The 72,089-nt window shown below is 35.4% G+C and overlaps 3 protein-coding genes across 3 annotated transcripts; all 3 read left to right on the top strand.

Moving 5' to 3' along the window:
• The first annotated feature begins 16,021 nt into the window (after window positions 1-16,021).
• On the top strand, window positions 16,022-16,797 carry LOC145104573 (uncharacterized). Its single transcript, XM_079041796.1, has 2 exons — window positions 16,022-16,318; window positions 16,408-16,797. The coding sequence occupies exons 1-2, from the start codon at window positions 16,022-16,024 to the stop codon at window positions 16,795-16,797; spliced, it is 687 nt and encodes a 228-aa protein (XP_078897922.1).
• A 27,971-nt stretch (window positions 16,798-44,768) lies between these two features.
• On the top strand, window positions 44,769-47,334 carry LOC145104572 (uncharacterized). Its single transcript, XM_079041795.1, has 6 exons — window positions 44,769-45,450; window positions 45,537-45,910; window positions 46,001-46,153; window positions 46,224-46,473; window positions 46,563-46,807; window positions 47,014-47,334. Exons 1-6 carry the CDS (start codon window positions 44,769-44,771, stop codon window positions 47,332-47,334), a joined length of 2,025 nt encoding a protein of 674 aa, XP_078897921.1.
• Window positions 47,335-49,476: 2,142 nt separating this feature from the next.
• LOC145105043 (1-aminocyclopropane-1-carboxylate synthase-like) lies at window positions 49,477-52,703 on the top strand. Its single transcript, XM_079042179.1, has 4 exons — window positions 49,477-49,758; window positions 49,886-50,017; window positions 50,135-50,295; window positions 51,521-52,703. Exons 1-4 carry the CDS (start codon window positions 49,591-49,593, stop codon window positions 52,545-52,547), a joined length of 1,488 nt encoding a protein of 495 aa, XP_078898305.1. The 5' UTR covers window positions 49,477-49,590; the 3' UTR covers window positions 52,548-52,703.
• Window positions 52,704-72,089: the final 19,386 nt, after the last annotated feature.

Genomic DNA, 72,089 nt, shown 5'->3' with positions numbered 1-72,089 from the left:
GTTCACACAACATCATGAACTCTTGGAATAACCATGAGAAGAAGACATACATGTTCAAATTGGCTAGCCCTCTTACATATGTATCACTTGTGCCCATTTCTTGAACTAAAGGGGTTCTTATATAGTGTGGCTATTAGGGTTACACCATGTAACTCATGACTTTACCTATTCCTTATGCTCCATGGGTTTTAACCTCCATGGAGTATCCATCGATCACCACATGGGTTAAACCCAACATAAAGGAATCTTGGATCATAAGCTCACATATATAAGAATGAATGATTTACACAATCAATCCCCATATATTTAATTAGTCTCTTTTTGATCACTAAATTAAGTCCAAATTAATTCTTGATCAATACTAATTAAATAACATGATTTCATATTAATATATTAGAACTTATAATATATTAATATGTCACAAAATGTCTTTTCCTCATAAACGGTCTATCCAAATGTTCCGATGCCATGCAACCCAAATGGACCATGCCGAGTCGGGTCAAGTACATACCAATTATAGTTATGGACTTAGACACTAATCCAACAAATCCTTGGTTGCTTGGTTTGTTTGTGATCCATTAGAGGCGCGACACTTGTGGCGCTTGCTACCAAAGGTCTTTCAAGTAAGGATTAAAGATTGTTTACATTAACAATCTTAAAGGTATGTAACTAAACCCTAATCTTTTTTATGGATTTAAAAAATTATAGGAGCATACTAGGGTTTCTCTTTGATATTCAAGTTTGCATGTTCAACTAGTGAAAACCTAGATCCTTATTTTTAGGGTTTCATGAATACATAGGATTTGTAGTTATGCTCATAACCCATCAGTGGTATCAAAGTCTAAGATGGTTTTCAGTTGAAATTGATGCAATTGTGAATCGTTCATAGGAGAAGGGAGCAGAATCGTCGTTCTGTTCACAGAACTCAACGAGTTCATATTTGGAACTCGATGAGTTGGCCTAAATCGACGAGTGCATTGCACAAACTTGAAGAGTTGGCCTGTCATATTCCTGTTTTTTCGATTTTGATAATCTTGGCTTGATTATGATTATTACCTTAATTCGTTTTTCTGCCTAAAATTGAATTTTTATTAAAGGTAATTGTATATCCTTATCAAATTTAATTATTTGGTTTAATTTTTAATAAAGATAAAATTAATGGTTAATTTATTTATTAAAAATTTAACCTAGTATTTTTTGAAATGTTTTAAGAAATACCGCTTTGGTTTTGGAATTTAAAAAAGTTTAATTTATTAAAAGATTAAACCCCTAGTATTTTAAAAGTTTAAAATACAACCTTATACTATATAAAATTAAAAGTTTAATATATATATATATATATATATATATATATATATATATATATATATATATATACACATGTATAAGAAAAGTCAGTCTTACTGTTAGTAGGCCGCATTCACGAAGCTGGTCTACAAGGGGAGTTTAAGGAAGTGGCATATAAAAGGACCGCCATTAGGTATCCACTCTTACCCACCGCTCTCATGACTAGTGGAGGGTCGTTAGCCGAACGGGTTTGATAGGACACTAAACTCTCATGAAAAGTATAATGAATTATAAATTAACTAAACCATTTTCTAAAATCCCTTTCTTCGTTACTTTAGGAAAAATTGTGAATTTGATGCTAACCCACGAAATTGCACCTTGCACCTTATTGGTCGTTAGTGGAGCGTGTGTGGTTAACTGCCACACTAATATGACATTAATATTGTTGGCAATGGGTGTATCGTAAATTATCATTGATCGATGGAGCGTGTGTGGTTAACCGGCACATCGATTGGGTTATAAATGACATCGAGAAGTACCAAGCTTATTTGCATGGTTATTCACATCTCTTTTGTGATCCTCAGCATCCCAGTCACAAAGTGAGAGCATAATTGAGATTAAACATTGCATTGAATGGTTCAATGAATCTCATAAGATCTAGGAGTTTCATTAGATTGAAACTGGTAAATGCTTACCTACCTAAAATAGGTTCGAATTTGATTACGACATCCCTCTTCAGAACTCGAATCGAAAATATGGATCCTAGCCTTAATTTAAATTTTGGGTTAATAATTCAGGATTAAATAAATCAACTAACATGAATTCTTTTCTCCCTTTATAGATGTCGATTCAAGACAACAATGGTCTTCCTAATCCTTCTGGAAATAGTTTTCCTTCTCAATCTGAAGATGATCTTTCACAATTTGATCAAGGAGAAAGAATTTTCCCTTCTTCAAATGGTGGAACTGGAAATCATGCTTCTCCAACTCTTCCTCCACCTCCTCCAGTGATTCTCCCCGACCCACGTATTCTTCAACTTGAAAAGTTCAAGGTTACTCAAGCCCTGTTGGCATGCAAACACCTAGATGGAAATTTTGTGTGTGCACATGTTCTAAACATGAAGTCACACATTGACAGATTGGGAATGTTGGGTGTCGTTTTCTTAAGGGATCTGGCCAATGACTTGATTGTAGTTTCGCTTCTTAACTCATATAGTTACTTCATTGAAGACTTCCATGAGAGGGACCACGACGTGACCCTAATTGATCTGACATATTTGCTAATTCCAGCTAAAGCAGAAATACTGAAGAGCACTGGTCAAGCAAATGTGTTTGAAGGATCTGTCTCCCAAAACTCCATGGACAATAACAATAATGGTAGTCCAGAAAAGGTTTATCTTCCCAATTGAAAGGGATCGGCCAAGGTCAAACCGTTTGACCATATGGTAAAGAGAAAAGCCAGTTCTAAGATAGTACCATGTGCTGTTCCTGGGGAGTCCATATGTTTCTATTGCCAATTGAAGGGACATTGGATGCGAAGCTGTCCTATCTACCTGAAAGATCGCAGAGATAATAAAGTCAAGTTGTATGACTCTACTTCATGTACATCCACTATCTAACTCTATTTTATTAAGTTTCTATCCATAGAATCTTATTACATGATGTGATAGTCATATTTTGATGTTTTGCAGGATCTAAGAGAAAGAAGGAAGCTTAAGAATAAGTAAGCTAATTCTGATCGTGAGAGATGGATTTCAACCACATGATTCGATGATCAGAATTGAAGTTGCTGCTTAGGAGTTAGGATAGATTAATAGATTGCTTAGGAAATATGTAGAAACATATTTTTCATATATATTTGCATTGTAATGACAAATTTTTCCGCACATTATCAATAAAGTAAATTTTTCGTTTTATCTTGTTTACTTTAAATATTTCCTTACAATGGTATTTATGGAAATTAGTGGTCATATTTCTATTATTAGCAATGCTAACAGTGGATTTGATTCTTTGTTATAAAACTTATGGTAATGTCATAATTGACCAAGTGAAAAGGGAAATCTCATCACCCAAGTTTCAATTGGATAGAAACTTGGAATCATACAATTTGAATTGTGTGATGTATGAGAATCTTGATCTTTGGAAAATTAAGACTAATTCGTTGATCACATGTTTATGTGAGTCAAAGTGAAGGACTTAAGGATCTAGTACACATTGATGTGGACTATTCAGACCCGCCACAAAGGACGATAAGTCTATTCATCATGATTTACTGATTGTTCAGTAAATATGATTATGCTTCTAAGATTAAGTGTAATTCTGATTCTTTGAAAAGTTTCAAAGAGTGGCAGAACGAATAAGAAGAATCTGTTAGGCAGAAAGATAAAGGTTTCTCTAATCTGAAAGGAAAAGAGAGTACTTTGGTATCGTGTTTTATGATCATCTTAATGATTATGCAACCATGTCACAATTGATCCTTTAAGGACATCTTAGTGCATTTATATGACGAAGAAGAGGATTCGGATATTGTTGAAATGGTTTAATCGAGAGATGAGTCATACTTCGTATCAAATAAAGTTTTAGAGTCATACTCTAGTAACTACAAATCTTATGTAGAAACTTATTTCCAACTAAGTAGGTTTATAACACCTCATGAAATGTGGAGTGGAAATGTTTTCTTACTCTAGCACATTTGGAATTGGTAGTAGTCTTGTTTTGGTTAAAACAAAGGATAAATTAAGACCAATTACATGAAGTATTTTCTTGTCGAGAATCCACACTAGCTTTTAAGTATTTGTTTTTGCTTGTCAAGGATTGTTCCTTGAGAGAAAAACTTATATGTCAAGAAGTCAGTGGGAGTCTTATTGGTCTTGAAGAGTTTCAATGGTCAATCAAGAATAAACCTTTTAGTTATCACTAGCACACGACCTGAGGTTAATAACCTATCGTGTTCAGTTGACACATTGTTGTTTCTATGCACCTTCCAGTTGAGTTGGCAATGCGTGTGAGTTCTGTGGTTCTCATTTGACTGCAAAAGGTAGAGCACGTTGTTCAGTGATAGTACATTGATCAATATGAGTGAGCTGCTTGAGAACTTGGAAGCGCTAGTAGGCCCTTGTGCTACCAGATGGAAAGAAATTAAGAATAAGCAAAGTTCAATCCATGAAAGGAAAAACAAAATTTGATTTTGTTTTGTCCTCAACCTTATCTTATGATTGTAGGTTGGAATTGATAAATTCACATGGATAGGAACACATACACCATAAAATCTAGGTGACAAAAGTTTTCGCTCTAATTATTGAAAAAGATTATGAGGAAACACTTTTGCTAGTAGATTTTGAATCTTATTGATATCATGGTTAGCAGGTGTGTTAATTGCGTTCTCAAATTCATATATGATTACTGCATCCTTTTTCATAGTTCGAATTGTATGAAATGGCAAGTAATAGTTTGAACATTTAGGACTTATCGCTATAAGTTCTAAATGGGTTTAAACACACACATATATGCTATCTAATGAAAGGTGTATGAGCTTGAGAAGTCTGGTAGAAGACTTATCGAAGCATCACGTATCAGAAATCTGAACTTTAGTAAGAAAGTCAATAGTATTGATTTCTAGAAGTCAAGTTGATTTCTGGATACATGTCAAAGCTAGTGAGAGCATAATTGTTGTGCTAGCAAGAATATAATTGTTATGCTAAGTGGGAGCATAATTTTTATGTTAGGTGTTGCATGTTGGCAATACTATTTATAGGAAACAAAGTTTTCAAATTTGCAAGTTGCAAAGTTTGAAAATTGTTTCGCTATAGAAATTTATAGGGGAGAGAGCACTTATAATTCATTTCAAATCTAAAAGTTTAGATTGAAGGATTTTAATGGAACTTAGTCATTAACATATATGAATATCATGTTGAAGTGATTCAACATAGGAAAATTCTATATATGGAAAATATTATAGCAAGAGACTGATCAAGTATCATGTCTTTACATTATGTATCGAATCTCATATGCTTCAAATATAGGATTGATTACATATGCTATGATATTCACTTGTTCTGATTTTTCCAAATGCCTAGGGCATTAAGAGGGAAAAAGGGTTAGAACAAGATGTGACTAAAGTTGTTAAACAATTTTCAAGAACAATCTGAGGTTCGCTGAAGATTGGTTGCTTGTGGACAGTTGGAAGTATAGTAATATTTGGACGGACCATATTGACATGTTTCTGATTGGGATAATTCTTGATCAGGATTGATATTCATATGGGAATATATAAATGTTTTCATAATGGGAGTTGGTTATTGAAATCAATATATGAGTTGAGAAAAAAAAGTTGAGAACGAGGAAATTAATTTGGACCACTCATTTTGAATCAGCTGAAGCACTCCAGTGTATCGGGCCGAAAGAATAGATAATATTCATATATGAATTTATATGAATAAGTGTATACATATATGAATACTTATATCCATATATGAATAAGTATAACGGAAGTGATTATTCATATATTAATATGGTGGCGGTGGGTGGTGGCGGAGTTGATTGTTGTTGGTGGTGGTTGGTTGTGGAGGTGGTGGTTGGTTGCGGTGGTGGTGGTGGTGGTGGTTGGTGACGAAGGGAGGTGGTGTATTTATATATGAAAACATTTTTTTATTTATATTGATATATCAATATTACTCATCCTCCGTCAGCCCTGTACGCCAGAGCTTTTTGCAGCAAAAATAAATAATTGGCTGAGAATGATTCTCTCATTATCAACATTTTCTATTTTTTAATTCAACTTACCTCTCTCTCTCTCTCTCTCTATATATATATATATATATATATATATATATATATATATATATATATATATATATATATATATATATATATATATATATAGGTAGAAGTTCATTTGAGGCCATGCTAATTTTGTGATACATGGGAACGCGATCCTAGCCACTCATCTTGGAGATCAAAAAAATAAAAAAGAAAATTATAAATTGCAAAATAAAAGGAAAAATCCAAATATTATTTTTTTAAATATTATTTTTGTTATTTAATTTATCTAAAAAAATTAAAAAAAGTAAAAATAAAATAAAAAAATCACCTTTTTTTGCGAAATATGAGTGAAATATTCTAATAGAATATTATATTGTAAATAATCAAATCGAATTTTAAGAATGTTAGAATATTATAATATTATACTAAAATATTATAATATTCTACTTGAATTGTTATTTTTGTTAGAATATTATAATATTCTATTAGATTTTTTTGATTATTTATAGCTTAATATTATAGTAGAATGTTCTAATATTCTAAAAATTCGATTTGAATATTTACAGTATCATATTCTATTAGAATATTTCACGTATATTTTGAAAAAAATGGTAATTTTTTTTTAATTTAAAAAAAATTGGATAAAATAAATGACAAAAATAATATTTACAAACTTTTTTCGAAAATTTTCATTTATTTTGCATTTTAAAAACATATTTTTTTATCTTCAAAAAGAATGGCTAAAATTGCGTCCACATATCTTACAAAATATAATGGTCTCACAACCCTCTATATATATATATATATATATATATATATATATATATATATATATATATATATATATATATGTTAAATTTCCTTCACTATTTTTGGTTTTACATGGTAAACATGATATGTGCTGGTATAATTACGTAAAAATTTTCAATTATATAGCAAATCATTTAGATCCAATAATCTTGACGTTGATGCAACCGGGTTGTTTGGAAATGAACAAAAAAAACTTGATGGTTAAAAGAATTGTTGATAAACACCAAAGATATATAAGGATGTGTGTTGAATTATGGGGCATTTGTTATCCTAATTGGGGTTCCTTGTTACAAGTTAATGTATGTATCAAATCGAACTTCCCTTTTATAGGTTCCTCCCATTTGATTTCTGTCGTTATTTCCTTGACCAGAAACCAATCATACACACAAAAGAACAAGCGAGCTAATCATGTATCATTTATGAACAACCCATATGGTGTGTTGGCAGCAAATTTTATTGTTTAAATCATGGTAGGCAAAGCAACAAGTAAAGAGTCATATATGATTGTGGATTTGGTTGATATATATATATATATATATATATATATATATATATATATATATATATATATATATATATATATATATATATATATATATATATATATATATATATATATATATATATATATAAAAGATGGGGTTTAATATATATATATAAAAGATGGGGTTTAATAAAGAAACATAATTAACCAGAAAACTAAGTAACCAATCTTTTTTTCAACATTTAAAGCTTTTTTTTTATAAAAAAAAAACTAAAAATATAGAAATTCATAACTTTTTATCATTTTGCCAATGATATCTAATTCGATAAAAAAATTGTCAAATTCACAGTGTGAATCTGAATTTCACACGGTGAACTCGAAAAATATATAATTTATTTTTTAGAATTCACAATGTGAATTTATTAATTTAGAAATTTTTAGTTTTTTTTTTTTGATAAACAATAACTTTTAAAACTTGAAAAAAAAATTTGGTTTCTTAGAGTACCAATAATTATAGTTACCTATTGAACTCTCTCTCTCTCTCTCTCTATATATATATATATATATATATATATATATATATATATATATATATATACATACATCATACATCATACATCATATCATATCATATATATACTTATAAAACTAACATTTTTTCTTGAATCTCATGCATTTGAAACCCCCATAAAAATTGTCAACACCTCATGCATTTGAAACCCCCACACCCTTTCACCTTCAAAGTAATTAATCACACATAATCTCATTCCAAGAAAATCACACGCTCTATAAGTTCAACACCTCATATCATATCATATCATATCATATCATAATCATATCATATCATAATATATTATAAAGGAAACATTTTTTCTTTCACCACATTCATTTGAAACTCCCATGCATTTTTCCTTTCACCACATTCATTTGAAACTTCCATGATTTTTCAATTTCTTTCTAATAATGATTATAAGTTGGTTAATAAGATTAAATAAATATCAAACCTAAAGTGTAATCATACATAAACTAAATTTCAATATTAAAATAATATATTTACTTCTACTTATAAAGTTATGTTTTTTAAGTTTTTACATATTATACTTAATTTATTAGTTTTAATATATTGTTGGATGTAAAAAAATAACATTTTAAAGCTACAACTTTTGAACAATTTGTATAAAATAATTAAATTATAAACTTAAATATAACATTATAGGACCAATTTAAATATAAATTTTAGTTTAACTTAAACAACCCAAATAATATTTTGTAAATAGTTAAAAGTGATAAATTGTAGTGTCTTTCTAATAATGATTATAATTTGGTTAATAAGGTTAAATAAATATCAAACCTAAATTGTAATCATAAATAAGCTAATGTTCAATATTAAAATAATATATTTACTTCTATTTATAAAGTTATGTCTTTAACATTTAACATATTATACTTAATTTATTTGATTTAATATATTGTTGTATGTAAACCACTATCAATTTAAAGCTAAATGCAAAAACTAAATTATAATATCAGTTTAACTAAAATATTTTCTAAAGATATTTGTATAATCATTAAAAGTTTTCAAATAAGTAACTTAAAATAACTTACAATAACAATAGTAAAAAATAACTCTATATAAATGATTATATATAGGTGGATTTAAGGTGTAGTTTATGAATAGTTTGGATTTGTTGTTTCAAAAAAAAAAAATCAAAAAACAATGTCTCATGTTTTAAATAATTATAATGATAGAAATTAAAACGTTAAGAAAATAAATTTTTAAAAATTAATTAACAATAACAAAAACTATAAATAACATTAAGCAATATATTATATTTAATTTTATTCATGAGTAACTCGCAGGTAGAAGTCATTCAAACGGTTGAGATTTATGCAGTTATAATAGATGTATATATTATCATATAATTCAAAATAATCAATATATTATATCAATTTAATATACGAATTATTATATCAAATTTAAGAACAACGTTATTGTTATATTTAAAAAAAAACATATATTTGTAAAGATTTCAACTATATAGGTGTTTCTACTCAACGCGCAGACATTCGCCTAGTATACTTATAAAGAAGACATTTTTCCTTTCAACACATTCATTTGAAACTTCCGTGGCTTTTCAATTTCTCTCTAATAATGATTATAAGTTAGTTAATAAGGTTCAATAAATATCTAACCTAAAGTGTAATCATATATAAACTAAATTTCAATATTAAAATAATATGTTTATTTTTATTTATAAAGTTATGTCTTTAACTTTTAACATATTATACTTAATTTATTAGTTTTAAAATATTGTTGTATGTAAATCATTATCATTTTAAAGCTACATATTTTGAACAGTTTGGTTAAAATACTTAAACTGTTAATTTAAATATAATATTATGGGGTCAACTTAAATATAAATTTTAGTTTAACTTTAATTACCCAAAGAATATTTTGTAAACTGTTAAAGGTGATAAATTGTAGTGTCTTTCTATTAATGATTATAAGTTGGTTAATAAGGTTAAATAAATATCAAACCTAAAGTGTAATCATAAATAAACTAAATTTTAATATTAAATAATATCTTTATTTCTACTTATAAAGTTATGTCTTTAATTTTTAACACATTATACTTAATTTAATAGATTTAATATGTTGTTGTATGTAAACCATTATCTGTTTAAAGCTACAACTTTTGAACAATTTGGATAAAATATTTAAATTGTTAATTTAAATATAACATTACATAGTCAATTTAAATATAAATTTCAGTTTCACTTAAAAAAACTCAAATAATATTTTGTGAATAGTGCTAAATGCAAAAACTAAATTGTAATCTCAATTTAACTAAAATATTTTCTAAAGATATTTTTATAATCATTAAAAGTTTTCAAATAAATAGCTTACAATAACAATAGTTAAAAATAGCACTATATAAATGATTATAATTTTACTTTTAAAAACAAAAAACAATGTTTGATGTTTTAAATAATTATAATGATAGAAATTATAACGTTAAACTAATAAATTTTAAAAAATTAATTAACAATAACAACAACTATAAATAACATTAAATCATATATTATTTTTTATTTTCATTCATGAGTAACCCGAGGGTAGAGGTCATTCAAACGACATTATTCAAAATAATCAATATGTTATATCAACTTAATATATGAATTATTATATCAAAATTAACAACAAAGTTATTGTTATATTTAAAAAAACATATATTTGTAAAGATTTCAACTATATAGGTGTTTTTGCACAACGCGCAGACATTCGCCTAGTATCTTATAATAGAGGCATTTTTCTAAGTACTACATTGATGTGAAACTTATGTCTTTTCATATTTCTTTGTAATAATGATTTTTAATTACCATTTAAGAGTTTTATACTTAATGGTACTTATGACACTAATTGATTAATCTTGGTATATATATAGTTCATATTGGTAGATTATTTTGGTATGATTTATAACTTTTTGGGTGATTGTATGGTAGATTGGAAGCTTCAAACAAAATGATTTATGTGAAGAAAACAAATTTTTTTCAAGGTCTATTTTTATATTATGCATGTTCGTCTTTCGAACAAAAATATTGATTTGTTTTATTTAACGTTTTAACATGATTTTTCTTTTACAGGTAATATTGTTTTATATATGAAAAAAGTAAGCGGAATATGATTTTCTTCATTGTATGACAACTAACTGATGATGAACAAATCCGAGCACAATAACTAAAGACTATCTCATTATGTTTGGAAAATAACTTAAGATGAATTTCTTTCTCTTAATTAATAATTTATTTAAAATAACTGATTAATAATATTGAGTTTTTTTAATATGAAAGTTTAATTAATTTTGTAACTGTGGTTCCCACGGGCTATAAACTAATATATATATATATATATATATATATATATATAGTAATAAAAGAGTAGTTCTTTTGCCATGTGTCATAATATTAAACCTCCTAATGAATGTGATGTCACTTGTAAATCTATTAATTCTCCATGTTAAATTTTAAAATATTATTGTTTTCATTAATTCACAAATAGAAACTGTCGAATATATATTGAAAATTAATTTCACATATTTATTTGAATCAACGATTATAATTTTACATAACTAATAAAAATATCTTTTAATTAATAATTTATTTAAAATAACTGATTAATAATATTGAGTTTTTTTACTATGAAAGTTTAATTAATTTTGTAACTGTGGTTCCCACGGGCTATAAACTAATATATATATATATATATATATATATATATATATATATATATATATATATATATATAATAGTAGTTTACCCGCACAAAGCTGTGGCGAATAATTTCATTGTGCCGACTGGCTTCTGAATGTTCTATTTAGAGGGCAGCATATAGTTTGGTCTTGTGAATTGTTTCCTTTTGGGTTGACGACGAATAATTTATGGACTGTAGTCGGCTATCCAAAAAAAAACCGAAATTAAATATATTGTTAAATATTGTTTATGTTTAAACATTTAAGTTAATGTCAAATTATTTCTTAGAAATTTTGATTTACACTTAATAATAGTTAAATTATTTATATTTGTCATTTTAAACCAATAATTGTCGTCATTAGCGATTGTTATAAATATACATAAGTTGATATAGATTTAAATTGTCATTTGCATTTCATCACTATTTCACATGAATAACTAAATATTTAACTATCTTTTATCTAATAATTAAAAAAATACATTTTTGTACTAATCAATATTATTTTCTGTATTCCCAGCATATATGATAATTATCCTATTTTTATTATTAATAGAAGCAATGAGTACGATTAAACAAATTATGTGGATTATTCTTGCTTCACACACGTGTTTACTTATAGTATCCAAGTAAATATCAAATATGATTAACTCTACGAAATGATGTTTTTTAATTGTAAAAGGTCTCACAAATTGTGCCCACTCAAAGAAAACGACATTAGGCTTTTTTCTCTCTACAAACAAATTGTTGTGTTTGTTTGTATTACACAAAATGTAATTTAAATACAATTAAAGTTGAAGACATAAATTGAAAGCCATGCACATTTGTTGTTGTAACATACAATGTGCATATTAAGTATTATTAACAAACGGTTTACCTTACGACATATATAAAATAATTTTCCAACTTATTATCAAGTTAAGTTTTATAAAGCATAAGGACCTCTTATCTCTTATTAATTTTCAAAAAAGTACAACTTTAATCCTCTATTTTATATTTTGTTTTTAGTTCCAGTTATATATTCATATTGCCATCTAAAATCAAAAAACATTACAACTATTGTATAGATAAGAGGAAGCTAAATTCACATGTCATACATTTTTAATAGTTTTTTAGTAATTTTATAAGCAAATAGTAAATTACATTGATGATCATAATTTCAGTAAATATCAATGTGTTATTGTTAAGATTATATGTGTTGTGTCAATTAGTTGTATTTCAGAATTTTGTATATGTATTCCGATTCCGAAATGGGCCTGTCCATCTTCGGAATCTTAGCTTAGTAGGTCTATAAATAGTGCATTGTTCCTTTATTTTGTACCGTCCTTTTTGTAACTGTTTCTGCACTCATAGAATAGTTCCTTGTTGCGAACTGTTCTTTGTGCTTATTAATACAGATTGAGCTTATTTCATTTTATATTATTCTTGTTCATTAAATCACTTTCATATTTCATACTGAATATAGAATCTATCGGTCTTATCGATTGGTATCAGAGAAGGAAATGATGTAATCAACCACTATTCTTCTGTCGAGCGAAAGAGGGTTTTCGTTTAGGGGTTTTCAAATTTTTTTCAGATTTGTTTTTGTGTTATCTCAATCATTTCCGCAATTTGCACTTATATCTTTGCAAATCAATTGTTGATCACAGATCTGATTTCCGTATTTTTCCATGAACTCGATTTTTGGTTACATATCTGGTTTATATTCAGTTTTTGATTGAAATCTCTCAAAATGTCAAAGGACGACCTTCATTCATTCTCATTCAATCTTCCCAGTAGTATCGGATCAAATACTAGGATTCCAATCCTTTTCCTAGAAGATTATGAAGTCTGGGCTCTTCACTTTGAGGATTACGTGCTTGGGATTGAAAATCATGGGTCTAGCATTTGGCATGCTATGACTGTGGAGACATACAAGTATTCCAGAAATAAAGAAGAGGTTAAAACTCAAGATCAGTACGATACTATTGTTGATGATGACACAAAAACCACTAGCGATGATAAGGAGAAGAGAATGTGCAAACTGAAGGCTATGCGAATCATCAGATTTGCCCTCCCTCCAAATACTTTCGTTTGGTGAATTCGTACGATACTGCCAAAGGGATTTGGGACAGAATGAAGGAGTTGTACTCAGGTGATGACGAGGTGGAACATTCCCTGTAGACTACGTCATGTTAGAATTTGGGTCATTCGTACAAAAGCCAGAAGAGAATCTCGAACAGACAGTCAATCGATTCAATCATCTGTTGAGCAAGATGCTAAAGTACAACCTTCAGAGAAAAGTCGTTGAAGAGAAGGTTACTTTCATGAATGGTCTCAGATCTGAATGAAAGTCAATTGTCTCAACTGTGAAAGCTCATGAACAATTCAAATATTACTCCTTGGTGAAACTGGTTGGGATTCTGAAATCCCATGAAGAAGAAGTTACAAAGGAAGCAAAGCTGGTTTCAAGTGTTGGATCATTGTCGTTAGTTACGAAAGGTGATAAGCAGGTGAAGTCAATTGTTGATGATTCCGAGTTTGATATCTCCGATGATGAACTCACAAAATAAGACAAGCCGTTAATGGTGTCCAATCCGAAGAAGTTCTAGAAAATGAATTTCTCTCGATTCGGAAACAAATACAATCCATGAAACTCTAGCTGTGAGAATCCGAGAGAAGAAAATTACAAGAGCTTTCAGAACGATGAAGAGAAGAAGGAGAAGAAATTGTTGGGTGACTCTGGATACGATTGCAACTACTGTCATGTTAAGAATCACTTTGCGAAGGAATGCATGTTGAGGAATCAGAACGAGAAGAAGGAGAAAGTGAAGGATGAGGCTAACTATGTTCAGAAGATTGAGGATCTCCGAAAGCGGGCAACAACAAATGCCAAACCAGTAAGACAACGATGATGGTAAGGTAAAGGTGTGGTCAACAGATTCTAAAGATGATGAAGTTAGAACGCCAACTCATGGAGAATGTCCGGTGGTGAAATCAGAAGAGAGTGGATTTGCTGGAAGGTGTCTGGTGGTGAAGAATGTTAATTTTGAAGCAAAGGGTTATGCAATGGATGGAGGAAAAGCCACGGCCAACTGTTTTACCACGTAGTAAATCAAGGAGCATGTCAGTGAATGCGAACGTGTTGTGGATAAGATACATTCCATTCTTAAATCTCTTAATATCCCTGCATCTCGTTATGATTCTGAACTGAATGAGTTACGTTATATAATTTCTGACGTTAGCGATAGTTTAAAAACGAACTCGCATAAATAATTCTAATCTGAATGATAATCTCAGCATTGTAACTTTTAGAAATGAGGAGAGGAGAATAAAAATAGAGGCGTTGGAAGTAGAGCTGAATAGAACGAGAGACGATGTGATTTTACTTAAGAGAGACAGTCGAGTGATTTTGAAACAAAGAAACATATTCTGTCTAATTGCTAAACGTCTGTATTTTAACATTTTTTAGTTGCATTTCAAAGGTAAAGTTTGTAATAGTTTGCATAAAATGATTTTACCTTTCCTTGAGTTAAAAGAAGATGAAATTGATGTAGAATGCTATAAATGTGAATCTATTGTTTCTTCATGAGATGAGGTTTCTGATTCGTATAAAGTTGGACTTGAGAAAATTAAAGAATTCATCTAGTCCAAAGAAAACAAAAACATGTTGAAAAATGTTTTAACTAAAGAAGATCAAAACGAAATATCAAGGAAGACTTCACAGAAGTTTTACTCATTGTGCGAGAAATTAAGCTCGGATAATAATCTCATTTATGAGAATGTTCTGAATTTGATGAAATTGAAATGAGTGAAATTTTTGTCGATGATGAAATTGATTGTTCTGCTTTTTTGAAAGAAATTGATGAACCAGAGAAAAATTTAATTTTTGAAGATTCAGTTGAATTTATTCAAATTGTTGAAAATCCAAGTTCTTGAAAACGAAAGCAACTGTTTTCCCAAGAATTCAGAAAACTCCTAATCAAGATTTTGTAAAATCAAGACTGAAAAAAATAATACTTCTGAATTAACGTCCATTGTTGCTTCTGATAATGCAAAAGGTTGTGAAGAACACTTTTGCTCAAAATCAATTGACAACGCAAATGAAACAAAAGGTCTTTCGGAAATGACCTCTTGGAAATCTAAAGGCAAATACGTTTCAGAACCTCTGGATCGTATGAACAATGGTTATGATATGGTAGGACCAAGTGGTACAAAAGATGTATCAAGTGATTCTTCGTTTGAAAAGCGTGATTTTCCTCAAAAAAAAAGCAAAATTGAAAGCACCTATTCGGAAATAAATTGTGGAAATCATTGAAAGAAAAAGGCAAATGAATGCTCGATATAAAAAGAACTTAGCCAAAAGAAAACAATTTTGGAAGAAAATAATGAATTCTAACCAAAGTTCTGTTTGTTCACCAAAATCTCCAAATAAGAATAATATGTCTCAAAATGAGAAACCAAAATCAAGTGGTTCTCCAAAAACTCAATTTTCAAAACAGGGTGTTAAAACAAAAGATGTTTATGTCAAAAAAGAAAGTTGTTTCCACACCAGAAGTTACTCTTGAAGAGTGTGAATCAAATATGAAAAAGGAAGAAAATGATTTTGTGGAAAAGATGTCTTCACATTACAAAAAGTATATTAATAATGAAACAAACCCTATTGAAATAAATCTTTGTGATAACAAAATGGAGGTTTACAAATTGGAGAAAGGAGCAAACAAGACTTTGATCAGAAAATCCTTTTGGGTAGATAAAACAAATGTTTATCCAATTAAAACAAAATTCTCACAAGTACCCAAATCGGTTTGGGTTCCTAAATCTCATTAATTTTGCAGGTAATGCGTGACAAACAGTACGATTCAGAATGGTACATAGATAGCGGCTGTTCGCGTCACATGACTGGAAGGAAATCAAAACTGAGAGAGTTTCAGACATTAAAGGATGGTGGAAAAGTGAAGTACGACAAGAACGCAACTGGTGAAATAAAGGGTTACAGAATAATAACCAATGGCGAATTCACAATCCAAAAGGTAGCATATGTTGAGGGTTTACAACATAATTTGATCAGTGTTTCGCAACTGGTTGTAAGTACATGGCTTAAGGTTTCCTTTGACAATGAAGGTTCAGAAATCATCGAGAAGAAAACAAAAGTTGTTCTTCTTGACAAAGAGATGGACAAAAGTTTTCAAACACATATGAAGACAACACTCATACCACACTCATAAATGTTCAATTGATTCTAATCCTTGATAACTAATAACTAATCTCTTTATGAACTAATCATGCCTTCTAAACCTGATACTTTATCTGAGTGATCAAATTCTTACTCACGAACATGTCTGATGTTTTCAAAGGAAACTACCTACCACAATAAATTTTGAATCGATAACCCCACATACTCAAGCTGCAAATTCCTCTGACTCACGATGTAGAAGCCCGAAGAAGAATTCGTTCCATGAACCTCTAATTAGAATACCTAGTTCTCCTTCACTTAGGGTTCGAACTACCATCGACTATAGTTCAAAATTATAAAAATACTTAACCTGCCCAACCAAAACATAACATCCTTGATTCCCAAAGTGCATAAAACAGAAGATATAAATCTTTTGATAAGAACCAGCTACCTCCAGGGGAAACTCCTAATCCCAGATTGACACCATGGAACCTCCCACTACATCACCACCCTGATCTTGGCCCAACCGACCTATATACCATTTTGATTGATGGGGTATCCAAAGAACTAAACCCCATACAACCAAAACTCACATCTGAAGAATTAGCATACAACCTCCCCCTCCTCACAACTTCAAGAATCTCATTGGTGATGCACAAGCAGTAATTCTGATAGTCCGAACATAACACAAATTCTTTAACTAGCAATAAATGAACTAACCACACATCTTTCCTACAAATTCCCATCAAAAAACTTATCACAAGAATCAACATAAATATAATAGGCATTATTCTCATAACTGGGACACATCAGCAACAACGACAAATGTTAGTCCCAAAATCACCTCTATTTATTACCTGAAACAATCAGCATGAACATGACGTGTATGATTTCAAAGTAAGCAAACCATTATTCTCTCCTTTTATAGTCTCGACTAAAATAACTCCCTTGCCCATACTTGGAAATACTTCGATGCATCCGTACAACAAAAACCTCTTGCACTTTCCCATACTTGTTACGGAAACCACAACTTCCCAGATCATCCTAACGAATTTCCAAAGCCTTAAGTCTTCCACTTCCAGTGGTGCCTGAACCAGTTCTTGCTCTCCCGACCCCTATTGGGCCCACATCACAAATCTAAATCATATGACCAATCTCTCTCTATTATTCCCTCGAAGATAGGAGGCATAAATCTAACCCTAATGCAACAATCGGTAACTCCAATCATTAGTTTGCCAGCATTAACAAGGATACAATCCCCATGTCCATTGTCACTATCACTTCCTCCTTAAGTCTTGCGAATCCCATTGATAATAATTCAAAATAACTTTTATATCTTCAGAATCAACCATCTCGTGCAAGTCCGTAACCTTCAGACCCAAACCATCATGGCCACCAGGCCTGAACCAAAACCGAGATCATCCTTGACCTTTATAACCAAAAACACATTACTGAAAAATACAAAAAAGAATAAAACAAAACATGTTGCCAAACCACAATGTCCACCCTCAATTAGCTCCTTGGTAACCTTTTTAACTCTTCTTGATCCTCCTACGAATCTTGTGATTTCGGTAGTACGGGTCTTATACCACATTACATACCTATTTATACTCATATTAAGAGTTGTCTTAAAGTTCCTAGGTCACACCACCCAACAACTACTAACCGTTCTAATCATGTATACCCAGGATCGAACAAGTACACACCACTAACCTTCGTAGATTATCCTTCTAGGATTTCTCTTAAGCATGTGCCCATACTAGCACATTCTAACATTTATCCTAGGTCACTAGGAATTCTCACCCCACCCTCCTATTAGATGTTGAAGAAATTTATACCAATGTCAACTAACTATCTTACGAATACAATTATATGAAACAAAAATTAAACGATATTTCGACTGAAAAGATCCTGCACTACAACGGTTAGACTCAAACAAGAGTTGCATAATAGGGCCAAGTTAAACATTCTAAGACTATTTAATATTTGCGGCATCCAATCTAACACATTTGATTAATAGTTAATTAATATCAATATAGGTTTCACATAACACAAAGCAAGCATCATTTGAGAACTAAATACATCATGCAAGGCATCCAAAAGATCATGCCATTCTAACATGCAATTCCTGAAAGATCCTTAGCCTGTACACAAGCATATCTATCTAAGAATTCACATAACATGCATAAAAATGCATCTCTCCCAACCAGGCATTCTAGCATGCAACCCTGAGCAGATCCTTAGCCTAACTTTTAACATCTAATTCACAATATAACATCAATAACATATCAAACATGTATGGATATTTTAGGAATTTCCTATTTGATATCCGACTAATTTCATACATCACATCCTTTTTCTTTTTGGAAAACCTTTTTAGAAAAAAACAATTTGTAAAAATATTATCTCAATGCTCAGTTTGAGTTTAGACGCACCCAGTGATAGCCCAAATCGCTCAAACCAAAGCTCTAATACCAACTTGTAACGTCCAGTTCCTACTGTAAATATTTCATTTAATATTAAAAGCATTTGTTCCAATTCCAACTTCAGATATCTAAATTAAACCATTTGTTTCAAAACATTAATCAGAGTATAGACATAAAAGTTATTAAGTATGGAAGTCTTCAATGGTTGTGATTCAATCAGGTCACGCCCTTCTTTTTTCTACTAGCATAACCTAAAACAATTTAAACTTAAAAACGTAAGTACAGATCTTAGTGAGTTCCCCAAGATACCACATACATCACAAATAATTGTCCTAAGTATTGCATCCCGTCCTGAGTATTAGACGCCTTCCTAAAGAATGGGCCCCATCCAACAAAGTATAACAACGGGACTTGCCCAAAAAGCACATAAACAGGCCCTATCCAACCATCATATAAACATACTAGCAAGAGTCACAAATACAACAAGCGTACAATGGCACCCCGTGTCCAATCATTGTATAGTGAGAAAACTCACATTAACTAAACAACATAAGCTCAATAGCAACCTCAACAACAAAAACAACTAACACAAGCTACCTAAAGCCAAAGCAGAACCAGTCCTTAGACAAACACTCAATTCTGCTAGAGTTTGACCAAAACTTAAATTAGTCAAAAAGTCAATGGGAAACGGTCAAAGTCAACGGTCCACCGTGCCGCAGCCAAACCATTTAACCACGACATGGTCATAAAAGGATAACACAATCGTGTATTCACACTAACAGGCGCTCATTAGAAAATCCATAACCTGCATCACATCCCTGAACAATCGCGTCGCGGTTGCCCTAATCTAACAACATGAAGACGACTTAATCCATTAAGTCTAAGTTTCCAACTTTCTGATCTAGATCCAAATGATATCTTAATGGATAAATTTTCCAACTGTATCCATTCCAACATTCTAAACCAACTAGATCTAAAACCCAAGTTGATTAAAAGTCCAAAAGCCCACTTTCTTTGTGCATGGAGTAAAGAGAGCTAATGAATGCTCTTTAAACTTGACCAAAAGGTCATATCTAAAGTCTAATATTAATCTAAGATCATGGAGTTGTCCTAACTCCCAAGTTCAAACCATAAAGAGATCATACCTTCATAAAAATGGAAAAAAAACACCCAATACACATGGATCTAAAGTCGAAAACCAATAAAGCTTGAATCTTTGGAACATACCAAGGTCCAGAAGACGAATGTGGGCTTATCTTATCAGTTGCAAAACTTTAAAACCAAGTCTTTTAATAACAGAACACTCCTAAGGCATAAAAACACAAGAACACGGATGATAGAAGATATGAGGAGCTCAATATATGAAAATGGATGCTATGGTTTGCTCCCAAGGAGCTCTCTGATGTGATGGAGGCAAAAAAATGACCTCAAACATGGAGATAGAGCCTTTCAATACGAAGGAAAACCTTATCTTACGGTCTTGGACTACATAGCTCACCATGCTGTGGTAACCTTCTTACCACGTCATGGTGACACATTTCTTAAATTCAATTCCAACTTCAAACAATCATAAATTTTTTGTTCTAAACCCATTTTTAGTTATCTTCAAATTAACAAGAATGTATCAACAAGCTCCACAATCATATCCAATTACTTTTGACTTAATGTATAAAGAACTTGATTCATTAATACATGTAAAAAGTCCAAACTATCATTTTTCCCATTTTACCCCTTTTGGCTCCAATGCAAAATCAGGGGATTAAATCACCTAACCAATATTATCAACATCTAATAAGGCCCAAACTATATCCCTTGAAGCCTTATACCTTTACTCAATCAAATTATGATTTGTTATCCCGAAACAAGAAACATCCTAAAATTGGATGTTACACACCACCTCCGCCACCAAGCACCACAACCGCCATATTTAGATATGAGCAATCACTTGTGAATAGACGTATAATTATTCATCCATGAATATAATTATTTATATATGAATAAGTATATGAATGTTATCTCTTTCGTTGTCCTGGTTTAATGGAGCGCTTAAGTGGCATATTAGAAATGAGTGACCCATATTCATTTTCTCATTCTCTTTGTTTCTCTCTCTCTCTCTCTCTATATATATATATATATATATATATATATATATATATATATATATATATATATATATATATATATATATATATATATATATATATATATATATTTATATAGAGAGAGAAAGAGAAAGAGAAAGAAAGATAGAGAGATAGAGAGATAAATAGAGATAGAGAAAGGTTCAAATAAGAATAAAAAAGGTTGAGAATGCTGTGGTGGTGATAGTAACATTGGTGGTAGAAGTACCGAAGGTGGAAATATTGTAACTACTTGATGGCGGAGGTGGTGTGTAAGACTTGTGTTTTCAATTTGATCAGTTAAAGACTTGAAGGAGTCAAAGATAAGGTTTTGAAGAAAAACATTATGCCACAACGTGGTATATTGATAACCTCTATGTGGCATCACACTTAAATGAGCATCGTATCCGGATGGGTACCACAACGCGATAAGATGTTGGATACAATGTGGTGGCTGTTGCATCCCAAGCCCATGAAATTTAGGGTTTCCTCCATATTAAAAGACTCTAACTCTTGGTCTAGGTCATTTACTTTAGCCTCCATTCTCCTAACTCGAAATCCTAGCCCCACTTGAGTGTTCTTTATGGTTGTGTGATGTTGTTGAAGTTTTATTCCTTGAACTATATCTTAAGAGAAGAAGGCGGTGTGCTTGTTGGTTGAAAGGTGGTATCTACTTCAGATCTTGCATCTCCTACATTTTGTGGATCTTTGGAAGGTATAAAGCTTCCACCTTTATCATTCTTGTTTCTAATATCATGTTTTGAGTTCCTTAGAAGGGATATTCTTGGAGTTTTAAGCAACTCCAGAACCTTAGACTTACTTGATAACCATTTCTAGGCTTAACTTGGTGGAAAATGTGTTAGGTTATGGTCCCCTATGAAACATGCAAAAGTTTTGGTTATTATGAGGGCCTAATTGATAAAGTTGGAAACTTTCTCCATTAAGTCATTGTAAAGGACCAGATCTGAAGTTATGGGCTTAGATTTGTAAGGATTAAGCTCTTAATGAAGAAAAGAACATTATTCTAGAAACCATGATGTGGCCAAGGAAGGCCCACGACGTGGTGGTATCCTCCATGTCGACTGTTTTTCCTGACAGGCCCACGACGTGGTGAGTCTTCTCACTATGCCATGTATGCTATTTCATATCCTTTGCATGTTTGGATGGTGGTACTGTTAGAGTATATGCATGCTAGTTAACTAGGATAAGTCCTTGTTATGCATGTGCAGTATAGGACACTTGGTGTCATGGTATGCTAGACTGGTAGGATCTTGCATGTTGATTGTATGATACTGTTAGGTGTCATTATATTTGACTAGGATAATTCCTTTATATGTATGTACAGTGTAGGACACTTGGTGTCATGTTATGCTAAACTGTCCTTGTGACTTTTGCATGAAAGATTATGGTTGGGTCACAACACATGTATGAAAGACCGTGGTTGGATCACAACACCTGTATGAAAGACTGTGGTTGGATCACAACAAATTTATGAAAGACTATGGTTGAACCACAACACTTGTATAGTTTTGAATGGTCAGGGTAATGATAGTTTCAAATGGTCATTGAGTGGTTACCGTAGGAGTCTTATGAAGTCTAAGTTAGATAGCCTAAAAACTCTCGGTCCAAAGTCGTATTGCATGGTTCTTTTTTGATTTATTGCTTTTGGGTGGACCACCTGTTCGACTATCTTTCTGATCCCTGACTACATATTACTTAATGTATTGTATGAAAGACTAGGATCTGGCCCCTAACACTCGTATGTAACACCATGATTTGGCGTATGGAAGGATGTGCAGTAAGACTATGATTTGGCCCATACGCTTCCACTTGAGGTTGGAATAGACTCGTTAGAGCTGAAGACTTTGTGTGGCATGCCATTAGGAGAGTTGGCAGGTCGACGCTAGAGATGAAGACTTTGTGTGGATGCATGTATGATGAAATTGTTGGATTAGTGTCTAAGTCCATAACTATAATTGGTATGTACTTGACCCGATTTGGCATGGTACATTTGGGTTGCATGGCATCGGAACAATTTGGATAGACTTTTGTGAGAAAAGGATATTTATGATTTATTAATATATTATAAGTTCTAATATATTAATATGAAATCATATTATTTAATTAGTATTGATCAAGAATTAATTTGGAATTAATTCTGTGATCAAAAGATACTAACTAAATATATGGGGATTGATTATGTAAATCATTCATTCTTATATGTGGGCTTATGATCCATAGTTCTTCATGTTGGGCTAAACCCATGGGGTAACCCATGGATACTCCATGGAGGTTAAAACCCATAGATCATGAGGAATATGGAAAGTCATGAGTTACATGGTGAAACCCTAATAGCCACAATATATAAAGACCCCATAGCTCAAGAAATCAGCCCTAAGGATTCAAATGAGAGGGCTAGCCGATTTTGAGCATAATAACTTTTCTCTCAAGTTATTCCAAGTTGTCGGTGGTGTTGTGTGAGCTATTTGAGGTGTCACACTTGGGGCACTAGGCTCTTAAGCTCCATGGAATCAAGCTACAACAAAGAGGTATGTCATTCTACTAGATTCTTGTATTATATATACTTTATATTATGCTAGTTAGGATGAAACCTTGGAATATTGAATATCTGCATGTATAATAGAGAAAACATAGAACCAATGTTTATAGGGTTGCATGTACACCATAGGAGTGTTAGATTGCTCAAAACCCAACAGTGGTATCAAAGCCAAGGCTTGTCTTCACTTATACTTGATACAAATTGCTGAAAAAATCGATTTTATGGCTGTCTGGACTGTGGACTCGCCGAGTCCATGAACAAAATCATCCTACTCGTCGAGTAGGTTCATACACTCGATGAGTAGGAGGCCCAGAGTGCAGATTTTCGACTTTTAAGGCTGGAATTGGACTAGAATCATTACCCTAAGCTGTTTTTGAACTTATAAACCTGTTTTTGATGTGGTAATGATCATTCTAATCCAATTCAAAAGATAATTGTCGGTAGATTTATGTTTTGTGTTAGTTTAATGGTTAGGCTAATTACATGAAAATCGTTTGATTTGAATTGTCTTGTTCATATGAGTTTAATCTAGATCATAGTTTTTCTTGACATGTTTGTTTGTTTATTAGATGATCTAAATGGTCTTTAATGGATTCCGTAACTTGTCCTCAAGTTATGGAAAACCAAAATTTTTTCTTTAAAAGAGGTTTTAAAGCCATAGGTTATAGAAACTTGAAGAGTCTTTTTCCATAAATTGTTTTATGACATCCATAACTTGTCCTCAAGTTATGGATTTTCAAGAGTCTTGTCATTAAAACCATATTAAACTCATATGTTATGGATTCCAAAAGTTTTTTTTGAATTGTTCAAAACTTGCCCTCAAGTTTTGGAATTTGTAAAGCTACCCCCCATGTATACTTTAGTTCCAAACCCTAGAATTTTAAATAGTTTAAAATTCAACCCTTATACTATTATATTATTATAGGTTATATATATATATATATATATATATATATATATATATATATATATATATATATATATATATATATGTATAAGAGTAAGTCAGTCTTACCGTTAGTAGGCCTCATTCACGAAGCCGGTTTATAAGGGGGGTATAAGGTTGTTGCCTATAAAATGACAGCTTAATGGGTGTCCACTCTCACCCACCGCTTCCTTGACTGGTGGAGGGTCGTTCGCCGAACGGGTAGGACAAGGACTATAATTCTCATTAAAAGTATAATGATAAATATAAAGTAACTAAACGTTTTATAAATTCCCAATGTAAGTTACTTTAGGAAAATGTGAAATTGGTGCTAACCCATGAAATTATACTTTGTACCTTACCAAGTCGTTGGTGGAGCATGTGTGGGTAACCGGCATACTAAGATGGACTAGTAAAAGTAGCAAAGGGTGACTTAATGTTTATCATATATCGGTGGAGCGTGTGTGGGTAACCGGCACATCGATTAGGTGATAAAATTAAGGGTACCAAGTTAATTTGCAATTTTGCATGGTTATTCACACCTTGTTTGTGATCCTCGGCATCCCAATCACAAACTTGAGAGGGCACAATCGAGATTTAAACATGCCATTGAAAAGTTCAATGAATCTCAAAAGATCTAGGAGTTTCAATCCAATAAAAACCTAATACCTATTTCGTTTTTCATGGTGGAAATTGGTGAATCGTCATTCGCCTACCTTCAAATATTTTATAGCTTGGATTACGACATCCCTCTTCCAAGTTATAAAATATTGTTTTTGGTCCTAGCCTTAATATTTCAGATTGGGTGTTATATTAAGGACTTAAATCAACTAACTTGAATTTCTCCCATTGTAGATGTCTAGATCAGACAACTATGATCTTCCCAAATCTCTTGGAACAAGCTTTCCTAATGAAGATGATGTCCCGCGATTGGATCATGGAAATCATGCTTCTCTTCCTCCACCTCCTCCAATTATTCTCCCTAACCCACAAATTCAAGGTCACTTAAGCCCTATTGGCAAGCAAAGTCTGTGTGTGCTCACATGTTGGTGATGAATTCATATGTATAGACAGGCTGGGAGAGTTGGGTGTCAAAGTCTTGAGGAAGTTGGTTGTTGACTAGGTTCTTCAATCACTTCCTAAGTCACATAGTGAGTTCCTTTGGTTGTTGACTAGGTTCTTCAATCACTTCCTAAGTCACATAGTGAGTTCCTTTGGTTGTTGACTAGGTTCTTCAATCACTTCCTAGGTCACATTTTGATGTTCTGTAGAATCAAAGGAAAAGAGATGAAGCTTAAAAGAAGAGTAAGCTGACTCTGATCACGAAGATGAATTTCGATCGCATGGTTCGAAGATCAGAATTTGAGCTGCTGCTTAAGAGTTATGATAAATTGCTTAGGAATAGATAACAACATGTTTTTCATTTGTAAATACCTTGTAAGGATAAGTTTTTTCCGCAAGTTTTAAAATAAAAGAAAATTTTTTGTTTTTATTTATTTTAAGTTTCCTTACAATGGCATTTCTGAAAAATTGTTGTTTATATGATTCAATTAATAGCAATGTTGGAGAATGAATTTGATTCCTTCGTGGTAGTGTCATAATTTACCAAATAAGAAATGATTCTCATCACCCAAGCTTCAGTTAGATAGAAACTTGGAATCTTGCAACCGGTATTGTATGATGAATGAGAACCTTTCATCTTTGGAAAATTAAGACTGATTGCTTGTTCACATGTATATGTGAGTCAAGTGAAGGACTAAAGGATCGAGTATACATTCTTGTGCACTGGTCAAGTCCACCACAAAGATCGATAAGACTATTCGTCATGATTTACTAAAGTTTAGTAAATATGGTTATACTTACAAGTTTAAGTACAATTCTGAAACATTGGAAAAGTTTCAATGTATGGCAGAAAGAATGAGAAGAATCAAATTAGGCAGAAAGATAAAAAGTTTCTCAAATTTGAAAATATAGGAGAGTACTTTAGTATCATGTTTTATGATCATCTTAATGATTAAGAAACCACATCACAATTGATCCTCTAAGTACATCTTAGTGCATTCCTATGGCTAAGAAGAGGAATCATGAATTGTTGAAATGGTTAAATCAAGAAGATGAGTCATACTTCGTTCCAAAACAATTCTTGGAGTCATACTCAAAGATTGTAACTTAAGTGACATATCTTAAAGACCAACTAAGGCCAATTGTGTGAAGTGTTTGTCTTTATAAGAATCCGCGCTATCTCTTGAATATGTGTTTGTCAAGGAATGGTTCTTGGCAAGAGAGTCTTATATGTCAAGAGGACAGTGGGAGTCTTAAAAGATCCTGAAAGAGTTTCAAGAACTAATCAAGAATAAAACCTGTAGTTTATCACTAGCACACGACTTGAGGTTTATAACCTATCGTGCTGACATAATTCTTGTTTCTGTGCCCATTCCAGTTAAAGTTGACTATGCATGTGAGTTCTGAGAGTTCTCAATAGGTTGCATAACAACCTGGAAGTAATGGTAGGCCCTTGTGTTGCCAGGTGGCAAGAAATTAAGATTAAACAAGTTCAATCCATATGAGATTGAATTTGTCACTAACCTAATCTTGTGATTATGGTTTTGACAAATTCACATGGATAGGAACACATACACCATAAAATCTAAGTGTCATAAGGTTTTTCTCCGATTCATGAAAATGATGGTGAGGAAACGCTTTCACTAAGTAGATTTTAAGTAGATAGCAATTGTGATATTTGCAATCTCAAAGTCATTAGTGGAGCGTGTGTGGTTGTGACATCCCCAAAATCACGGCCATAAAAGACCGATTTAATTTATGCTTTTAAAATAATTTCAGAGTAATCATTTGATTAAAAGAGTTGCGGAATTTGTTCCCAAAACAAAATATGATAAAATAAAATTTATCAAAGCATTTCTTAAAGAAATGTATTTTTCATATATAACAAAACTCGGGATATCATGTTCCGATACCGACCAAAATCATAAACGACACATTATAGGCCTTGCAACAGTTATATACAACTATTGGGCTATAAACAAAATATCTTGATGAATTATCCAACTTATGCTCTCGCGTCACTACCTGTAATGCAAATAAAACTGAGTGGGTCAGGCTTGAGAGCCTGGTGAGCATATAGGGTTTTCAACCCACAATAAATAATTATATTTAATTTTACCAACCAACAATAACCCGATTACCCATTCCCCTTATCCTCACTTTACGTCCCTCAAACAACAACTATCACAAGGGACCTAGTCTAGGATTTTTCATCGGGATGGACATTACTGCAAAGGAGTTTCCTCGACAATAGATGTCCTAAAGGCAACCATGAGGGGGATAGAGTACACCGGTGAACACATCGTTCACAACACCTACAAGTTATGAACCTGCCAACGTTCCACCGGACAGTCGAGAAACAGTCCGTGGTCGTCATCCATACTCCGCTAGATGACTAGATCAACAACAACATCGAAGCCTCTCATCATTTTATTTCATCACACACCACTATCTACCCATGTTCTACCCAATATATTTGTAGATAAAATATATACATTTATATACAGCTTAAAACCTGTACAAATTATTCATTCAACTATTATTTCAAATAAACAAATAATATATAAACACATAGCACATATTTTATAGAGAATAATTCATATCTATGTGTTAGAAGAAAGCAACTACACACTCACTTGATAAGACTATGATCGGACAGCACTACGACTCTTAAAATAATATTCTTCGATGAAACCGGGAGATCTTCACAAAAACCGGGCTTCTCGCGGGCAGAGTTTCGGCTCGACAACTCTATTTCTCGAGATCTTCGGGGCTTCGGGACTCGCTTCGGGTGTTGGGATTGATACCGGGACTTCGGGGGTATTTCTTGCCAAGTAGAAGAAAGAAAAAGGGGTGGAGAATGGTAAATTAGCAAAAGAAATCGGCAGCCCTCGAGTTCTATATTTAGGGGCTGATCCCTGCGATTACGCTGGGCGTAACTTCAGAGTACGCTGGTGTACTCCCTCTACAAGCAGTACGCTGGGCGTACTGGGTGGATCAGATCGGATGCGTCACGGCTTCGGATAAGCTCCGAATTTATAATTTTATTTATTTATTTTATTTATTTAAAAACTTCAGAAATTCATAATTTCTGCATACGAGCTCCGTTTTTGACGTTCTTTATATCCACGCGTAGGTCAGACTATGCGCTACAACTTTTGTTTAGACTTCGTCGGCTAATTTTGACTTTATTTTTATTATATTATTTTTAGTAGTCCGAGACAGGAAAACTCCGTTAGAAATTCATAACTTCTTCATCTAACGTCCGTTTTCGTCTGTCTTTTTACCGTTGAACTACTATCAACGAGATCTTCGGTTCTCGTTTAGATTGTTTCGGCTAAAAATCACTCGATCTAAAATTCGAGTTTCGGGCTGCATACTGCTAAGTCGAAACTTAGAAAAATCATCACTTCCTCATACGAAGTCAGATTTAGACGTTCTTTTTATGCACACTCTCGGTTTAACGTATTCTACAATTTTCGTGTCGATCACTAAGGCTAAATATCGCTCTATCATAAATTCACTATTTATGTCACGCAGTGTCGTACTGGTTCTGTCGCGAAACTTAGATAGGTCATAACTTCTTCGTTATAACTCGGATTTCGGCATTCTTTATATATTCGGAAACCTTGCCACGACCACTAAAACTTCCTTCATAGATATCGGGCTTATCTAATATTTTATTTTATCGCTTATTTTTATCCTTAATTCATTTAAATCACACAATTAGGCAATAAACACATAATACTCAAGTAATACATTCTTATTATTTCAAATCGATTTACAAAGGTTAACCTAGACCATTACATCATCATTAATGCCTAACCTAGAAACACGGGCGTTACAATTCTCTCCTCCTTAGGATGATTCCGTCCCCAGAATCACACATCAACAAACAAATGCGGATAGCAACTCATCATGTCACTCTCCGTTTCCCAGGTGAGATTTGGCCCATTCGTATGTTTCCAACGGACAAGCACTAATTCGACCATCTGACGTCGTAACTTCTTAGTCTTTCGGTGAACGATTGCCTCTGGTTCTTCAATTAACCTTTTGTTCTCATCAATTCTTAACTCAGAAATTGGAATTATGTCGGGAACTTCTCCCGTGAACTTCCTCAAATAACACACATGGAAAGTGTTATGAATTCCATTCAGTTCTTCGGGTAATTCGAGCTTGTAAGCTTGGTTCCTAATCCTATGAAGAACTTTAAACGGTCCAATAAACCTTGGACTTAACTTTTCCCTTTTTCCAAAACCTTATAAGTCCCTTCCGCGGTGAGAATTTAAGCAAAACCGAATCTCCAACTTCAGAAGTCATCGGTCTTCGCTTGTTGTCAGCATAGCTCTTTTGACGATCCTGAGCTGCTAACATTCTCTCCCTAATTATTTTCAACTTTTTAGCAGTTTGATGGACTATCTCCGGTTCCATAAACTGCTTTTCCCCAGCCTCAAGCCAACAAGACGGCGTACGGCATTTTTGTCCGTACATAGCTTGATAAGGTGCCATCTTTATGCTCGAGTGGAAACTATTATTGTAGGAAAATTCTACCAAAGGTAAATGTTCACCCCAGTTACCTTGGAATTCCAGGGTACATGCTCTCAGCATATCTTCAAGCATTTGTATCATTCGTTCGCTCTGACCATCAGTATATGGATGGTAAGCTGTACTCAAACACAACTTGGTACCCAATTCCTCTTGTAGACTTCTCCAAAATCGCGAGGTGAAACGACTGTCACGATCTGACACAATCGTTAACGGAACACCGTGAAGCCTCACAATTTCTTTCACGTAAGAATTCGCAAGCTTATCCATAGACCATTTCTCATTGGGTGCTATGAAGTGCGCACTCTTAGTGAAGCGATCAACGACCACCCAAATCATGTTGTGACCATTCTTTGTTCTGGGCAGTTTAGTGACAAAATCCATGGCAATGTCTTCCCACTTACCCATCGGTACAGGTAAAGGTTCTAAACTCCCATATGGTTTCTGATGTTGTGCCTTAACTCTCGCACATGTCACACACTCGGCCACATACTTTGCAATATCGAGCTTCATCGTCGGCCACCAGTAATAGGGTTTTAGGTCCCTATATATTTTAGTGCTACCGGGATGAATCGAGTACATGGTTTTGTGAGCTTCTTCCATCAGAAGATCTCTTATTCCTCCTGACTTAGGCACCCAAATTCGATCTTGGAATACCTTCAGTCCGTGACTGTTTATACCGAACACTAACGTTTTACCCAAACGTTCTTCCTTTTGGTCATTCTTCTCAGAAGCTTCTTGTTGAGCTTTCTTTATACTCTCCACAATTGTCGAGACAACTTCTATTCTCAACGCTCTTGGCCTTTTTCTTTCAAGATTGACTTTACGACTGAGAGCATCAGCAACCACATTTGCTTTACTAGGGTGGTAAAGTATCTCACAGTCGTAGTCATTGAGTAACTCCATCCAGCGTCGTTGCCTCATATTTAATTCCTTCTGATTAAAGAGATATCGGAAACTCTTATGATTAGTGAAAAGTTTGCACTTCGTGCCATAGAGGTAATGCCTCCATATCTTTAGAGCGAAAACTACCGCCACCAGCTCCAAATCGTGAGTGGGGTAGTTCTTTTCATGCTCTTTCAGCTGTCGAGACGCATATGCTATCACCTTTTCTCTTTGGGTCAAAACACAACCCAATCCAACACCAGACGCATCGCTATAAACAGCGAAGTCTTCAACTCTATCGCGTAAAGAAAGAATCGGTGCTTCACATAGCTTCCTCTTTAGCAGCTCAAATGCTTCTTTGTGCTTATCACTCCAAGCATAAGTAGCTCCTTTGTGAGTCAAAGCTGTTAATGGAGTAGCGATCGAAGAAAAGCCTTGGATAAACCTTCGGTAATATCCAGCTAATCCCAAAAAGCTTCGGATCTCCGTGGGACTTTTCAGTTGTTCCCACTTCATCACAACTTCAATCTTTGCTGGATCAACCATTATCCCTTCTTAGTTGACCACATGACCCAAGAATTGGACTTCTCGAATCCAAACATCACATTTGGAGAACTTTGCATACAACTTCTCCTTCTTCAAGACTTCCAACACTTCTCGCAAGTGTCTGCCATGCTCCTCTTGGCTTTTTGAATAAATCAGCATGTCATCTATGAACACTATCACAGATTTATCAAGGAACATTTACAAACCCTGTTCATTAAATCCATGAATGCTGCTGGAGCATTGGTTAGTCCAAACGACATAACCAAGAACTCGTAGTGTCCATATCGTGTTCTGAATGCAGTCTTCTCGATATCCTGCTCTCTCACCTTCAGCTGATGATATCCTGACCTAAGATCGATCTTCGAGAAATAGCTTGAACTTTGTAGTTGATCGAACAGGTCATCAATCCTTGGCAATGGATATCTATTCTTTATCGTTGCCTTATTCAGCTCTCTGTAATCAATGCACATTCTCATACTTCCGTCCTTCTTCTTTACAAATAATACTGGAGCTCCCAAGGGTGATGAACTAGGTCTAATGAAACCTTTGTCCAATAATTCCTGAAGTTGCATCATCAGCTCCTTCATCTCTGTTGGTGCTAATCGATACGGTGCTTTTGCTATTGGCGTCGTTCCTGGTAACAAGTCTATTCTGAACTCCACTTGTCTATCAGGCGGTAATCCAGGAAGATCTTCGGGAAATACTTCCGGATACTCACACACGACAGGAATACTCTGCATCTCCTTTTTCTCCTTCTTTGCATCAATCACGAATGCTAGATATGATGTACATCCTTTGGCCAAACACTTTCTGGCTTTCATTAGAGAAATAATCCCAGAATTCACTCTGCGTTTGTCCCCATACACCATAAATGACTATTTCCCTGGCGGGTTTACTTTTACAATCTTCTTCTTGCACAGTATTTCGGCATCATTGGTGCCAAGCCAATCCATTCCCAGCACGATGTCGAAACCATTTAACTCAATAGGCAATAATTCCTCGTGGAACTTATTCCCATTTAAATCAATTAAGACGTTTTTCATACGATGGCTAACAAGTATAAACTTGCCACTAGCAACTTCGACTAATAAAGCATTATCTATTCTATCAACAGGCAAAGTTAGTTTTCTACCAAATTCATGCGAAATAAAGGAGTAGTTGGCTCCTGAGTCAACCAAAATTTGGGTAGGCAATTCGTTTACGAGAAAGGTACCTGAAGCGACATCAACTTCTTCTTTAGCAGCTTCCAGTGTCATCTGAAAGGCTCTCGCCTTCGGCTTTGGTGGAATGTTGGGTTTTGTTGCCTCCTTCTTTTTCGGATAATCCCTCGAGATGTGCCCCTCCTCACCACACCCATAGCAGACTTTCTTGGTAAGGGTGCATTCGTTGGCATAGTGCCCTGACTTTCCACATTTGAAGCATGTGGCTTCCCCGCCACATTTCCCAAGATGCTTTTTCTTGCATTTGTTGCACCATTTCGCTTCGCCTCCTCCACCTCTTCTCGAACTAGACTTCAAGAATTTACCCTTTTTGCTGGACCTGAGGGTTCGTCGAACTTCCTCTTCTCACCAACCTATGGCCTCTCCAAACCCTTCTCCCTGATCTAGGTCTCAACATTTCTAGCAGCCCAGATGGCGGCTTTCAATGTGGTTGCCTATTTAACCATTGGGCCAAAGTCCGCTAGTAATCCGAGGGCAAACTTATTGACCTTTGAGAGTTCTGTTGGAACTAGGTATGGGATAAGCTTCATTTTTTCTGTGAAACTTGCGGCGTATTGAGTAACGCTCATTTTTCCCTTCTTCAAATTCTGAAACTCATTATTGATTTCCAGAAGGTCCTGCTCGGAGCAGTATTGCAATTTGAGTTGCACCATAAAGTCTTCCCAATACATGTTGCTCGCTTCTCCCCTTGGGCATCAAGTCAGCTAACAGCTTCCACCAACTCAACACTCCAGATTTTAATAGAGGGATCGTAAGAGCGGTCTTCTGTCTGTTGCTGCATTCACAACTTTCAAACATTGTCTCCATCTCGGAGATCCAGTTTATAACTTCTACCGGCGTCGGGCTTCCGGATAGACATGGTGGTTTGAATGCCATGAAATCTTTATACTTGCATTCTCGTCCATCATTTCCACCATCCAGGTTGTTTTGTCTAACAATCGGTGGGTTGGCTTGACCAATAATCCCACTGAAGTTTCCTCCTTCCGACTGCCCTTCACTTAATTCGGGCTGTACGATCGGCATCGAAGGTTCTTCACGATTTTGCTGAAGCAGACGTCTAGTTTCTTCCATCTGACGATCCAACATCGTCTAGATCATCAATTGTACACCAGCCATTGTCATTGGCTCAGGTGCTGCTACTACAACAGGTATTTGCTCAATTACAGGTGGTTGATCATGTTTTCATCTGCGTTTCCAACGCCACTTCTTGTTCTTGCCATCGTTGATCTATACACTGAATAAGGTGAATTTAGATCCTTATTCACGATAGATAATTAAATTATCCAAATCACTCTGAAACGTTTACATGTTAGTTCTAATACCGTAATCCTACGCTTAGAATCCTAAACACATAAGTTTTTCAAATCCGGTTGGCAACAAACCGTAGATCCGAACAAATAATATCATATATGGCAAACATATAACATTTAGCACATAAAAACATTTTAGGCAACTTTCCTAAAATAAACTAGTGCTCGTGTCTTAAATATAACAAACACTTATCTCACATTCTTCACTTAGCATTCTAAGTTTAAGTCTAGAAATCCTACAAATTCCTAGTTCACTTAAACTAATGCTCTGATACCAACTGTGACATCCCCAAAATCACGGCCAGAAAAGACCGATTTAATTTATGCTTTTTAAATAATTTCAGAGTAATCCTTTGATTAAAAGAGTTGCGGAATTTTTTCCCAAAACAAAATATGATAAAATAAAATTTATCAAAGCATTTCTTAAAGAAATGTATTTTTCATATATAACAAAACTCGGGATGTCATGTTCCGATGCAGACCAAAAGCATAAACGACACATTATAGGCCTTACAATAGTTATATACAACTACTGGTCTATAAACAAAATATCTTGATGATTTATCCAACTTATGCTCTCGCGCCACTACCTGTAATGCAAATAAAACTGAGTGGGTCAGGCTTGGGAGCCTGGTGAGCATATAGGGTTTTCAACCCACAATAAATAATTATATTTAATTTCACCAACCAACATTAACCCGATTACCCATTCCCCTTATCCTCACTTTACGTCCCTAAAACAACAACTATCACAATGGACCTAGTCTAGGATTTTTCATCGGGATGGACATTACTGCAAAGGAGTTTCCTCGACAATAGATGTCCTAAAGGCAACCATGAGGGGGATAGAGTACACCGGTGAACACATCGTTCACAACACCTACAGGTTATGAACCTGCCAACGTTCCACCGGACAGTCTAGAAAGAGTCCGTAGTCGTCATCCATACTCCACTAGATGACTAGATCAACAACAACATCGAGGCCTCTCATCATTTTATTTCATCACACACCACTATCTACCCATGTTCTACCCAACATATTTGTAGATAAAATATATACATTTATATACAGCTTAAAACCTGTACAAATTATTCATTCAACTATTATTTCAAATAAACAAATAATATATAAACACATAGCACGTATTTTATAGAGAATAATTCATATCTATGTGTTAGAAGAAAGCAACTACACACTCACTTGATAAGACTATGATCGGACAGCACTACGGCTCTTAAAATAATATTCTTCGATGAAACCGGGAGATCTTCACAAAAATCGGGCTTCTCGCGGGCAGAGTTTCGGCTCGACAACTCTATTTCTCGAGATCTTCGGGGCTTCGTGACTCGCTTCGGGTGTCGGGATTGATACCGGGACTTTGGGGGTATTTCTTGCCAAGTAGAAGAAAGAAAAAGGGGTGGAGAATGGTAAATTAGCAAAAGAAATCGGCAGCCCTCGAGTTCTATTTTTAGGGGCTGATCCCTGCGATTACGCTGGGCGTAACTTCAGAGTACGTTGGTGTACTCCCTCTACAAGCAGTACGTTGGGCGTACATCGAGTACGTTGGGCGTACTGGGTGGATTAGATCGGATGCGTCACGGCTTCGGATAAGCTCCGAATTTATAATTTTATTTATTTATTTTATTTATTTAAAAACTTCAGAAATTCATAACTTCTGCATATGAGCTCCGTTTTTGACGTTCTTTGAATCAACGCGTAGATGAGACTATGTGCTACAACTTTCGTTTAGACTTCGTCGGCTAATTTTGACTTTATTTTTATTATATAATTTTTAGTAGGCCGGGACAGGAAAACTCCGTTAGAAATTCATAACTTCTTCATCTGACGTCCGTTTTCGTCTGTCTTTTTACCGTTGAACTACTGTCTACGAGATCTTCGGTTCTCGTTTAGATTGTTTCGGCTAAAAATCACTCGATCTAAAATTCGAGTTTCGGGCTGCATACTGCTAAGTCGAAACTTAGAAAAATCATAACTTCCTCATATGAAGTCAGATTTAGACGTTCTTTTTATGCACACTCTCGGTTTAACGTATTCTACAATTTTTGTTTAGATCACTAAGGCTAAATATCGCTCTATCGTAAATTCACTATTTATGTCACGCAGTGTCGTACCGGTTCTGTCGCAAAACTCAGAAATGTCATAACTTCTTCGTTATAACTCGGATTTCGGCATTCCTTATATATTCGGAAACCTTGCCATGACCACTAAAACTTCCTTCATAGATATCGGGCTTATCTAATATTTTATTTTATCGTTTATTTTTATCCTTAATTTATTTAAATCACACAATTAAGCAATAAACACATAATACTCAAATAATACATTCTTATTATTTCAAAACGAGTTACAATGGTTAACCTAGACCATTACATAATCATTAATGCCTAGCCTAAAAACACGGGCGTTACAGTGGTTAACCGACACACTAACATGGAGTTGTGAGAAATGACAAAGGTCTAAACAATTGAGACTATGATTACGACATCCCTTTTCATAGTTCTAAAATTGTTTAGACACACATGTGAGCTATCTAAGGAAAGGTGTATGATTTTGATAAAGTCTTATCAAAGCATCTCGTATCAGAAATCTGAACTTTGGTAAGAAGTCAATAAAGTATTGATTTCTAGAAGTCCAGCTGATTTCTGGATACATGTCAAAGCTAGTGGGAGCATAAGTGTTATGCTAATAATTATCATGTTAGTGGGAGCATGATTATTATGTTAAGTGTTAATTATAGAAAACAAAAGTCTCAATTCGTGACTCTGCAGGATTTGAAAAGTTGTTTTACTATAATTAAGGGAGAGGAAATTATACTTCATTTCAATTCTAAAAGCTTAGATTGAGATTTTAATCGTCTTTAGTCAATGATATATATATATATATATATATATATATATATATATATATATATATATATATATATATGAATTTTATGTTGGAATGGTTCAACATATATATTGCGTTCTCAAAATTCGATTATGATTACGACATCCCTCTTTATAGTCGAATTATGAAAACATGGCAAATAAAAAATATTGTAGCAAAAGACTGGTCTAGGATCATGTCTTTATGTGATACATCATCAATCGTGTCCCATATGCTTCGGGTATAGGATCGATTACATGTGCTATAATAGTTGTCCTTTCTAAATTTTCCAAATGCCTAGGGCATTAAGAGGGGAAAAGGTCTATAATTGGATATGACTAAAATGATTAAGCGATTGTCGAGGACAATCTGAGGTTTACCAAAGATTGGTTGCTCATGGACAGTTGGAAGCATGGTGTAAATTTTTGCAAGGACCATATTGACATATTCTGAAAAGAGGCAACTCTTGTTCAGAAGTGATAGTCAAAATGAGAATATGGAAATGTCTCCATAGGTGGAAGTTATTCAATCTGTGTAAGATTAGAAAACTTAATGCAAGAAGGATGTTCAAAGGAATGTACTTTGAATTTGAGACTTTGTTTCCATGGAATTGATCTCCATTGGAATACTCTGTAATGTCTGTTGACAAGTCTTTGTGACTTTTTGCATAGTCATTACAAGAGGATCAATGCATATAAGTTTAGAATCTAACAGATTACATTAAATGACAAGAATTTGATATTCATACATTTACGGTAAGGATTTGGGATTGTGAAATGAGCATCATTGGAATCATGTTCAATTAATCTATTTCACAAAGTAAGGATCATAGACAAACATAGTGTGCATAGTTGGAGTATGACATAACTATTTTTTAGAAAACATAGTGTGCATGCTTGGAGCATAGGACAACTATTGGTTTCAATTCAAGTGTTAAGTTGATAAATCGAAACATTATGCACTGAATAATGTGTAATCAATATGGTGATAAATAAAAGGTGTTTTATTTATATTCATAAGTTCTGAGACCATATTGGATTCGATTATTCTTGTGTTTCACTTTGCATGTTTTAACTTCCCGAATAACTAGGTTATTTAAACTCTCCACAGTCAATCATACTTTGGAAGTAGGTATGAATCAAGATTGTCACGAATTGGGCTTGTAGATGTCTAAAGTGTTTAGACATAGCAAAAGTTGTTGCAACATTCACGAGTGCTCCTGGAATGAGATTCGAGTATTGGATTAAACCCACGCTCATTTGAATCACTTCATGGATTTTATCACGAGTGATCATGAGACGATAATATCTTATATTCTTCAAACGGAGAAGTGTGAGTTGTAGTTGCGCGTCAGTTGCACATTGACATATGTAAACGCAACCAGTAACTTGGTTGTTATAAAACATATCGTTGTGTGTAATTTGATGAGTAAGTACAAGCAAACATTTGGGTCGAAGTTTATCCATTCCTTTTACCCTTGGAGGGATAAAAACGATATCTTTGGGCCCCTCGATGATTTAGTGATGACACCCCTAAGTGCTTGGCCAAGCCTGGACCGATTTGATTTGTTCAATTAGTCAGTCGTCATAAATCGGAAATCAGAAAACAACAAATGGACAGAGAGAATGATTATAATCCATGTCTCGGTCCATATGATATCTAGAATGGAGGAATATATGATCCCTTATCTAATGGATGCGTCATTGATTTGTTCAGAGTTCGACAGCGGCTTTTAAGAGCTACGATTGCTAGTCAGGTTGCAGAGTCATACTTGCAATAATAGTTATTAGACTTATCCAAGTGGGAGACTGTTAAATTAGTGTTTAAGTCCATAACTATAATTGGTATGTACTTTACCCGATTTGGCGTGGTCCATTTGGGTTCCATGGCATCGGAACAATTTGGATAGACTTTTGTGAGAAAAGGATATTTATGATTTATTAATATATTATAAGTTCTAATATATTAATATGAAATCATATTATTTAATTAGTATTGATCAAGAATTAATTTGGAATTAATTATGTGATCAAAAGAGACTAACTAAATATATGAGGATTGATTATGTAAATCATTCATTCTTATATATGTGAGTTTATGATCCATAGTTCTTCATGTTGGGCTAAACCCATGGGGTAACCCATGGATACTCCATGGAGGTTAAAACCCATGGATCATGAGGAATATGGAAAGTCATGAGTTACATGGTGTAACCCTAATAGCCACAATATATAAAGACCACGTAGCTCAAGAAATCGGCCCTAAGGATTCAAATGAGAGGGCTAGCCGATTTTGAGCATAAGAACTTTTCTCTAAAGTTATTCCACGTTGTTGGTGGTTTTGTGTGAGCCATTTGAGGTGTCACACTTGGGGCACTAGGCTCTTAAGCTCCATGGAATCAAGCTACAACAAAGATGTATGTCATTCTACTAGATTCTTGTATTAGATATACTTTATATTATGCTAGTTAGGACGAAACCTTGGAATATTGAATATTTGCATGTATAATAGAGAAAACATAGATCCAAGGTTTATAGGGTTGCATGTACACCATAGGAGTGTTAGATTGCTCAAAACCCAACAAAAATATGTGGTATACTGGGGAACTCACTAAGATCCCGTTTGATAGTTGCTGGTTGAGAAAGGTCTGTATGGGTAAGAACTCCTGACCGAGTAAGAAACAATGTTGTTTGATTATACATCTGACTGAATGTGTTGACTGATAAAAAATTACCATTTTACCCTGTTACTATTTACAGTGATGCATGAAGTTGCTAAAAGATTAAAAAACATACTAATATTTGTTATAAAAATATGACCTCACACTCGTTGATAACCACCTCTACAACCACCCTTCTCCATTCCCACCACCATCTACGCCACTATCACAACATCATCATCGTCTTCACCCTACTTTAACCTTATCACCATCTTGAAATCAAACAACCCCTTAGATAAGTGGTTAAGTTTTGGTCTAAAATTAAAACAAAAACCAAACAAAATAATCATTTTTTTGGTTCAAACAAAAAAAAATCAAAAGTACAAATCAAATATAAGCTGCTGAAAGCAAATGTTTAGAACCAGTGATGCTAAACGAACTATGAAGTCTGCTGTGTAAAGGGAAAACAATATGATTCTTAATTTTAAGCTAGATGAAATCAATTTCAACTGTAAATCCTTTTGATATCGCCTGAATAATCGAATTTGACCTTCACCAAATCTTTTGATTATCCAAAGCACATAAAACAATAGTTACAATATCAATTTTTAGTACTACATATCAATTAACACTTATCATGTACAAATGAATGAAGGCAAGTTCATAGACTTAAAATTTATCAGGAATTTCACCACAATTGTAATCAAGATCCTACATATTGTAAAAAAAATATCAGACTAAAAGAGGATTTTATCATGAGATGGCTAGGATCGATGGGGGAAATCGATGATGAGGGTTTGCAGGAGAAATTGGTGGAAGCAGAAGAGGTGATAGAGATTGTACAACATCGACCAGAGTGGATGGAGGCGTGAAGAAGTTGGACCCGATACAAGTGTGAAGAGGATAAAATCGATGAAGAAGATGGAATCAATTTTAGAGATGAGAAATTAGAAGCTTAACATCGATTTGGAGGACAGCGATGGTGACGAGGGTGGAGGATAGAGGACGGAAGCGACGACGACGAGGAGCTCGACGCTGAGATATCGCTTGTCGTCGCTGAGATGATGAGGATTTGGATGAAATATCGCTTGTTCAAAGGCCGAAGGAGATTGACGCAAAGGATAAAAATGTGAAGGTTCTCAGTCAGCTAACTTTTTTCACTGACTCGGTTAGAAGAAAAATGATCGGTTCAGACCTTTAAATGTGCAAATCAAACAAATTGAGCTGGCCGAATCAGAGAAAAAACTTTGACTGGACTTAGTCATATTGAAATCAAACGACCCCTAAGCTTTAAGCTTATAGCTATGGATAAAATATTTTGCAAGTTTTTCGTGAGAAGAGCTCGGCGGGTCTGTACACACGCATCGAATATATTGATTTCCACACTCTTTGTAATTCGACTCTGATAACATTCTAGTTTCAAACAAATGAATGTCACTTATTTTCATTAGTTTAACATATTTAATCGGTTAATCTTTTTTTAAATGAAAAAACTATTTGTAATTTTTAGGACGTTACATGGTCGGGGTGGGGTGGCGGTTGAAGAGGTGACAAAGTTGGTGGCGGATGTGGCTTGCTGGAAGTGGAGGTGGTGGTGGCAGTTGGTGGTTGTGGAAGTGGCGGTTGTAGTTGTGGCGGCGGAGAAGAGGGGAAATGGTGGCATTGGTACGTCATACCGGTACACCAGAGCACTTTTGTGGCAATGAATAAATGTGTGCCTCAGATTCATTCTCACATTCTTAATTGTTTTTGCAATCTAAAATAAACTTTCATCTCTCTCTCTCTCTCTCTATATATATATATATATATATATATATATATATATATATATATATATATATATATATATATATATATATATATATATATCAACCTAATATAGATGACTAAGGGCAGAGAACTAGAATAGTTTCTTTCCTATGAATAATTTTTTTTCGACAAATAGTTTTATTTTTATCTATTAGAGCTTAGGTAAACAGGTTGGTAATATATATATATATATATATATATATATATATATATATATATATATATATATATATATATATATATATTGGATTTGATTTAAAAATATGAAGTTGTTTTGTGTAAAAATAATTGTACGACATTTTTGTAGATATATATATGTATGTTGTTATTTTGGATTAAAAATAATAGTACATTCGTTTTTTATTTTTAAATAGAAGTTTTTTATTTTTAAATAGAAGTTGTGATTGATTTTAGTTTTTTTAAACAAATTTAATCTTACTCTTCTTTTATCTTTAATGTCTCATATGTACTAAGTAAGACTTCAACCGTCAACTTCATGAAGCATTTTTGTGACAATGTTCTTTTCGGATTAAAAATAAATTTACATTTTGGCATTGTTTAAAATATAGATATATCGTTGTTTTAGGTTAAAAAAATATGTTTCTATGTTGGTTTAAAATAACTGTTGTTTTTATTTTAAAATAAAAGCATGTTTTTGTTTTGATTAAAGAATATAAATATGTTGTTGTTTTTGGATTAACGAGAGAGAATCACCGTCTCTCTTGTTCATATACTTCGAGAACTTCAAGTTCGGTCCCTGCTGCTTCCATTTCAAGTATTTAGGCTATGTTTGACGTAGTAGCTGAAAAACTAGTTGATAGCTGAAAAACTAGTTGTTAAATCAAAAGCTAGCCGATAGCTGAAAAGTTAGCTGATAAAAAATGACGTTTGATAAAACTAGCTGAAAATGTGAAATGATATAAAAGGACATTTAAAAGAATATGTTTTTACAATAAATTAAGGGGTATATTTGAAAATTTTTAAAAAAGCTCCTTATAAAACTAGTCTAAGACTATGTTTGGCGTGCCACAACTAGCTGATAAGCTAGCTTATTTTTCGAGCTTTTTTTTATGTTGTCGTGTTTTACAAGACAAAAAACAGCTTATAAGCTAAGTTTTTAAAAAAAATCAAAATTTACCCCTTATTTAATTATAGAAACAAATACTCTTAAATGTCATTTTATGTAATTTTATATATTTCAGTTAACTTTTCAGCTAGTTTACCAAACGTCATTTTTTATCAGTTTATTTTTCAGCTATCAGCTAGCTTTTCAGCTAACAGACCGCATTTCGTTTTATCAACACCAACTATTAACATCTTTACATTTCTACCTTTATCAATAGATTTGTCACATTTTAATATGCAATAATCAAACTATGTTAGAATTAACTCACTAAATCATCCATTTCAATTTTAGTTGCCAGTGTTCACTTTTAGACTTTTAACAAAAATCTTTGTATGCATGCATGTGATGTAATGGAAAAGTAGAAAGAAGATAATGAGAATATTTGCTTCTTTTTGGTTAATGTTGATTCATTCTTTTGTTTAATATTTGATACCATTAATTCTCTTTATACATTGGAAAATATATTTGAACCTTCCAGTTTTCTTTTCTTAAAAAAAAAAAAAAAAAAGGCGACGGAGAAAAAAGAGCATATATTATTCACTCGAGTTTGTTACCGAGAAATATCATATTTTCCTAGGAAATGAGTTTTTTCTTTAATTTATTTATTTCTATTTCTTTGAAAAAGAGCATACAACTAACCTTGGTATATGATATAAATGTATATAATAAAGTACCATTGCTCTATGGTGAGCTATTCATTTCATCCCATTTGTATTTTATTTTACAAAGTAACCAACAAATAGGTTAATATAAATTGCTATATATATGAAACAAAATTTTACATTTTTTTCATATATAATAACAAAAATTAGAAAAAATATACAAGTATACAAACATGTTTCATTGCAAGACAATATATATATATATATATATATATATATATATATATATATATATATATATATATATATATATATATAGTTCAAAGGAAATTCTATACGTACCCTATGTACCCTATGTCCATGTGAATGTAATAATGTTTGGGACAAATTACACGAATGGTCCCTATGGTTTGGTGTTTGTTACGCGCCTAGTCCCTAACTCCATTTTTTAACCCTGTCAATCCTTAATAGTTTGGTTTCGTGCACGCCTGGTCCCTCATCTAACCTTCCGTTTGATTTTGGAGTTAAAACCCCACGTGCCTTGCACGTTGAGGGTTATTTCCGTCATTTTACTTATTCATCCTACCGCCATTTTAAGAAATCGATGCGTTCAATTAAACGATCATACTCTACATTGTACAACACAATCGTATACCAAAAAAAACACACAACTATGTGCAAAATCCTTACGTGAAAACCCTAGGAGCGACGGCTGCAATAACGAAGAACTGCAATGGGTTCTTGGCGCATTCGTGGTGAAATGGCTGAAATCGACGTTGATCAAAGTTATGGTATGTTTGATTGACTTTCGTTTGAATGATATTGACTGTTAAAGGTTAAATTTTGTTAGCTAAAAACAATTTTCTCTCCTCTACAGCTGGACATCCGACGGTGTTTTCAATAAGAATGCACCATGGAGGTGAGTTTACAAGCTTTCTTGGAAGGAAGTATATTCTTGGGAAGCAAACATTTGTTGATTTACTGGACATTGATACTTTTTCCGTTCATGACATTGATGAGATGATGGAAGACCTAGGGTATGCTTCAGTAGGTAAACCACTTTACTATCACTTTCAAAGGCCTTTTTGCGATTTAGATTTTGGGTTATTCGCTTTAGCTAGTGATGAAGATGTTCGTTATTTGGAGAGTTTTGTGGCTAAGCATAAGTTAATTGATGTATATATAGAGCATGACAAAACTACTTTGCACACCTATTTAATGTCCCCAACGCACAGTAAAGTCCGTAGAACAGAGATTACTGAACCTCCATCTTGTTCAAAGAGACTGTTCCTAGAGTGACATGACACACCTGCTGTTGACTTGGAGGATGGCATGGATCACATGGAGAAAGAATCGGGTAACGATCCTACACCCACTGGTCATATGGAGAAGGATTTGGGTAATGATGCTACTCTCACTGATCATATGGAGAATGATTTGGTTAATGATGCTAATGACTTTGGTAAGTTTGGTGAGTTAGAGAGTGACAATGATGAAAGTGATGATAGTGATTTTTTTGTGGACATTGACAATATATTGGATGATATTAATGTGGATATGCAAGACTTTGAAATGAATATCGACAAAGATGTGGAATGGGTTGGAGGGTCGTCTAACACTGTGGTTGATGAAGGCACATATGATGAAGCTTTAGAGGTGATTAACACTGACTTTTTAGCATCTGATTCATCATCAGATGAGGGGATTAATGGTCAAAGAAAGAAGTCAATAAGAGCAATTCAAAGGGCACATGAGAATGATGAAGCACTTGTTAGTGAACCCTTCTATATTTTTCAAAAATTTGGTTCAACAAAGGAGTTTAAGGATAAGGTAAAACTCCATGCCATAGAGACTAGAAGGGAGTTGGCCCTTGCAAAAAATGACAAGAATAGAGTGAGATGGGTTTTTAAGGGAACAATACCAAAGCTTGGGCCTAATGTAGAAGTCAACGATGAAGAAGAAATATGTCCTTGGGTCTTATTAGCTAGTAAATGGAAAAAGATGTCAATTGGACAGTTAAAACGTACAACAAAGTCCATAAATGTCTTCAAACTAGAACAGTGAAAGCATGTACGTATAAATTCCTCTCTTCTAACATTGTTGAACAAGTTGAAAGTAACCCTACTATTCCAATTAGGGCTTTGCAAGAACAGCTACAACGGAGGTTTAAGGTAGATCTTTCTAGGATGAAAACATTTCAGGCAAAATCTGAAGCTCTAAATCTTGTGCAAGGAGATTTCGTTACTCAATATAGTTTACTCAGAGATTACATTGTTGAGCTGCAAACTCGTAACCCAGATACGACTGTTAGGGTTGATGTTGAAAGCGAAGGAAATCCACACAGTGAAACTAGGACATTCAGACGCATTTACATATGCTTAGGAGCTTTAAAGAAAGGGTTCGCAGCTGGAAAGAGGGATTTTCTTGGCTTTGATGGTGCTTTCATGAAGGGTCCATTTCCAGGACAAATTCTATCAGCCGTGGTAAGTTTTAATTTTTGTTCTTTTACTTATTGTTATACATAAAAATAAGTAAAAATCTATGTATGATTGTTATTTATCATAAAAATGCAGGGACTGGATGGTAATAATGGCACATATCCATTGGCATATGCGGTGGTTGAAACAGAGAACATCAATTCATGGACTTGGTTTTTGACTTGTCTTGGGGAGGATCTTGGCTTGAATACTAATTCTAATTTCACTTTTATAACAGACAGACAAAAGGTACTAAAATCATATATTTTTTACTTTATTTCAAAATTGTTTACTAACAAAATCTATGTATGATTGTTAGGGTGTTCTAAATGCAATTGCAACCTTGTTTCCTTGTGCTGAAAATCGTTACTATGTTCGTCACATTCGGGATAACATGAGGAGGCAGTGGAGGGGTAAACCTTTCGAAGACCTCTTGTGGACATGTGCAACTGCAACACATGTACAACAGTTTAACAAAGGCATGGAAGAGCTAAAGAAATTGAACAAGGATTGTTATGAGTGGCTTAAGAAGATACCACCTCAGCACTGGTCTAGGTCCCATTTCACTGGTATAACATTTCATTCTAGTAACATTCTTTATGTTTTCCTGGTTTATGTAGTTTTTCTAGTATTGACTTTAAGTGATGTGATTGGACAGGGAGAGCACATTCTGATGTGATTCTTAATAACTTGTGTGAAACATTCAATGGAAAACTGAATGAGGGTCGTGATAAACCAATTATTACTTGCCTAGATTTCATTAGGGAATATCTAATGAAGACGATTGTGAATGTAGAAAAGGCCATTAGGAAATGTATTGGTCCTTTGACACCTACAGCTATGCAGACTTTGGAAAATATAAAAAAAAGGCAGAAGATTATAGATATGTTTTTTGTGGAAATGGTAAGTATCAGGTAAGTGGCCCTTCGATGGACCAGTGCACGGTGGATGTGGTTCAACAAACATGCTCCTGCAGGAAATGAGAACTCACTGGGATGCCATGCAAACATGCTGTTGCTACTATATGGGAGATGAGGAAGAATAGTAAGGATGTCGGAATACCAGAAACTTGAGTGCATGAGGTATATTGGCTAAAAACTTAGAAACAGATGTACTCATTCAAAATTGAGCCCATTAATGGGAGAAGCATGTGGGAAAAGTCTGTGTGTCCAACAACTTTGGTTCCTCCTAAACATCGTGTCACAATAGGTAGACCAAAGAAGAAACGTAGAAAATCAGCTTATGAAATTGATGACATGGTGCAGGGTAATAGTGCATCAAGAGTCCTTCAGTCGGTCACTTGTTCAAAGTGCAACAACATTGGTCATAATGCAAGGAGTTGCAAGGGACAAAAATCTAGTGCTCCTGGTGCTCCTAGTGGTTCTGGTGGTCCTGGTGGTTCTGGTAAGGGAAAAGGAAAAGCTGGTTGAGGGAAAGGGACTTGATCCATTAGTGAAAGTATGTTTTGTTGGTTAATCAGTTCTTTTGGTTAAACTGTGTCCTTTTGGTAAAACTGTGTCCTTATGGTTAATACTTTTGGGTAAATTGTGTTTCTTTTGGTTAATCATTTTGTTGATGTATGAAACTATGTTATGGAAAGTATGGAAACTAAATTACCCTTTATTAAATCCCACTTGTGTTATTGGTTGTTTATGTCAATTGTTAGCATATGTTATTGGTTGTTTTTGTCAAACACTTAATCAAAATACATTCCAAAAACACTTAATCAAACACTTAACCAAAATATTATCAAATACCCAAACACTTAATCAAAATACATTCCAGAAACACTTCAAAACACATACAACAACCAACTACATGGATCATAGAAGTCAAAATAAGTTCAAAAAAGACATAAACATCCTACATAGCATACTAGTTGGATCTTCTTAAGCACTACAACTTGTAAATAATGATTCCTATGAACACCCAACTTAAAATAATGATTATCTTCAGCAGCCGATTCTCAGCTTCAACTTTGTTCTTAGCCTTCAACAGCCCTGGAATTATCCTAGTACATCGTCCACATCCTTCATCATCAACCCATCCAATAAACTTACATTTAGGTCCCTGTCAAGTTCAAATCCAACATATTTACAGTCATTGTCACACAAAAGCTTGAGTTAGAATCAAAACGACCTTACCTTCTTTATGCAGCCATAAAACTTTCTTCCGAGGTTGTCGTCGGTCCATGATGTCAGTATAACACTTGGTTGCCCGCAATTACATTTCACCATTGTTGATTTTTTGTCTATTAAAGAAACGAGAGATGAAATGAGAGAACAAACGTAGAGGAAGAAAAGGGGGATGCACCGATCTAGGATTTTTGAAGGGTGAATAAGTAAAATGACGGAAATAACCCTCAACGTGCAAGGCACGTGGGGTTTTAACTCGTGTAATTTGTCCTAATGTTTGTATACCCCTCATGATGTGAGGATTTATGTGAATAAGGGGTACATATAATAACACCTTAGTTTAAATGTAACATTTCATACCCTATTCATGTGTCAGGTTCAAAAATTAGTGAAAACCTAAAACAGTATAGAAAACTAGTGAAAACCTAAAACAGTATAGAAAACTGTTATATCAATTGTATAACAAATTGAACCATTGGACATCGGTGCCACTTAAATATTTAATTGGTACCTTCTCATGAGTATCCTAATATACAAAATGAGAAAAGTATAATAAAATAAAATATTAAAATATGAATACATATATAAGCTTTATGAAAAAATAAATATAAGAATTATATTGAATTGAATTGTTAAAATTATAAAATATTATAGGTTTTGACGGATGTCGGATGTGGTGTTTGACTTGTGTCTGGCCATCTGGGGGCGGAAAGAAACGGGGAAAGAGAGCTAACCAGCAACGAATCTAAGACTAGACCCAGCTGCCCACTTGTACATTAATTCCGACAATTCTAAGTCATGAATTACAACCCCACAAAGCATCATCCATACTTTCTATATTATGTTCCCACTATTAAGAAATACATTTCACTTATAATTATGGAAATTCATTCATTATTTAGCATAAAATTCTCTACTTTTAAAATTTAGAGTAATTAAAAAAAAACTATTTCCAAAAGAATATTACAAAGAAATTGCAACAATTTTGATCGTACTGATAATTTGAGAAAGATGTTGCACTCTTAATTAAATTATTAAAAAAATGTTTTAAAAATACGTTTTGTAGGCAAACAATTTTATTTTTTAATAAGTTTAGTATTTGATTAAATACATAGTCAATATGAAAATGTAAAATACAAGCGTTGTCGATAAAAGTTAAATATAATATAATATAATAATAATAGTTAACGTTTTATATAGATGACTACATTATTAATTCAAAAAGCATGATTATGTATTGATTTTAATTAATTGCCATTTTTGGGTTATATGTTATTCGCTCACGCACGCAATTACGATGGACTCAATTTGAAAAGTTGAATCTTTTCTTTCTCTAAATTCTATTTTCTACACTAAAATACACGTAACTACGTTAAGTCACACAGACAACTCTATGAATGCTGCAGCCCTAGGCCTATATATACTGGATCTATCTCCTGTAATTTCTCCATCATCTTGTGTGAAACCACGCATAGTTTCTTGAAATTTTATCTCGAAAAGCACTCCATATCTTCTTCATTTCACACACAGAAAGACACACACTAGCTAGCTATGGTATTCTCGAGCAGAAACCAAACCCTTCTGTCAAAGATTGCAACAAATGATCAACATGGTGAGAATTCACCTTATTTTGATGGATGGAAAGCTTACGATCTAGATCCATTTCATCCTACGGAAAATCCTAATGGTGTCATACAAATGGGTTTAGCAGAAAACCAGGTTTGTTTCCTTTATAATTTTAAATTTTTTTTTTTGAATGCATGACAAAAGTATATATATCTTTTTTTCGAACGACTTAAAAGAGAACTCCATTTGAAGCTAAAAACTAATTCCATTATTCATGCAGCTTTCTCCTGATTTAATTCAGAAATGGATTGCAAAGAACCCGAAAGCATCAATTTGTACCAAAGATGGTGCTGACAGTTTTAAGGATATTGCTAATTTTCAAGACTACCATGGCTTATACGACTTTCGGAAGGTAATCATTATGACATACATATAGTTTACTACATTCGAAATTTTTTATTGCATTATATACTTATAATGTAATATATGAAGGTGCTTCAAAAATTTATAAAACTTGTTTGTTTTCCAGTCAATAGCGGATTTTATGGGAAGAGTAAGAGGAAATAGGGTTAAGTTTGATCCTGATCGCATTGTGATGGGTGGTGGAGCTACAGGAGCAAGTGAATCTTTAATGTTCTGTTTGGCAGATCCCGGTGATGGATTTCTTGTTCCAACTCCATATTATCCGGCGTAAGTATATATATATATATATATATATATATATATATATATATATATATATATATATATATATATATATATATATATATATATATTCTACTGAGGTGTTAATTTGTACTTTTTTTCCCCCTAAAATGTTGACTTAATTATATGATAAAATTGTAAATTATTACATTATGCTAAGAAGATAATATCATAAAGCTTCCTAAACAACATATCAAAGAAAAAGAAAACGTTTTAAATAAAAGATTTGTCATTGTTAGCATTTTTATAGAGTTTAATAAAACTCCATGTATAGTTTGTTACGATATATGTAGGATTGATTTTTGTGAGTTATATATATATATATATATATATATATATATATATATATATATATATATATATATATATATATATATATACTATCAACAATGAATACGGAATAGACAACCTTCTTTTAATAAGATACGTACTTACACATCGAGTTATCATGTATATCTGAAAACGAAAGGTTAGATATATACGCATAATAACAACAATCCATGTCATGTGCACAAATTTGGATAAAACTTTGCTACTTAAAACAAATCTTATTAAGAGGGATTGTCAAGTTGGTTTACCATTTTAGATTAGACCAACTAGTCAACGCCACTTGTCCATTGACTTGGTCAAAATCAACTTTAGGAATTAATTTAAAAAAAAAAAAAAAAGAATGACTAAACCATTAACTTTGACAAAATAGTCAAATGATAGATTATTAAGAAAAAATAAATAAAATATGTCAAGGCTCCAAAATGAAACATAGGGAACAAAGAAATCCTAAAAGAACCTATATATTTAAATTAGTCAATCCTTTGACTTTAACAGTTTAAGGCACTCGTATTCTTATAGAATATATGTATAACAATTTTGACTTTTAGACTATCACACCGTGATTTGGTAGTCTTTACTGTTTGTCATTTAGCTTTATATGTTTTATGATATTTTATTATAACTTGAGCGTAGTCTCCAAGTCTTTGAAGTAATGAAAGAAAATATCGCTTACATACGGCTTTGCTTTTCTTTATTGAGCAAAAGAAGTAAATTTAAATAATGTTCTCTTTTGCATCATGTTCATTTACAGATGTCACTTCAGTTCTATAATAATTATTAGTTCTTAACTTTGAAATGACAAATTTCATATTTAGTTGTCATGATTATAAATTAATTATTGATTGAACCAATTATTTGGTTCCTTTTTTTTTTCTTTCAGATTTAATCGAGACCTAAGGTGGAGAACTGGGGCGCAAATAGTTCCAATAATATGCAAGAGTTCAAATGATTTCCAGATCACCCAAGAAGCACTTGAATCCGCTTATGAAAATGCAATTGAAGCCAACATCAAAGTCAAAGGCTTGATTATCGCAAATCCTTCAAATCCTCTTGGCACAACTATGGATAAAGAAACCCTCAAAACCCTATTGAGATTCATCAATGAAAAGAAAATCCATCTTGTCTGTGATGAAATTTATGCAGCCACTGTCTTTGATACACCTGATTTCATCTCTATTTCAGAGGTCTTACAAGAAATGGAACACGATCCAACTGTCTTGATAAATCCAGAGTTAGTTCACATTATTTATAGCTTGTCAAAAGACATGGGACTCCCAGGGTTTCGTGTTGGCATTCTATATTCATATAATGATGGAGTTGTGAGTTCTGCAAGAAAAATGTCGAGTTTTGGATTGATCTCTTCACAGACTCAACATTTTCTAGCTTCACTTCTTTCTGACGAAGCATTTGTTGAGGATTTTCTAACAGAAAATTCAAGGAGATTAGCTAAGCGACATAAAGTTTTCACTCAAGGGCTTGAACAAGATGGGATTACTTGCTTACCCAGTAACGCTGGCCTTTTTGTCTGGATGGATTTACGTAGGCTCTTGAAGGAGCCAACGTTTGATGAGGAAATGGTGTTATGGAGACTAATTATCAAGGATGTTAAACTCAACGTTTCCCCTGGTTCTTCATTCCATTGCGAGGAAGCAGGATGGTTTAGGGTTTGCTTTGCAAATATGGATGATCTAACGGTTGAGATTGCACTTGACAGGATTCATGCTTTTGTTAAAAAGGGGAAAGAGAATGAGGCGATGGCAATGAAGAACAAGAAAAATAAAGTATGGCAGAAGAATCTTCGTCTTAGTTTCTCCTCACGAATATTATATGATGAAAAAACTTTGATGTCGCCTATGTCCCCTCATTCACCATTCCCTCAATCGCCGCTGGTTCAAGCAAGGACTTAATTTAAGCACTTTACCAGTATTAATTAATGACTCGTATGAAGGGTTAATCTATGCCGCTGGCCCGTATATTGAGTTTTCACTATGACTTATTCTAATTATTGTAACTATGAAGTTGTGTGTGATAGAAGTATGTATAGGATTTTTCTTCATCAATTGTATATAACAATTGATGAACTTTTTTTCAACATTTGGTTATGTTGATCATATTTAACTTAAGGATCATGTAGCTGATCTGTTTTTTTATATGAAAATGTTTTAAGATTATTTGTTTGAATATTTTTTTTGTTTGTCGAATACGTTTCAAGGGTTAGTGGTTGCAAAGAGACTCTTTTACACATCTATTTGTTTATATATCTACACTATACTATATCGTTCATTTATATATCTATCTATATTTATACTATACAATAAAATATATAAGTATTTGAAAGTACTTCCATGATATTTTAGTTTTTTTTTTCAAATAATAATTATAAATCGGTTAATAATATTAAATAACTACAAAATCTAAAATGTAATCCTAAATTAACTAACCTTCAACATAAAAATAATATTTTTTTACTTTTATTTATAAAATTATGTCTTAAACTTTTAATATATTATACTTAACTTATTAATTTGGATATGTTGTTGTATGAAATCATTGTCATTTACAATCACAATTTTTTAATAATTTATATAAAATGCTTAAATTATTAATCAAAATATAATATTAAAGGTTAATTTAAATCGAAAGTTTAATTGAACTTAAAAGAAAATCTCAATGTTATATTGTAAATAGTTGAAAGTTATTAATTATAGTACTAAATGCAAAACCGAAATTATAATCTCAAATTAACTAGAAAAATCTTTAAAACTGTTTTTATAATCATTAAGAGTTTTCAAATAAATAGCTTAAAAATAACTTAGAACAACAATAGTTAAAAATAACATTATATAAAAAATTATATTGTTACATTTAAAACAAAAACAATGTTTCATGTATTAAGTAATTACAATAATAGAAATTAAAATGTTAAGTAAATATTTTTTGGTTTAATTTCACTCTAACCCAACAAACTATTGGATTTTTGGTTTAAAAGACCATTCATGTATTTTTTTAGTAGTCTAGGTCATTAAACTTATATGTGACCTGTTAATTATCCAAGCAATGTGTTTTTTACCCGGTTTTACCGCTTACTAGCCATGAATTGAAGCTCCCTTTAATTGTAAATCTGTAACAAGAAATCCCTAAGCATCTGAGCCATGGTTGTTGAAAGTTTCCCTGCTTTATTCTTATTTCTGATCATGTATGGTACCGATCTTGATGTTGTTTGAATTTCGCCATCGCCAAAATTATCATCGCCTCCTAACTAATAGCGGGTTGAATAACGGAGACCAAACTTAATATACATCGGGGTGTGGCCTTGTTGTCCTATTGAAAATAGTTACCATCATCACCACTACCTTTAACCACCCTTATACCACCTGCCATCTACCTTCAACCACCGTATTCATCATCCACTGTCATACACCCTTATACTATATCAACCACCTCTTTTGCACCTACAAACCACCGTGAGCATCCCCCAGCCGTGAAATAATTTTCCTTAGCCGATCACTGTCACAATATTCACAATTATAACCACTAATTGCATTTCTTGCTTACACCATCGAGCTTTATACCACCGGGAAATACCAAGAGCATCACCACCAATAACCACCTTCGAACTCACCACATGTATAAACAAAATCAACAACCACCTTCAGACATTAAGCCAAATTTCGAACAAAGAAGAGTGGAAGTAAAGGGTGTGATGTTTGTTTGTTGCGAAGAAAACACAAGGGATTCTCCAGCCACAATCCCGACCTCCGTGTGATTGTCCTTCTTAGCTCTCCAACCACTAAAACGATTTACATCATATTCTTAATTCACGATTTTAATCGACGAGTCTCTTTATGAACCGTGATGCCATCTACTTCTAAAATCACCGGTTCTGTGGATTTAGATGGTGATTCGATCGCTTGATTGACCAGTAGTTCTAATTGCTTCATCATCTTTTGCTTATCATATTTAATTGTTCTGATTTCTGATTTGATGGTGATAATTTCTGATTGCACCAGACCGATACTTGAATCCACTTCATCGTTTATACTCTGATTACAATTTATGATATCTAATTTCAAGTGATGATTGTAGATTTTTAATTGAAGATAGTTGATTTCAATTAACGATTGCACATTTTAATCGACGGTAGCTGATTTGAATTTAGGATTTTAAGACTTTTAATCGACGCTGTCAAAGTGTAGATACCCATTTTTTAGGGTTAACAGATTGTTTACTTAGGATACGTATGAAGTTGAATAAAGTGGCAACGTCATTTTGTACCTGTGAAACCGAACAAAAAAAGTTCAACGTCCTATTTGATGGATTTTATAGGTTATTAAAACATGTAAAGCGTAAAATCTTAACACTTAAGTTCACATGCAACCTATAAATGATCTATGTTTTCTCTAATTGATAGCAACATACTATGAACTTCAAGAACCATAAAGGATCTCTATGAAAATCGAAATTCATGAATTAGGATTTACATACCTTTAGATTTATTATGGCAAATAAATATTTGATCCTTTCCTTTATGTCTTTAGAAAGCAAGCACCAAAAGTATGATGCATGTAATTGCTCACAATAAAAACCCTATAAATCCAAGAATGAAGGGGAAAGAGATGAGAGTGATAGAAATTTCGATCCTAAGCTTTTAGGTAAAGGTATGAAGAAATTCGAGTGTTTTGGGTCCTATTTATAGTTTAGGTAACTTGCTGGCAAAGCCAGATTTGAATAAATTAAATAATAGATTTTATCCTAATTCAAATCTTTTCCTTATCTGCATTGAGGAGGCTTCCAAAAACCATTGGAATCAAGCCAAAACCATCCATGCCATGGATGGTTCTAGAATTGCTTCTTTTGTTCAACTATTGGACAATTACAATTCACCCTTGCACCTTTAATCAATTCCAATTAATCCCAAATTAATTTCAGATTAATTATGATTAACAATTAATTAATTCTTATTGATTTCTCGTTAAATTTTCAATTATTTAAATATTTATCTCATGTTAATTTATTGATCACATAAAAAATTAACAGATCAATTATCTAATTCCACTTAATATATTAATCACATAATATATTAACAAATCGTTTTTCTCTCTGCTCCCTGTGACTCTCTGACCAACCTCTCTCCAAAAAATCTGGGTCCGACACTTCCTCCCACAGAGGAGCTCAAAGGGAGGCATACCAATGTTGGCTTGATAGTTGTTGTTGTACGAGAACTAAACCAAAGGGAGGTAAGAGTCCCAACTCCCACCAAAATCCAAGATGCAAGCCCTCAGCATATCCTCTAGCGTCTGAATGGTCCGCTTGCTTTGTATGTCCGTCCGTGGATGATAAGCGGTGCTAAAGTGCAACTGGGTACGCAGCTCCTCATGAAACCTCTTCCAAAATTTGGAAGTGAAGCGAACATCCGATCTAAAACAATCGAAGTAGGCACTCAATGGCGAGCAACCGCCTCTCTAAAATAAATGACAGTTAACTTCTCAGCCGAAGAACCCTCTCGGATACCCAAAAAATTAGCACTATTGGTCAACCAATCGACAATCACCAAGATAACGTCCAATCTCATTGCAGTATTTGGTAACTTCATGATGAAATCCATGGTGATCTGCTCCCATTTACATAATGGGACCTCCAGAGGCTGACATTTCCATAATTGGACCTCCAGAGGCTGATATTTGCCGTGAGGGAACTGATGTTCGGCCTTGACCTTCCGGCAGGTCAAGCACCACTCCACAAACCAAGTTGTATCCCTTTTCATACATGGCCACCAATAATATGTCTCAGGTCGTGATAAATCTTTGTCGCGCCTGGGTGAATAGAGAATCTCAACTTGTGTGCCTTGTCCATCAAAATCTATAGGGTCCCACCCGAATAAGGCACCCAAATCCTATCATGCAGTGTAAAAAATCCTCCAATATCATAATCAAAAGTTGATATCTGACTGACCACTCACTCGCTCTTCCAATTATCCTTCTTGATGGCCTCCAATTGTGCAACCCTGATCATCTAAAAAACTGGAGTCACAACTGTCATCCTCAAACACACATCCTGAATCTGAGTACTAACCGCCTTGCTACTCAGCGCATCGGCCACCACGTTGGCCTTACCCAGATGGTACAAAATCTCACGGTCGTAGTCCTTCACTACGTCAAGCTATATACACTGCCTCATATTCAAGTTCGGCTGATCCATCATATATATTAGACTCTTGTGATCCGTATAAATGGTAAACCGTACCCCAAACAGGTAGTGGCGTTAAATCTTGAGAGCGAAAACCACCGTCCCCAACTCTACATCATTAGTAGGATAATTCTCCTCATGAGGCTTCACTTACCTCAAAGCGTAAGCGATCACATGCCCCCTCCGCGTCAATACCGCACCCAAGCTCATGATCGATGTGTCATAATATACAACAAACTCCTCAACTCCCCCGGGAGGGGTAAGCACTGACGCCTCACAGAGCTTCTTCCGAAGAGTCTCAAACGTTGCATGTTTCTTAGGCCCCCAACAGAAGGTGACATGCTTCTTAGTCAGTCTAAAGAGAGGACCTGCAATCTTGGAGAAATCCCTGATGAATCTCCGATAATAACCTGCCAACCCATGGAAACTCTGAATCTCAGATAGAGACTTCGGAACTTCCTACCTCTTAATCACCTCAATCTTGGCCGGGTCGACCAATTTACCATCCTGGTTGATGAGGTGCCCAGAAACTAAACCTCGCGTAACCAGAACGCACACTTAGAGAACTTGGCGTACAACCTCTCAGCCCTAAGTACTCCAAAAAGCTTACACAGATACTCCTCATGTTGCTACTTGTTCTTGGAATAGGCCAAGATATCATCGATGAAAACAATCACTGATCGGTCCAACATAGGCCTACACAACCGGTTCATGAGATCCATGAATGTTGTCGGTGCGTTGGTGAGCCCGAAAGGCATCACCACAAACTCATAATGACCATATCGGTTTCGGAAAGCCGTCTTCAGGATATCCTCCTCCCGAAACCTCATCTGATGATAACCGAACCTCAAATCGATCTTGAAAAACAAAGATGCCCCTACAACTGATCAAAAAGGTCGTCAATCTGCGACAATGGAGATCGGTTCTTTACTGTTAACTTGTTCAACTCCCGGTAATTTATGCATATCTGGTGTGAAGCATCCTTTTCTTGACAAGTATCGGTGCTCCCCACGACGAGATACTCGGCCGAATAAAATCCTTCCCTAATAGCTCCTATAGCTGGGAGGATAACTCTTGCATCTCGGGTGGTGCAAGACGATATGGCTCCTTCGTAATCGAGGTGGCAATAGGGATCAAATCGATCTTAAACTCGACCCGCCTCTCAGGAGGCACACCAGGAAATTCCTCACCGAAGACGTCAAGAAAGTCTATCACAATACGGACATCAGAAACTGACTTCTTCCCCCTCAACCCACATATTGACAACATAAGCCAGGTATCCCATACATCCATGCTGAAGACACTGCCTTGCCCTGGCGGCGGAATAGAAGGCGGATCCAAATCTAGTACCCTCACCATAGATAGTTAGAACTCCGCCACTAAGGTCACGAACTGTCACTAACTGCCTTTCGCAGTCAATAAATGCCCTAAACCGGATCAACCAATCCATACCCGTAATCACGCAGACATCTCCCATCACAATAGGGATAAGATCAATCAGAAACCCCACACCAAAATTCCTCAATACACAATCCTAGTATATGGTAGAAGCCGAAATCGTATGATCATCAGCTATAGCGACCTTCAAAGGTCGATCCAGAGCCTCACAAGCAATAATGAAACCTCTACAAAAAGATGTAGACACAAAAGACCGACTTGAACTGAGTCAAACAACACCAAGGAAGGTACAAAATTCACAAGGAAAGTACCAAACAGAATTACAACATAAGCATATACAAAAAATAATTCAGCAGAAATATAAAATAGATACATACCAGCAATGACATCAGGTGTTGCTCTGGCCTCCTCTGCAATCAACTGAAAAGCACAGCCTCGGGCCTCTGGGGCCTCAACCTTCCCCTAACACCCAATAGTGATGTGTAGAGTCACAGGACCAGGAGCTTGAACCGTATTTGATGCAAGAAGTGGACACTAAACCGTCACATGGCCCGCCTGGTTACAGTTGAAACAAACTCACAATCCCTTCGGACACTCCTTCGCAAAGTGTCCTTCCTTTCCACACAACTAGGATACCGTCCCTGACCCAAATGGGCCCTCATGACCCTTGCCACACTTGCAGCAAGTGCGGCTCCTCTGAACTCCTGAACTTAAATCTGCAGGCTTTACAAGCTTAGAAGTTGGTTGCGACTGGATTGATCTCCTACCCCTCCTCTGAGTATTCAACCCGGTCTCTCTCTCCTGTAACTCCAACTCAATCTACCTCCTCCTGGCATTGGATTGCAGCTCAGCCAATGTCCGATATTGGGAGTTCGTCACAAACTCTCTAATATCCTTCTTGATCATACTCAAGTGTCGAATCATCTGTGCCTTCTCAATAGATGCGTACTCCGGTCAAAGCATAACTCTCTCGTGGAATATCCTGGTGATCTCAATCATCGTCACTATCGTTTGTCGGAGTGACAGGTACTCCTGAGCCAACCGTTCCCTCTCTACCAAAGGAACACGCTCCTCGCAGAATACCTCAAAAAATCGATCCCATGTCACTAAGATATTCTCCGCAGGTGAAAAGTCAGCAGTCATGAAATTCCACAAGTTCTTCGCTCCAAAGTGAATAGGTTCAGCGTAAAGCGAACCCTCAGACCATCCAGACAGGAGCAGATATAAAAGCGCCCCTCAACATCAGTGATCCACCTCATAGTTGTAATCAGGTACTAAAAACCATCAAACTCCGAGGGTTTCATGTTGTTGAACTCCCGATACTACATCGAATCGCCCCCGTGGGATCTCATGGTAGCGACATTTGTGGTGGCTATGGCAACAACAACCTTGGTGAGAGCAGCATATCACTGATCAAACATCTCAATCGCCGCGGTCTTGATAGAACCAAATACCTCTGGGATAGCCTCCCTGACCGCCGCGACCACCTCATTGTAAATGATCCTACAGATCTCATTATCACTAATATCATGCCTCTCCTGGCCAGTGGAGTCTGAACCTCGGTTAAAGACCATACTAAAATACACAAGGAAAAGATCAAAACCAGACTAAAAGAACAAGCAACAATATATCTCAATCAACTTCTCAATACCCTCGAGACTCCTTCTAAATCGCGTACGGATCCTGTACGTTCAGTAGTACGAGCCCATACTACCTTCCACACTTATCCGTAATTAACTTAGATTCCCTCTGAAGGTCCCGAGTCATAACACCCAACTTCCAAGGAAGCAACACACATACACCTAGGTGCTTAAAGAATAACATCTAAATCCTTAGATACACATCTAAGGTCCTCGATAATCTACAACTCTGTTTTGCATGAAGTCTCTACTAATCCTGTAAATGGATCCACGTAAACCAATTGTATATAACCTAGACTCAATAGACATTTGAATAAAAGATTTCACCCCAACATAACAATTATGCTCCCACTAGCTTTGACATGTACTCAAAAATCAACTGCACTTCTACACGACATGGTGGCATGTGTGCCATGACGTGGTGGCGAGCTAGGTTACGACTGAGTTAGATAGCTATGACGTGGCCAATGGTTATCCACGACGTGGTGACCGTTTACCTTTGACGTTGACTTTGTTGACTTTTTGTTAAGTTGATAGTTTTAGAATGTAGACTGAGGTTTGACCTTGGATGTATCATTAAGTGAGGTGTAGCACTGCTTTCAAATTTTTATGAGTTGGTGTATCTTTCTTCAAGTACGAGGCGAGTCTTCTTACTATACTATGTAGGTTGTTAGACTGTCTTTATGACTTTATCATGAAATACCATGGGAGGGCCATGAAATTTGTATGGAAGACCATGGGAGGACCACATAACTTGTATGAAAGACCATGGGAGGACCATTCCACCCATACGGAAGACTATAGGAGGACCATAACAACAAAGACTGTAGTAGGACTACATCTGTGAGTAACTGTAAGACTGTGGGAGGAGCACAACATTCACACATTTTTGTCTAATATGTATGAAATGTGGTATTTTAGGGAACTCACTAAGATTTATGCTAACGGTTGTGTGTTTAAATGTTTCAGGTACTTCTGGTTCCATGGGGAAAGGCCCGACTTGATCATATTGCATCCACTTGAGTTTTTCCACACTATCTGTTTTATGATCTTACACTGATGTTTTGAGAATACTTTTCATACTTTGATTTTCTTATGGATGGATGAATGAATGGTTTTTGGTTGTTGAAAAATGAAAATTTTACTTAGAAAATTTGGGACGTTATGTGTGTAATAACCTGAATTTACTTCCGTCAATGATGTTAGCTTCCGTTAGACGAATATTTATTTCATAGGATTATTTTAGTTTAATGTTATATAATGAAATAAAACTAAATAAAAAAAGTTGATGATAACTAATACTTAAAAGAATTAATCAATATTAAAAAGGTGTGTAATTTAATTAAATTGATTTATGAGATTATTAGGGTAAATATAATTCGTTTCAATGGGGTAATTGAGGTTGCAGGAATCAAATGTCATAAAAGGAAACTTTAATTGTTAACTAATTAGGGTTAGGAGTGTTTGGAATTTTCTCATGATTGTTGAAGGACTAACTTGAAAAATATGGTGTAACCTCCACAGAGAAGGATCAATCCTTCTCCTTATGTCCGTTCCTACTTGCGTTCATAAAAAAAAAGAAGGAAACCATTCCTTCCTTTTTGCGTTGACTGAAGGCAGGAATGAAAGAAACAAAAAAGACAATCTGTTTGGGGGTGGGGTGGGGGTGGGGGAGGGGCAGTGGCGAACCGAGAAGGAGGAGGGGAAAAGAAGACTTTGCTTTTGTCGACCCTAGAAGGTGTAGGGGCTGTGAAAATTAGTCCAATTGTTGGTAAAAATCTCCATTTATTCCTCTTGTCAAGTTTATATCTCAATTGCTTGTCAATTGGGTGAGTTTGGGTGTCAAACTCCTTCTTATTTGATGTTAATTATCGCGTCTCCTTCCTCTTAACAACCCTTGGATTTTTATGTGGTTAAATTACATTCTTATTGGGTGTGTTAAGATGATTTATTTCTGTCCAAATCATGTTATGAACACTCTCAAGAATGCGATTGTTATGTCCTTGAATTACTCCAAGTTTTGGGGACATTGCTTCCTTTGTTGATTGTTAAAACTCATGTTACTGATTGCCTCTTATATTGAAGTGGGTATTCATGGTGAAAGACTATGTTTTGAACTCTCCAAAAAGGTCTTCCAAATAGTTTTTCTAAGTGTCTTCATATATGGTTAATTGGTAGGAGGAATTCAAACCTAAGTTGGTAATTCTCTTTTCAACAACGTATTTTGTCTTTCCTTAGAAGACAATGTACTTTGGACCATGCTTAGAGGGTGAAACTATCTTTTTACTCCCTTGTTACATTGCTACTATTTTAAACTTGTTTTTCAGCTATAAGGTCGATTTGGGTGGTGACGTAATGGGTTAAGTGGTCAAAAAGCTTTTAAAACTTAAAGCTGGAAATTGCAAGAAATTGTCAAATCTTCCCCTGGATTTGAAAAAAATATAGAAAAATCATAAGGAGTTGGATTAATAGTCTGTAAATTCTCAAAGTTTTAATTTTGAGTCTAGTTTGTCCTTGTATTTTTCCAGGACCTGTTGTTCCTTCCATCTAAGGTGAATATCGCCTTCTTAACCAACTGGTTAGAATATAGCTACATTGATATGCAGTTTTGTAAAAATCATAAAAATTATAGAAAAATCGTTTAGACATTTAAAAGCATTTTCGGGAAAGCTACAATTCTGAAATTCTGGAATATGAAATAAAACGATAATATCTACATGTCACAGGGGTGCTAAAACAAACCTAAGCAGGCGGTTATTTTAGGTCTAAAATTGGGAATTTTGTTTGATATATAATTTATGTGATTAGGTCATGGAATTGTCACCTTTGGCATTGTAGAACTCCAATAACCTTTTATTTGTATTGTAATAGCAGAAATGGTGACATTTCAACTCTTACAAGACTTGAAGTGTGAGGAGGACACATCTTTAGCAAAGGTAAGTTAATTTCATGGATTTTTAAAGTACATTGTCAGGAGAATCCCGTATCTTAGATGGAATAGGATGAACCTAGTTACCAAGGATGTATGTGCCCCATTTGGTATTGATTAATGTTCCATGGTGATAGCTTATTTTATTTCCTTATTTTTATTAGTTTATTTTAGTATTTTTAGCTCTTTTTATTTAGTATTGCATTGTATTTTATTTATTTCCTTTATTATGGATCGTGTCGGGGACTTTCTATTTTGCATGAGGTATTTTGTAGGGTTTTGGAGCTTGGTGCAGTTATGGATTAGCTTGGAAATGGGATTTATGGGCTTTCGAGGCATTGTTGGGCTTTGCGGATCCATAAAAGGAGATTCGGGCTTGAAAAGCTAAAGACTGGGATGAAGTGGACTTGTGAAGATGAATCATGGATTGTTATTTTGGGCTTGGAGCATCCATATTTGAAGCTAGAAGATGATTAGTTAATTTGAATCATGTGGGATATGGAGGGGACCAAGGGAATCTTTGGTAGTGGGATGGTTAGTGGAGGAAAAATGAGCCAATAACATTCCAGCAATATTTGCGCGGGTGAATTCTCACGTGCGCGGGTACCCGCGCAACTACCAAGTTTTGGGCATTTTGGTCATTTGGCTTACCATTTACTTGGGGGGTTGGATCTTTCAGCTATGACTTCGATTTTACACCATTAGAGACCAAAGGAGGCGATTTTTGGAGCTTGGATACACATTATTCTTATCTTCCAAAGTAATTGTTAGTTTCTTAATGCAATTAGACTTTTGTGATTGTTATTCTATTGCCATGAGTGGCTAAATCCTCTATTTTGGTTAACTTTGGCTAAAACCTTTGAATGTTTGTGGGTTTTTGAAGGTTCATGCTTATTTATCATTTATCTTATGTTTATGATTCTAGTTCATATTTCTTATGCTTGTTTAATACTTTGATCATGAGTTTGGTACTTGAATGAGCAATTGTTGGTTTATTTCTTTGGTTTAGCATTGAATCATTGAATTTACTTAGAACAAGAGCTTTATGATGGTAGAAATCATCTGTACCTTATGAATCATCGCTCCTTTATGGATGTGTAAGCATTGACATCCTCTAGGAATTGGGGATTCCTTCATTCTTAAGGCTAATCAACTTCTTGGGTTCAATTGCTTCAATTGGATCTTTGATTTTGATTAAGAAGGTGTGTTGTGGGCTTCCCCAACCTCCATACTACCTATGAGGAATCTTGGTATATCATGCTTCATGATTGCTATAACCAATTTGGGATGAATGATAAGCTTCATGTTGAATCCCAATGATAAACACACAAATGTTCATTGTGTTGAATTGCCTTGGTTAACCAATTATCTCCAATATTTGAGCATCTCACCATCTTGCTTAATTGCAAGCTTTTTAGTTATTCAAGTCTTTTAGTTTTCAAGCAATCATAACACCCCCCTTTTAGTTTAATTGTAGTTAGTTAATTTATTTACACTAGTTCTATTGGATTGCATTGGTGATTGAATACAACCATTTCCCTGAGGATCGATACCCCTTTTTACCATTATATTACGTTTTATTTGCAAACAAAGGGTGTAATTTGCTTGGTGGACTTGACATCCCACCAAGTTTGGCGCCGTTGCCGGGGAAATTGGTTATTGTTATTTGATTGTTTATGCCTAGGTCTACAAGAACCGGTGAACTACTCTACAATCCGAAAATTGAAAAAGAAGCAAAAAGGTTGAAAAAGTTAGCCAAACAAGCAAAGAAACAACAACTCATTCAAGCTTCTTCCTCTTCTCTACTAATCAATATAGAAGGTCAAGTTCACACTTCAAGTGATACCGACACCGAACCGAGTTCTCCAATTGTTGGTCAGTCCTTTGAAGCATTCCGTTTGAAAACTACATAGCCATGAATCACACTCCACCTCACAATCCCAACCCAAACCCAAACAATCAAGAAGCCAATACCCTACCCCAACAACCAAGATAACAAAACCAAGAACCTCTCATATATATGCCACTTTGGAATCAAGCCCCTCCTCAAAACCAACCCAATTATCAACAACCACAACCACAAAACCAAAACTTCTATCAAAACAACCAACCTCATAACAATGCTTTTCAAGTTCAACCACCACAAGCGCATCAACCAAATCAACCTCATTACCCACAACCTCTAATGTACCAACAACCAATGTACCCCTAACAACAACCTCCTTACAACCAATACCCTAACTACCAACCTTATCCACCACAAATGTATTATCACCAACAATACCCATACCCACCTTACCTACAACATCCCAATTACATACAACAATATCCCAATAACCCCAATCCACCCAATCCCCCTCAAGAGTTGATACTTAGACAAATCATGGAGACGGATGTTACTCATACACCCCTTGGTATTGTTTATCCTGCAAATTGCCGTGGAATTGATGTAACACCCACAAAATTCAAGCCAATTTAAAACTTTTTAAACAATTCAAAACCCATTAGTGATTACAAAATGTTTTCAAAATAGTTTAATATCAGAGTATCCCAGAAACAAAGTCATAAAAAGTGAGGAGCTGTAAGATCACGCCTTTGCCTTGCCACGATCAACTGATGTACCTGAAACAATAAACTGAAATTGTAAGCCCGAAAGCTTAGTGAGTTACCCCCAAAATACCGATACACATACAGTCCACATAACCATGTCAGCAACATCATAACATAACAAACTGAACAGCATGTAATGGTCCACAGCTTTACAGACTGGATTACCCCTAGGCCCACAGTGTGAGTCTGGATTGCCTACCGGGCCCACAGCTCACATATGGATTGCCATCGAGCCCACAGTATGAGTCCCCCTCAGCTCGTATCTAGAATGCTCCAGCTACTGGATTACCACTGGGCTCACAGTGTGAGTCTGGATTGCCTTCCGGGCCCACAACTCACATCTGGATTGCCACCGAGCCCACAGTACGAGTCTGGATTGCCTACCGGGCCCACAGCTCGTATCTGGAATGCTCCCGGGTTTGTTGGTTACCGCACGGAGCAGTATCACCTCAACCCATCCCCCATAACATATCAACATATAACATAACTACTGAGCATGCAGATAATCATATAACAACACAGGTAGTCCTAAAGATCTACCTAACTGGCATAACCACTAGCATGCAACACGAACACATACCCAACATCTAACACTGCTAGGATAACATATCCAATGGGCCGGCCTTGGTGCCTTAGACCCCTTAGTATAGTGAGGATAACTCACCTGGCACTGCTGAGGTCCCGCAGGTAAAGGTCCCGCTGCTGGTTGACAGATTCCCGAACTGTCAACATCAAACAATACCCAATTAATAATTGGGTTCCAAGCCCAAGGTCCAACTCACACTACAAAAGCCCAAAAGTCAATTCATGGGCCAAAGCCCAACATATGGCCCAATTTTCCAAATTGGGCCCAGACCTCTACATGGTCTTTCCTTAAGGCCCATCCAATTATTCCAATCCAATTCCCATGGCCCATTATCACATAATCATAAAGGCCCAATTATGGCCCATCTATGGCCCAATTTTCCAAATTGGGCCCAAGTCCTCACATGGTCCTTATCCTAAAGCCCATCTAATTTCTTTGGTCCATTAACTTGTTCTTGGGTGGCCCATCAATAGTCCAATCGCCAAAGCCCAATAGGAAGACCCAATTCAAGGCCCGAGTGAGATTAGGGCTTTCACATGAAATGATGATTAGGGTTAAGTGTTTCTTACTTAACCCCTTAAGGACTTAATCAATTAAGGACTTAATCCATTAAGTCCATTATTGCTAAGTTAGTTTGCCAATGATTATTAATTATCATTTTAAGTTTAATAATTAATTCTCGTGTGTGTCCCAAACAATTCCCACAATTAGGGTTTTATGCTCTTAGGGTTTTCCAAACCCTAATTAGGGTTTCCTACCCAATACTAGCCCATTAGTCAATTGGTTGAGCTTCTAGGTCACTTTGGGCCTTATTGGGCCCATTAGGGTTTTATTAGGTCCATTGGGGTCTCTTTGGGCCCACTAGGGTTTCTTTTGGCCCATTAGGGTTTAGTAGTCCCTTGTCCAAACATCTAAATGAGTCACAAACCAAACAAGGCACACTGCCACCCGACACGGCGGCCGGTGGCGGCAGCCACCACCTCACGGTGGTGGTGACGGATTTTCTCTACTATTCCGTTTGGTTACAACTTACAATACGATCCAAATAACACACACACTAATAAACACACACACACACACCTAAAGTACACAAAATCACACACACAGAGCCACCTTCCATGGTGGCTGGTGGCGATGGAACATGGCGGCAAGCGGCGGGCACCATGGCTGGCGGCCATGGTGGGTCTTTTCTTCTATCTCCGACAGCAGCAACTCGCACAACACCCGATCACGAGCAACACAACTTGCATACCCATCCTATTTGCTCAGGAAAATGAATCCAACACCCACCCACGGTGGGTAGCGACGACAACAGCCCAAGAAAACGGCAGCAGCAGCGGCCATTGGCAGCGGACGAGACTGAAGCTGAAATGCGATCACTGCAGCGGCTACTGGCGGTAGAAAACTGGAGAAGGGAGGGGCGCAAACCGACCATGAACCGCAACAGCCTCCACGGTAGCTGGTCTCCGATCTCCAACAGGTGACGTCTCTTTCTGGTCTCTCGTCAGCAGCTGGACGGCAACGGGGCGGAATGGCGACTCCAGTTAACGGCATGGACCGTGCGGAAAATCGTGAGGGAATAGGGTAGTGGCGGCCGAAGGTGAGGAGGGTGGCGACTGCATTTGATTTAGGGTTAGGGTTCCAAGTGACGGGAATGACACGCCTTTTATACCCGGTTCTCAAACATATTGCCATAATAACATAACTAGTCCCTCCTTGTAAAATTCTTTTCAAACAAAATCCAAAATGTTACCAATCAGACCCTCCTCCACAAAATCTTATCATCCAAGGTCTAGAATTTACTCTTTAGTCCCTGCTTCCACAAATCTTTACATATTAAGTCCATATAATACCAAACACACCCTATCTTCTAAAAATCTTTACACAATACATCATGAAATTACACTTTGACCCCCTGAAGATTCGAATCTTGTCATTTGGCTTCCCGAAACCAACTCCCAGCTAATTATTATTTGCTTTTGGATTATTATAATATTAAAGAATAATTAGAATTACTTCCCGGGGTCCTGGATTTATTATTTAAATTATTCTATTTAAAAACGGGATGTTACAACTCTCCCCCACTTAAATTTGATTTCGTCCTCGAAATCGTTTCTTATTATCCTCTACACACCAGTCAACTTGAACAACACGGCTACAACTCACGGGCATAACCCTAGCCTTTCCAAGGCAACCGTAACCAACCCTTGCAGGGTTCTAAAACCTGAAAATAAACGAATCCTTGCAATATAATCACATTTACTCAATCCGAATCCGTAGTCTCGAGATGGTCCTTCCCTTGACAGACCGCCCACTCTGAATCATTGCAGAATTCATTGCACTTAACTCCCAACTGGCTATTTAACTACTGATAACCTGAGGCTCTCACTAGAAAGCATAACCCTAAATCACACACTACTACCTATAACTCTTTTCTTGACAAGAGATTAGGTACTCCTTTCTAGAGGAGCCCGTTTGATAACTGATTCTCAGGGATATAATGAACAACAGAATGTAAAATGGGAGATGAACCCTTTTTGAATCAACATAACAATGTTTCCTTTGGTTCCTGAACCATATACATATAATAATTGGATCATAAGCACAAATACTCATACTTGGCCCAATCAGCCTCGGGCTGGAATACCAGGCATGCCTACGATGGACCCAATCATCCTCGGGATGGAATACCCTCGTATCCTGCTCATGTTTGGCCCAACCAACCCTCGTGTTGGAATACCAAACACGCCATGTCCAATCAATCATAGGGTCCGGTCATCCTCGGGATAGAATACCCTAGATCAGAATACCACTATATACGAAACACAAGTCTAAACTCATAACTTGAGGTTCAAGGACCTGCTCTTGTATTTCTCACAAATCTTCTGATTCCTTGCGGCTGATTACGGCTCGCGCGAAACTCAACAATGTGTCCATTCCGAAAGCACTCCAACAGGAGAAATGAACTACTAAGATCGCTAGGCCCACAGCCTATGACTGGAATACCCCTACAAGGCCCTCAACATAGGTCTGGATTGCCTCTAAGCCCACAACATGAGTCTGGTATGCCCTACCTGGCCCTCAGCTCATGAATGGAATGCTCCTGATAAACTATCAACCTTATCCAAAAGAAAAGGCCTAACCAACATCCTTCACCACACCAACCAGCGCCACAGTGCTGAAATCCCACTATGCACGATCCACCTATAGAACAAGTTGCTTATCCGTGAAAAATCCTACAAACCTTGGTCGCACACGACCCTAGAATAGTATGATAGCCGAACTCTGAATCCAATTGCAACTATAACCTAGACCTGATGAAGCACGTAAGTCGAACCAACCCTATTGCCACCTTGAATACCCACAGATACACACGAAGAATCACTACCATGCACATATTTGGGAATCCCTAACTCCATATTCACTCACCACAAAGCCCATAATTGACCCAAACTGATCCGATTCTACTAATACCAAACTAGTCCGAGAAGACTTCCACGATTATCCCGAAGGTTACCAAAATCCGAGTTCGATACGAATTGAAATTCTATTCCATCATCGAGGGGAAACATACCCCAAAGACTTAGTAAGCATAAACACACTGCATAAGGGAATTAATGACGCGTTCCTAGCTTCTCAACTGTCGTCTCTTGAATTCCTTGGAGAATTCCCTCTCCCTGAGAGGTTCACTGATTAACGCCTGTCCGACCATTCTGGAAGCCATAATCTGATCAGCAACAAACAAAACCTTCAATGGCTGACACTCAACCTGAGAATTACCAATTCTCCCCCACTTAGAACACTAATCACCACCCACTGGTGTGAAATCGAAACATAACTTAACCGACAGTCCCTGATGCTTGAATGATCCCACACTCAAATCTTGAAGACCAAAAGATAGATGCTCTAACTAATACTTCAGTAACCAGCTTTTTCCCTTGGCGCTTTCATCCGCCAATCAACAACGATCACTACAACCACTGAATCCTGACAATGTTGAATACCCATCATGTGGGGCCCTGTCCGCAGACCTCCCACATAATACCCATCTTCCCAAAGTGCTCCAAACAAATCTCTCGCTCTCGGGGTCTAGAAATCATATCATTCAGGGTCTCGCACCCTGACTCACTCACTAGCTCAATCGTACTCATCTGAACTGCAGTAGCTGAAGCAACCTATGCCCTAATCCGGCTACAACAACTCCCAAGACTTAGTCTCAAATCCCAAAAGTGCAATAGATCGCACAACCCATCCTTACTGTCCACTGCAAGAGACCCAAGGCGAATCAGATCTTAGCTCCTACGGGTCGGAACGGTAATCGCGTACGCCTCATAAGATACTCATGCCACATCGACCCACCTGCGCTGAGATACTGTCGCCAACCCCTGCGACTAACTGACCCCGAGCTGGAATACCACCTGATCCTGGGGTCATATGCATGTTCACTCCTTCGAGCTCGAAAACTGAAAGGGCAAAATCCTTGCCCTAGAAAACGACATTCCAATTTATCAATCGACCATTTTTCTTCCAGCTGCAAAACTCGAGCTGATCATAATCATCACTCCCTTCTTGAGTCCCGCGACTCGCATCCCAGCCTCGAGCAAAACCCCCGAAGCCTCAATCTAGAAACTCCTGTGCTAGCCTCTCCCTGCCGTCGGTACAACTGCTGTGGCTGTCGCGACAACCGTCTCGGCAATGTCTGCATAGCGCTCATCAAAATACTCAACCACGACGGTCTTGTTAGACCCAACCATCGCCTGGCAACTGTCCCCGGACAACCTCGATCACCTCCTCCCGGAAGATTTCACAGACACGATCCTCTGACAATACTGGCCTATCCTAACTGCCAGCTTCCGATCGTAACCCGGATCTGGTCTTAAGACGTCTCATAACCATCATTCTGATAATACACCAGAAAGATCTCTGATAACCTATATGATGACAGGGAACCAACTCCTAACTGAACCCTAGGGGTTGTGACTTCCTTGATACGCGTATGGGTCATGTGCTTTCAGTAGTACGGGCCCATACTACCTTCCACACCTACCCATATTTGTCTCAAGTATCACCACAACGCCCTAACTGTATACATAACCTGACAAGCGCTAAATCCTCACTCCTAGAGGATTGCTAAACTATCTCATAACTGGCCTCTCGGCCTCTCACGACCCACCCATCCATCAACTGCCACGCGACCCTCCATTGGTGCCAGTTAACTATTGCATGAATACAATCACATACCACACGACTTAAACAATCTTAGACTAAAAGATTTAATCTCACAACGGTTGTACTCAGACGAGATCTGCGCAGCAGGACCAAATCCCTTACCCTAAGATCATTTAACCCATGTAGCATGTGACTTGGAGTATCCACCCAATAGTTAATTCACACACGAAAGAGTCATACAACAATCAGTGAGGTACTCTACATAAGATAAGGCATCAAAGATCAGACAATTCTATCATACGGTTCCTGAGGATCCCTATCTTATTACTAGCATGCTGTTCTAACATATCGCATAATATCAAATAACTTGTATGGTATTCTGGGGTCTACTTACTGGCTCCGGCTGATCGTACACTTGCATCCTCCTTTATTATTTTGAAAACCATTTGAAAATTATTTTGAAAACATTTTCCTTAGTTTGAGACTGGATTCACACGAGTGTTCCTCCAATTCACTCAAACCAAGGCTCTGATACCAACTTTTAACACCCACAAAATTCAAGCCAATTTAAAACTTTTTAAGCAATGCAAAACCCATTAGTCATTACAAAATGTTTTCAAAATAGTTTAATATCAGAGTATCCCGGAAACAAAGTCATAAAAAGTGAGGAGCTGTACGATCACGCCTTTGCCTTGCGACGATCCACTGATGTACCTGAAACAATAAACTGAAACTGTAAGCTCGAAAGCTTAGTGAGTTACCCCCAAAATACCGATATACATACAGTCCACATAACCATGTCAGCAACATCATAACATAACAAACTGAACAACATGTAATGGTCCACAACTTTACAGACTGGATTACCCCTGGGCCCACAGTGTGAGTCTGGATTGCCTACCGGGCCAACAGCTCACATCTGGATTGCTAT

Source organism: Lactuca virosa, chromosome 4, assembly GCF_052849685.1.
Source record: "Lactuca virosa cultivar CGN04683 chromosome 4, Lactuca_virosa_CGN04683_v6, whole genome shotgun sequence".
Classification (NCBI taxonomy): Eukaryota; Viridiplantae; Streptophyta; class Magnoliopsida; order Asterales; family Asteraceae; genus Lactuca; species Lactuca virosa.
This window is presented reverse-complemented; position numbering and strand designations above follow the sequence as displayed.

Coding starts and splice junctions, on each gene's coding strand:
- LOC145104573 (XM_079041796.1), top strand. CDS start 16,022: ATGAGAAACCAAAATCAAGTGGTTCTCCAAAAACTCAATTTTCAAAAC. Junction 16,319..16,407: donor TGATCAGAAAATCCTTTTGG/GTAGATAAAACA, acceptor TTAATTTTGCAG/GTAATGCGTGACAAACAGTA.
- LOC145104572 (XM_079041795.1), top strand. CDS start 44,769: ATGGAGAAAGAATCGGGTAACGATCCTACACCCACTGGTCATATGGAG. Junction 45,451..45,536: donor GTCAATTGGACAGTTAAAAC/GTACAACAAAGT, acceptor TTGTTGAACAAG/TTGAAAGTAACCCTACTATT. Junction 46,474..46,562: donor GTCTAGGTCCCATTTCACTG/GTATAACATTTC, acceptor GTGATTGGACAG/GGAGAGCACATTCTGATGTG.
- LOC145105043 (XM_079042179.1), top strand. CDS start 49,591: ATGGTATTCTCGAGCAGAAACCAAACCCTTCTGTCAAAGATTGCAACA. Junction 49,759..49,885: donor TGGGTTTAGCAGAAAACCAG/GTTTGTTTCCTT, acceptor TTATTCATGCAG/CTTTCTCCTGATTTAATTCA. Junction 50,018..50,134: donor GCTTATACGACTTTCGGAAG/GTAATCATTATG, acceptor TTTGTTTTCCAG/TCAATAGCGGATTTTATGGG.